General features: G+C 43.6%; 1 protein-coding gene and 1 long non-coding RNA gene across 4 annotated transcripts; one reads left to right on the forward strand and one right to left on the reverse strand.

The window, feature by feature from the left end:
- The first annotated feature begins 230 nt into the window (after window positions 1–230).
- INO80C (INO80 complex subunit C) lies at window positions 231–31,716 on the forward strand. Its single transcript, XM_048077473.2, has 5 exons — window positions 231–442; window positions 21,347–21,457; window positions 24,314–24,425; window positions 26,167–26,234; window positions 31,002–31,716. The coding sequence occupies exons 1-5, from the start codon at window positions 305–307 to the stop codon at window positions 31,131–31,133; spliced, it is 561 nt and encodes a 186-aa protein (XP_047933430.1). The 5' UTR covers window positions 231–304; the 3' UTR covers window positions 31,134–31,716.
- Window positions 31,717–34,517: 2,801 nt separating this feature from the next.
- On the reverse strand, window positions 34,518–49,268 carry LOC125184468 (uncharacterized). Of its 3 annotated transcripts, none has more exons than XR_010829552.1 (3): window positions 49,131–49,268; window positions 48,579–48,675; window positions 34,518–36,584 (listed from the first exon to the last, which is right to left on the reverse strand). It is a non-coding gene; the product is annotated as an uncharacterized lncRNA (long non-coding RNA). The 3 variants fall into 3 exon arrangements; XR_010829550.1 differs by lacking the exon at window positions 34,518–36,584 and adding an exon at window positions 36,600–43,559; XR_010829549.1 differs by lacking the exon at window positions 34,518–36,584 and adding an exon at window positions 36,600–43,950.
- Window positions 49,269–71,923: the final 22,655 nt, after the last annotated feature.

Consider the following 71,923-nt stretch of genomic DNA (forward strand, 5'->3'; position numbering starts at 1 on the left):
AACACAGCACCGTTACCCTAATGCTCACGAGCTAACTCCCCCACCCCCCAAACACAGCACTCAGGTCCAACACAGCCTTTTATTTTTATATTTTTTTATTCAATTCCCCGAGCGGCTGCAGCGCTCCACAGCCCCTGACGGGACCGTTGGGCCGCCACGGCAGTCCCGCCCCTCCCCCACCAACCACCTCCAGCCGGGGGGGGGGGCGCGCAGCCACTGCGCATGCGCGGAGCGGCCGCGGGGCCCTGCCGAGGGGGAGGGGCCCGGTCCCGCCGCCTCCCGGCGCCGCCGCACGAGGAGGGCGATGGCGAGCCTGCTCCCTGCGGCAGCCTCCTCTCCCGCCGGCGCCCCGGCGCGGAGCAAGAAGCGCCCGGCGAGCCCGGGCACCGGCAGCGGCCCGGCCAAGAAAAAGAAAGTGGCGGCGGCGGCAGGCGGCTCGCAGGTAATGGGGGTGGCGCGGCAGCGCGCATGCGCGGCGGCAGCCGTCCCCTCCCGTCTTCCTCCCGCCGCCCGCCGCGCATGCGCAGGAGGGGCCAGCGGCGAGCGCGCGCGGCGGCCGTTGGGGCCGTTGGGGGTGGGGCGGGGCGAGAGGCGGGCTCTCCTCAGGCAGGGGCGGTGCCGTGGGGTGGTGCTTGAAGCCACCTCACGGCCGTGCCGCGTTTACCTTACTGTACTTGCCGCCAGTAGCTTTGTGTTTAAGCGAAGTTATGCCCTACTTGAGTCTTCTATATGTGTCTACGTGTGCAAAGCTCAGATTTACATAATGATGTTATTAACTGGAGGGCAGAACCCTCACGTAGGAGCAACTAACACTCAAAGGAGCATAGCTGGTTCCCTAGTGCTGTCCTGTGCTGCTCAAATAAAATCTTACATTGTATTCTTCTCTCCATAGAGATAAGCGGACATAAATGTGACATAAGGATGTAACGTCAGATGCCCCATCCCTAGAGGTGCTCAAGGCCAGGCTGGATGGGGCTTTGGACAACCTGGTCTGGTGGGAGGTGTCCCTGCCTATGGCAGGGGGTTGGAGTTGGATGTTGTTTAATGTTCCTTCCAACCCAAGCCATTCTGTAATATTCTAAGGGCCTGATTTTGGGGGAGCAGCGTCAGGAGGAGAATTACTAACACGTGTTTCTTCTCACCTCCTACCCGTTGTAGCAGCACCGTGTGACACCACCGCATGGCTCCACAGGCCCCATCCCCAATCAAGAATACCTCCCCTTAGACCATAAGGCAACATCTCGCCTTCCATATCTGTGCCCAGGAAGAGGCCCAGGGTCAATGTGCTCTACCGTGTCTGCATAACATCTGTATAAACTTCAGAAGTAGCGTGTCTGGGTTTCTTTTAGAAGGATTTCAGTAGCTAAGTGGTCAAAAAAAAAAGTTGGAAAAATGGTAGCCATTTTATTTTTTTGTCCAAGAAATGATTTTTCTTGGTAATATTTCATGACCTGTAGTAGTAGCATAGCCGCAAAGTATGTGCTACTGCCTGTTAGGTTGCTTATTTTCACATGAGCCATCAGGTCAGAGGAATGCATTTTTCAGCAGATCTTTTCTCCAGACAATTGAAAGACATCGTGCACATGCCAGGGCACGGACAGAAACCATTCCTCGCTCCAAATGATGCTCTTGTAACTCTTGTTTTCACCCTGTGGCATTTACATAGTTTATTTTCCTTTTCTGGTGGGCTTATCCCTAGGAGAGGCAGCACAAACCACAGTGATTTATGTAGCTAACAAACTGCACTGCAACCGTGAAAAAAATTAACTGCCTAGCATGATCACGTTTGACAACTTTTCAAGGTCTGTTAGAGATATGAGTCTGGAGCTTCAGCTTGGAGAGCGCTGCTCTGCCTGTGTGTGCATGCATATATAAAATCCTTTATACTTAAAAAACTTCCCCAAACACTTCAGCCTCTAAAACTGTTTCCTGAAGCTCACATCAAACTTCAGTCTATGGACAGCTTCCAGTATTATGAGACAACCCACAATTTCTTACCCAAACTGGGTTTTGATAGTGCGATTAACAGTTTTTGCAATTCTTCTCACAAGTGATTTCAGTGCAGAAAGGAGTAATTTCTCAACTTTACATTCAAGTCAGCGTACACATCCACTGACTTCAGTAGTGCAGATCAGTCCCATAAGGAAAAGAAAAAAAACCTGAGGCTCAGAAAGTGCGTAACCTCAGGAATGGGACAAGAAACAGCTTGTTGATCTTCCAGTGTTGCTGACTGGCTCTGGAGCGAGCCAGTTTAAACAGAAAGCAAAATGGGGGCTTTGCAGTTTTTGAGTTAGAAACAGTGATCACTGGGCACATTCTTCTGCAGTACCTCTTCTAGTCTGTACTCTCCAGAAGTATTGTGTAGTCCTCAGTTAATTCCCGAGTAAAGTACTTTTCCTGGGTCTGGAAACCCGTGGCAGAGCGTAGCGTTCAGCGATCCTGGCCTGCTGAGCTCTTCAGCACAGAGCCGGTCAACAAGCACTCAGTGCTCTGTCCTCTAACTCACCCACTCCTCAGGTGACTCAGCCAGACAGGGACTGGGCCATCAGTGAATTTTTAATACTTTTTTTTCTGAATATATTACCTACCCAGTACTCAGTCATTGTGGAATTTTAATTAATTAATTAATTTCTAACACCAAACAAGTAACATTCTTCATCCAGCCATCTTATACTTACACACCCTTAGAGCACGTCACTGTCAGCACGGGTTTGGAGGTAGCACTTGTTATTCTTCTGACTGTTCAGTTTCCTAATTAACTTCTTTGATATCCTTAACAGCTTTTTACAGCCTATTTTCAGCCTTTCAGAAGACGAATATATCATGCTGTAGCTCAGCACAGAATGGTTTCTATTCTAAATAAACTGACATTGTGAATCAGATGGAGAAATAGCGAATTATTTCCTGGTTAATTAGCAAACTACAGGTAAGAGGACCCCTACCAAGAGGTTTCTAACTACTTGCAGGGTCAACTTAGGATCTGGGGACTTTCCTAATGTACTGTGAAATACCTAGTATGCTTTTGGCCATTACATTAACTGCTAACTTTTGCTAAGACCCTTGTGCTTGGCCTACTTCAAAGTATGTTCACATTGTGCCAGCTTTGAGTTTCCCCACGTCTGTGGTTCCATCACTGTGAAACTCAACAAAAAGGGGTTGTTGTTTTGGTTTTTGTAACTTCTGCAAGTCATGTGAGCTTGTTTCTCTTTTGTGTGCTTCATGTCACAAGTAGCTATCGCAGTGCTCACGCTGAAAGATGTGCTGGTAGGGTAAGACCGTAGATATCAAAGAATCACCAAAAATGTGCTTATTTTTCAATACAACTGTTTTGCCTGAGGATAGCAACTAGACTGAGTACCTGTGTGTGTTAAAAACAAGAAGAACGCACAAGTATCACGCAGCATACAGGGTTTTTTTTAGCCCAATTTTGATTATGTTTCTCCAACACATGGTCTAGCATATGAATTGCTACTTTCTCCAAGATACACTCCAGAGGCATTAACAAAAAACATTCTTCATAGTTTGTATGACTTACTGACCCAAAGGTATTGAGTCATGTTTGCTTTGGAAGAACATTGCACATAGGGCTTGTCAGTCATGTCTGCAGAAGGAGACACATGGTTTTTGGATACAATGCCTGTATTTACCAAACACAAAATTAAAAGTGAGTTTACAGGAAGGCACGGCTGCAGATTGATTACATCACTTTTATTAGCCTTACACAGTTATTCCTCCCGTGCAGTCGTGCCACTGGAAACTACCGCAGTCTTTGCTGCAGCAAGGGATTTTTAATGTTGAGAATTGTTATGTTGAATGTTAACCTCCGTGTGTCAAAACCAGCGCTGCTTAGTGGCTTATGTAGCACCGTTCAGTTAGATTCTTTGCCCAACGATTTCCAATAGCTGCTGTGCTGGTTCAGCTCCACTGCTGGCAGAGGTAATAGAAGCTCTTGGGCAGACTTGTCTCCAGGTCCCTTCTCTTTTTAATTACAAATGCTTAACCTGGGGTAGAATGAGTGTCTTCGATACTGATCTAAAACTGCCAGTAGTTCCTCCACCTTAATATTCACACGATTACTTTCACAGATGATTAGAGCAACAGGAAGCATTCAAAGGAGTGTATTCAATATTAAGATGTAACTGATGAAACAAAACGCTTGCACATGACAGCTCACAAGCTTAAAAGGCAAAATTTGCAGTGAGGTAAGAGAAGGGTCTGGGAAAAAAGTCTGTGATTTTGTCAGAGGACAAAGAGAAAATGTGCTAAATATTATGGTGAAAGCATATTTGCTTACCTTATTTGCAGAACAACTTCATACATGAGTGATGAAGTATACAGAAAATGCCTCACTTTGAGAATGACATCACGGTTTGTCTTACATTTTGAACAGATGTAAACTGCTTTGTAAACTACAGAAATACACAGAGAATGCTTTTGCTTCCTCTCTTCATCCTTGTAGCAACAGCAGGTTTTGGTACAGTTTAGGAAATGAAGATTGAACTTCCTCCTCTGCAAGATTTCAGTAGTATTTAGGAGTTACTCACATTATTAAATGCATTGATTTTATCACTGACTGAACGTTGCAGCACTGCTACTGGAAACCGTTTTACGTAACCAGTGCTCATATGGGTATTTCACACTTTTTTCTGAGTTTCCCACTTTATGCTCAAAAAGAGAAACCATACAACAATATTAGAAGATACAAAAGTCAAAACGGCTTAGAGATGTTACTCTCTCAAATAAGCTCCTCTCATGCACAGCACAAATATGAAAGGAGCGACTCCAAGATGCACCTAGAAGTCCATTTTTGTATTTTAAATGTAACTGAATGATGCCGTTTTGCACTGTGATCTGGAGGGTTCTGACAGACAACTGTCTGCTCACCGAGACCTCAGTTGTACATGTTAACATGGCTGCTGTTATGTATTCAGAAACTGTCCGCTAAAAGCAGAGAGCTTACCCGAGGACATAAATAGCGTGGAATTGACTCCAAACCATACGTACATTTAATCAGTTCTCCTGTTCTGCTGTTTTACCAAGTCTATCACTGTAAGTAGGAAACCATCAAATCAATTTAAAAATAACTTTGTTTTAAAAAGTCCATTTGATCTGGCTCTAATTTCCTGAAAAATGAGGTTAGGCAGGATGAGTTTAACTACAGAATCAGTGAGTATGACTGCAGCTACTGAACGGAACTGCTGCTTTCACCATGTTCTGGGACAAGTACCTCTGCTGGTATGGCACAGTATAATAACGACTTTCTGATCTGAAAGGAAAAATTAACTGCTTATGAATTCAGACCTTGTTTACAGGCTTAATCGGTGTAACAATAAACTTGCTCTAATTATTGTAATACTACTCCACGTAAGACTTTCTGTAACAGAAAGGCATAATTATCCTCTGTAGCTGGAAATTAAAAATAAATAAATAAATAAAATAATGTGTTTCTCACCAATCTACTTGCCTGGAAAGAGACAGCAGGACCCTGATACAGCACAATAATAGGGAGGAGTAAGAACAATTATATTTGTCAGTTTATTAGAAAGCTATCATGTCATTATGCTCTAGACTAGACTTTTTCTCATTTTTGTAAACACCTCTCAGCCCTTAAGGTTATGACAATAACTGAAAATACATGAAATTAACCAATGAAACAGTCCCAATATGAAGCTAGTGCTTGCTTCAAAGAGTACCTTTAAAATCCCCCCGGTTCCCCGGGGATGTTAACTCAAACCTGATTAAATAGAACTAAATGGATAAAAAATATTTAAATTGGATGAAGTGTAGCTGTCCTGATACAGAGCAGTCACTTGCTAGCTCCTGATAAGAACTGCTGAGGTGGCCTGTTCCAAGTTCAGCCACGTGCACGCTTGTTCACATCCCTACCCAAGAGCCGTGGCTCTTACAAAATGAGCTCAGCCAGCTTGAAACAAATGGCCTTGTCTTTACAAGAGTGTTGGCAGTAGCAGGCAAAGTGTGCTAGCCCCATCGCTGACGGGTATCATGCTCACTGCAACATCACACTGCACATCACCAGACCACACAGCACTAAAAATCCCCCGGACGTGCAGTTCTCTGCGTGAAGCACTGAAAGGGCTACAGCTTAGATCTAGCCCTTTTAAACACGCGAGTCCACAAAGATACTGTCTGCGATAAAGCAGACGGTGAACAGCTGAAACATGAAGCATCTCTTCTAGGAGGTCTTTTGTCCTCTTCCAAAAAAGAGCTTATTTTCAGGCAGTCCGCTAATGAGAGCCGGGATTATCCCGAGGTACAGGTTTCTGTCAGTTGCGCATTTGAAGTCAAATCTGTTAAAGAAGCAGAATACCTCCAGTCCCCGGCAGGGAAAAGCAATAATTAAAAACAATTAGCAGATTTTGCAGGGAAATGTGGCAAAAGGTACAATGCGTGTGTTTTAGGTTTAGCTTTTTTTAAACAAGAGGGAGTTGCTTTTATACAGCAATCTGGATTAAAAGGGAGGCTGTCAAAACTGAGAGCTAAGCATTGACTTTGCTTGACGTTTATCAAATGCTGAAGGCTTTAGATGATCTGTAATCACAAAAGTATGTGCATTTCCAAACCGGTCTATGCCAGTCCCAGAGAACTACCAACCCCCCAGCCAAATGTGATTAGATTCGAGATTGAGAGTAAACACAGATGTGTTATGTTGTAAAAATGCAAAAGCATATGTGTATTGACTTTTACTGTGGGCGTCAGTATGCTGGTGTCATGCTATTTACCCTTCTCTCTCGCCTGACCCTAGCAAGGGAATTTTAATTTTTGCTTTAGGTGGGTGATAATGGAGAGCCTTACTGTGATTGTACTCAATTCCAGGATTCCTAATAAGTATACAAGAAGGTTAAAAGAGAGAATAAATATGGTTCATTGCTTCTATCACAAGGAGATAAAATTGGATGGATTATTTTCTTATGAAAGAGGAAGAACAATCTAAAACACTTTATGCATGTACTTTAGCATGACATTTCGTCTGAGAGGTAGCGCTCCTAAAAAGCAATCTAAGAATTCGCTTAGCTCATTAAAAAGTTCAGGTTAACAAAAGAAAACTTGGAATAACTTAACAAGATATTGCAGATTTGAATAGCTGTCAAACTATTTTTCACATTTTTGTAAAGTGTAGTGCTCATGTTAGATAATATTTCAGTTCAGCAGCAGTTACGTAAATGTATTAATTTTGGTTTAGAAAGGCTGATGGAGATATTACTTTGGTAGCCTGGCACTGTTTTGAACACATTTTTCAAGCTTTCCAAGAAAACAGAATAGAGTCGTCAGCTGTCTATTTAGGGCCGTAGAAAGCCAAAAAAGTTGTGACACTGCATTGCAAAACGTGCCTGGCTCTCATGGCAGAATTCATATCCATCTCCAGCACGTCTTGTCTCCCTGAAAACCCACCTGCAATTTTGGGAGGCAGAACTAACCACCCCGCCCAGCCTATCTCCATCTCTTCTACCCACCTCCACAGCCCTCAGCGGTGTGCTTCTGCCGCCTTTATCATGCCAGCACCGGTACCTGCCAGGCCTCCCCAGCTCTGGAGCAGGTCACAGGTCAGAAGTCTACCCCACCAAACCTTCCTCCCTCCCAGAAAACCGCTCTGTGTCCTGCTGCGTTGGTGAACTGGGCTGATCCACAGGGTCTGACGGGTGCTGATGGGGAAGAAACTGGCCCAGCTGGCAAAGAAAACTACTTTTGCACTACAAGTGAGCTGCTTCCTAAGCTTAGAGATTGTTAGCTGCAGGTTTCACTAGTGTGTCTGAACAAACTAACTGGAAACTGAACAGTTCAAGATCTGACTCATCGCCGAGCCGGTGTCCCTGCCCATGGGAGGACAGGGAGGGCAACGGCTTCAGCCATCTTACAGTCCCCTACGGCGTGTTTGTCAGCCTCTGACCACCTTAGAAGTGCTTCTAGGAAACCCAGCAGGCTCTGTGAGATGCCACCAAGATAAGCTAGCAGGAAATGCTAGAGACAAGTCCTAATGTTCCTTCTCCCTGAAGACTTAGCAAATCTTTCCACTTGGTATTCAGAACCATGAACGTTTGCCTTTCTGAAGGCTGGTAGTAAATGCTTTCGTTCAAAAGCAGAACGGAAGTCACGCTTACAGCGCTGATACCTTCTTTTTTATATCAGGTGTCCTTATAACTGCTTGCTCTGCCGTCTACTTGACGCTTCTTCTGTTCCTGCTTTTGCCCAGGGGACCTCGAGCCCCTTTTCTGCACGCACACCCTAACTGCTAGACTAAAAGCCAGGCTAGCACCGCGGGAGAGGCGCGTGGAGATGTGTTCTCTACTGCAGCTGAGGATGGAGAGGGATCCTGTTTGTTCCAAAGAGAATGACTGCGCAGTCAGGTATTGAACACCGTCATCAGAATGGCCACTCTACGTACGTTATGTACGTTTTTTCAGTTTACGTATTTTATATGATATTTTAATGCAAAATACACAGTTGCGCAAACAGGGGTCCGAAATCCTTTCCTTCCAAAACTCTAGCCAAAGAGCTATGTAGTCATGCCATCTAATAACACCTATTTATGTGGTAATAAAAATGCATGACTGTTAATTCAAGAAACTAATAGGAAATGGATAGAAGGAAGCTATTTTGTGAGTAATATAGAATCATAGAATCATAGAATATCCTGAGTTGGAAGGGACCCTTAAGGATCATCAAGTCCAACTCTTGATACCGCACAGGTCTACCCAAAAGTTCAGACCATGTGACTAAGTGCACAGTCCAATCTCTTCTTAAATTCAGACAGGCTCGGTGCAGTGACCACTTCCCTGGGGAGCCTGTTCCAGTGTGCAACCACCCTCTCTGTGAAGAACCCCCTCCTGATGTCGAGCCTAAATTTCCCCTGCCTCAGCTTAACCCCGTTCCCGCGGGTCCTGTCACTGGTGTTAATATGTAATTAAACTATAGCAGAGACTTCCACAGAGTCTGTCATTCTGGGAGGAGTGAGTTTTTGTAGTTATGTGGTTTCTAGTCATCTTGCTCCAAGACCTAAATGCCAGCTGACTTGAAAAAAAAAATGTCCTTGCTGATTATAAGATCCTGCTATGGATAGAAGCATTTTGGGGAAATAAAGCATATATGTATATATGTAGAATATATACACATATATATATATTTTGTAAAGCACTTTGGGCCATTGGTAGGATTTACTACATGAAGAGAGTCTCATATCAGACCTGTCCTTTTATCATTTATTAAACAAAGCAAAAATGGTTTGTTGTATATCATATGTCCTTAAATTTTATTAAGCAGACAAAATACTAGGCTTCCACAAGGTATGTATTTTGACTTCTGTCCTTACAGTGCAGCACGCTCATAGCACTGCTCCCCTTATATTTGTAAGGATGTTGTGTGCTTATCACGACAGCCTCATTTACTGCTTCCAGAGATTTATGCTTTTCTGAGTTAGTGAAAGAATGAGGAGAAGGGAGCAAAAGGCCGAGACACCTATGATAGTTTCTGGGTAAGTTAGAGAAGGTTTACAGGTACGGATATTGTCAATTAAGTGGTATAGCTGGAAAAATCAGTCAAGCTTTCAAGCATACAAGTCTTTTTTCAAATCTGAAAATGAATCAGCATTTTCCAGAGCTAAATACAGACTGAGAACATCTGCTTAGTGTTTCGTTAGGTATGTATCGTTTAGATCGTTTTCGAATTAAGGTTGGTGGCATCCCAGGAGTACAGGGGCTGTTCATCAAGGAAGGGAGAGTGTGTTACAAAAATAGTTGTCACCTGTGAGAAAGGAGGAGGGAGTTAAAACCCGTAGAAGGCTGTGTGAAAGTTATGCGATGTAAAAAGTCTTTCTATTGAGCCAGTGGTGTATTGTTATGCAGTCCATCCAGAAGCTTGTCTTAATTTTCCAGATAACCAGGTGCATTTAATAAAAGATGATCCCTCTGCCTAGAAGCATTATGCCCTGAAACCATCAGGACTACAGTGAAATACTGCTGAAATTGAACATGCAGAAATTAGGGCAGTAATTAACGTGAGTTATATGACTGCTTATGACCAAAAGAGCTTTTCGTTAATAAAAATGGTATTTTCTAGTTTTTAGGATATTGATTTCTAAGTAGGAGCATGGAGGGCTGCCCAGGGAGCTGTGGGATCTCTGTCCTTGGAGGGGTTGTAGTCCTGCTGAGACACTGCCTTGTGCTGCCTGGTCCAGGTCCGGTTCTGACCCCACCACCTCCCCAGGTCTCCTCCAGCCTCAGTCCTTCTGTGACCCAGCGTTAGTGTCTCATGTCAGACGTCTGATGTATGGGATAAAGATGGGTGCGTCCTCTCCCTGGGCGAACAGTCCTTTAGCAGGCTGCTCGGGGTACCTCAACTGGGGATGTTTCCCTGTAGTGTGTTAACGAAGCCCCAGATTCAGTGACTATGTTTTAATATTATTATTCTTTTTTATTCTTACTTACTTTAACAATGCATGTGTTTTAATAGAATTGCTTTTCCCCCTGAGAAACACCACGATGTCCTTACAGCAAAGTTGGCTCTTAAAGTAAGAAACTGGAACGGGAGAAAGCAGGAGAAATCCTTGACATGCGCACAGCGTGTTCAAGCCCCTCAGACCTCGTCCAAAGTTGTCATTTGCCAGAAAGTCCTTATTCCCTAAGTTGACTGCCATTGGTTACTTGGTCTAGAACTAGCAATGCTAGTTGGAGTCTCAGGTTGGCATCCTTACATTTTCTCCCTTGGTTGGAAGGTTTCCTTAGGTTTTTGCTAAACCTCTTTTGTTGCAGCCAGAATTGGCTTTTGGTGCAGCCACAGAATTGCCCTTTCAAGCTCCTCCTTTCCATCTGTCCCCAAAGGTGTTTTTTGGTATACTAAGTAATTCATTGTGGAAAACTTCCTAAAAAACCCTTCTAATCCCATCCATAACAAAATACTAAATAATAAATATTGAAAGTATTTAAATATTAAAGAAATGTTGCCCTCTCACCTATGATAATGGATGTCATACCAGACTTCTCTAATTCTAGTGTAGTGGAAAGTCAGGTCTTTTAACAATTCTGCTTTGTTTCAAGTCCAGCAAAAAAGGCAGTCGGGATACCAGTTTGTATGCAAAACGTTCAACTGTGGCGCTTTCCAGGATGTGCTGCAGCTCCTCAACTTCAGTGATACAATATCAGGGTGAAGTGTGTTGCCACAAAACTTAGACAGTTGAGCAAACAGCCACCTGCTTGTACAAATATTTCTGTGGATAGCTTTCAGAACTTTGCCTCCAAATTAGTATCGCTGTACAACTCTCTCCTCCCTTTCCCCACTGAGCAGTCTCAAAATAGTGTACAATAGATACTTGTATCACCTTATTTTCATCTCAATTAAAATTTGCCACTTGTCTGTTTTGGCACAGTCGTCAGGATTTTTCCATTATCCAGTTAAATGTAGGTATCTACAGGATAATGCTCCTACAGTTTTGGTGATTACAGGAGACCTGGTATGCTATTCAAAGCAGGAGTGCTTGGTGTCGAGTTTGCTAGATGAAGGAAAGTGCATGTAGCAGATTCAGGGCATGTACAGCAAGATTTTTTTTTTTGTCCCATAATATGGGACAGACACTAAGGGTGACATTTCTTGTCTGAAGATTTAAAAAAAAAACCTGAGAGGTAGTTTCTTTTCCTGTCCTCTTTTAAGGACTTTTGGAACACCTGATACAGTTGCTGCTCTCTGATATCATGTACTTTTGGAAGTTTGTAGAAAAAAAACATTGTTATTCTAAATTGCTTTAGCAGTGGATTGTTCCATATGTCACTGTACCTAACATTTGCCTTTGTTTTGGTATGACAGACCTAAATACCTAGATACAAATGAAAAAATCTTCCAAGTAACTTTAGAGTGTGGTGCTAAGCCTTTGCGGTAAGATGGGTGATATTTACTCATGCATTATGACAGCAGGAGGTGTAGTTAGCAGAAGCATAATAGAAACAGAGTGAGAATTTTTATCTGCTTCAAGTGACAATTAAGACAGGCAGAATGAACGCCTAAGGGTTGCAAAAACAGGAAAAATCTAAAACTAAAGTTTTGTTATCTATACCAGTTCACCAGTTAGTCCACAATACCTGGATGTAAAATTAGACTATTCTAATTCACGTCTATATGTTTTTCCTACCAAAAATAGATAGGAGCTCTGGAAGACCTGTCCTTCCTCGAAACTAATTAATGCCTTGAAGAGAATACTCAAACTTTGTTTCCTGACAAAATGGGTAACGTTATACAGAATAAACTAAAATCAGAAAAGTGAGTATTTTTGCAGAATGGAATTGTTTTCCTGTCAGCCATAGGAGCTGGTATCTTTCTGCTTTCCTTGCCTCTGGTTCAGGCATGTTGTAGATGAATGGAGTTGGATTCTTCTCGTACCTTGGCTGAAGCCTGTTATTTGACAGAGGGGTTTTGATATGCTCCCTGAGCAGCATTACAGCGATAACAGCACATGAGCATATCGTAATCCTCCATTCTTTCTTCCTGAAGTTCTTTGACCTTAACTGGTCTATATCGAATGATGTATTTTAAAACTTTAAGATGCAGTTTAGCCAAAGTCCTTGACTGAACTGATTTTTTTTTTCTGATAGAGAAAGTACCGTCAGTTTTTATAAAAAAATCAATTGTGATTTACTCTAGTCTTTCTTGCTACTATACTTCCATACATTTTCAGATGTAATGTCCATCAATTTGTAAGATTTCTTTCTCTTGGGGAATCAAAATATTCTGTTCGCTGGGCTCAGTTTTACTCTTGGTGAAACTATGAACTAACATGCTTTTTCATTCCATATATACGGAAATTTCTAGCTCCAGAGCTGCTTCAGCATGACATTCAGCTCTCGAATTTGTCCAAGTTAAAATTTTCTTAATAAAGAAAACTGTCAAACGTTATAAACAAGGACTAGTCCCAGTCCACCAAATGAAATCTGAAAGTGAGAGATCCTTTGCAATTATATAAGCCGAAGGGAGCTCTGTGGCAAATGCAAATTAAACCACACTTTTCTGGGATAGCATGCAGCTATTCACAGTTGCGTCCCAATTACATTTTATTTGAGGCTTTTCCCCATAGAAAATAGTATTATTTTTTTCCCTTAAAATATCTGTAAGTTATAAAACTTTGTCCATCATAGTGCTTGAAAGTTTTTAAATGGAAAAATATGTTTGGCATCTGAAATCTCTTGAGAAGAAATCAAAGCTTTTACTGAAGATTGTTACTCTGTTTCTGTGTTTGAAAGTTTAGTAATGTTGAAGAGGATAAAGTCAATCTGAGTTTTCCTGGATGTTTTTTTTTTTTCCTTAAGTGAGCAGCACCAGTACAATGGCAGTTCTTGTGTCACAAAATTGCTAGGTCTTTTTCTTCTAGGTTTTCAAGCAATGTTTGAGAGGCGGGAATGTAATTAAAATCTTACCCTCCCTTTGGCTGCATTTTTAATTCTGAATTCAAACCCTCACACAGTGTAATAGAGCTTTGCTTTAGGGTGTTTTATACCTCTATCAAAGTGACTAAAGTAATTAGTATTTTATACATTTTGGTAAGTATTTTGTCACTAGAAGCGCCAGTGCAGGTGAATGATAATGGTTTGAAGCTCAGGCAGTGACGGGACCCTAAATGAGAATGTCGCCTTTTAATCAAGAGCCCTTGGAGTCTATGGTATTGAAATGCCCTACAGAGAACATAGAAAAGCCATCCATCACCTTGTGACAGGCCAATCTTTTAGCGCATGAGTAAGATTTTATTCATCCTTTCTAAGGCACTTGGAATAGAAGATGTTTTAACTCATCTCCAAACAGCGCTGTGGAAGTTGGAGAGCATAATGTAAGGATTGCTTTCTGGCCAGTGTATATGTCTTTATTTATCATCTTTACTGACTTAGATTGCAGTTGAAACTTTGTCCATGTCCTGCCTCTAACATCCCCTCCCCTCCCCTTTTACACACCCAACAGGCTGGATTATTGCCACATTTATTGTTATGTTTGGAGTTGATTTGAATAGTTGATTAACTCTCGATGTTCAATGGAAATACTCAGCAAGTTAGAAGGGAAGAACTGCTGCCTTCCAAAGGGGAGATTTTGTGATTCACATGGAAAAGCAGGGGAACATGGGACTCGGAAGTCCTCTGAGAATGCTTATAAGAAGGTGAAGTACATTTAGTAAGATGGACTTGGAGTTGTAAACTATTGTTATTATAACAACTTCAAAAATCTCATTTTGAGCTTTATTTTCTTTATTTTTAACTACCCTCCCTCAGCTTTCTTTATGAATTAAAGCAGAAGCAGCATCTGACGACAGTATCATAATTTCAACAAAGATGTTTTTGTTGTCAGGCCCTTGGGGTTTTACTTCTGATGTCAGTGGAAGCAGAAACCTGCACCCTGAGCCTTGTCTTTTCTGTTAGGAAGAGTTGGCAACACTGAAACTTACTGACTTCGGTGGATTCTCTCCCCGTTTATGCTGTAAGCCTGACTGAACATAGTGCCCACCGTACGAGCTGGTTGGAATCAGGAGCACTGACTGGCACTGTAGTTCTCTTGGGTTTAGTAAATCGAGTTCTTCAGTACCCTGTGGAACAAAATTTGCTGTGAATATGCAGGATTTTTTTTTTCCTTCCTGCTTCCTGGCATTTAACAGTTCCAAGCTGAAATCTTTTTTGTCCTACCCCAAAATAAGCAGATGAAATCTTTTCATCACTTTGAAGGGCGAATGTTCCTAAAACACTACCATGTACCAGAGTGCTGAGAGAGAAAAGGCTGGGGAAATTGTATCAGGCTTCATTTTAGTGTGTGGAAAGGAGGAGGGAAAGATGTTTTTCCCACTGAATCCAAGAACGAGTAAAATGCAACCAGATGGAGAAGACATGTTTATATGTGGTACTGAACAACTCTCTCCATCTCCATCTCCAAACCTTTCTGTCACAGAGATGGAGAGAGTTATCTTGATGTTCGAGTGAGTGTTATTGAGTCTTCAGTGAGTTTCTTTTCAAAAATATACTCTTCTACCAACATAGGTGATGAGAAATTTTTAGCTATCATTTTAATTCGAGTGTAACCACGTCCAAGTCTGACACCTTTCTCTGTGGATTGTTCCCAGGGACGTAAAGAGCTGCATTTGTGTCTGTCAGAGTGTACGCGCTCATGTTTTAATGGCTCCTGTCATGTCATCATGCAAAGTTAAATGAATTAGATATTCAGAACGTGCAAGAGCCTGTGCCAGGCTTGTTACACAGTGAGAGATAACACATTAATCAAACAGCTTAATATATGTTCCCGTATGCACAATATTAGCTGGTATTCTGTTAAATAGCTGACATTCAAAATCTACTCCCAATTTTGAAAAGTCTGCTCGTATCATTGCTGCTGTCATCTCGTGACATCTGTGCTCTGTTTCCACACGGCATTTTCACTCACCATAATTGGCTGCTAGTGAAAATACAGGTATTATCCATCTATTTCTATAAATTACCATTTTCTTCCCTGGCTGCATGCCACAGCTTCATCAGGATGTCACAGAACTTAAAGCTAACGAGTAAGGTGCTACAAGTTGGATATTGCTGTTTTAAAAGTAACCTATTACAGGAAAAAACAGACAAAAAACAGTGTTGAGGCTGAGTTAAAATAACTGTGTCAATGAAATGAAAATCATCATTGTGGTATTACTGTGAAAATCAGCTGCCAAAAGTAAGTAGAAATAATTGAAGTATTGACCTTCACATATAAAGGTTGGAGAAAAGTGGGTTCCTCAGCAAGCCAAACTGGGTGCTTGCGGCAAAATTATCACCAACTTCGAGGGCTTGATTTAGAACCAGACCCTTCTTATCACTTATTTTTCAGTAGCAACCTACAACCCCCCAGTCATCACAGTAAGACAAAGCCAGAGAACTGGAAATACTGAACACAGAGAAAATGGATTTCAAAGCAATACCAACCCAGAAAACTGCACAGATGATCACCTTCATCTACAATTACTCTCCTCATTGTAGTGATAAAACTAACTAAAGAATGATTTGTGGAAAACAGATAGAGAAAATCAGCCTACCAAACTGCTTTTGCTCCCTTAAACTAGAAACTCCTTTCCAGTTCTTACAGAATTTATTTATGCATTTAATTTTTGCTTTACCAACACACTGTTCAGTTTACTTTCTATTTTTAGGTTCTGCTTTACCATGCAAAACTGTAACATCTAGGAAGAATGGCCACTGAAGATCATATTGAACCTTAGTAGTGTGCAAATCCATTTTCTTTCTAAGGCATGACATGCATGGTATGCACTGATAGGATGCCAGAAATGCACAAATTGAGATTTTCAAAATTTGGCTGTTTCATATTTTTTGTTTTTTACACTTTGTTAAATCCTGTTAGTCTAAAGCAATGAAAAAAAAATTACAAAATAAAATCTGGAAATAAATAGATAGGAAATGATACTGCAGCATAAATCAGTTATCCCAATATACAGTCTTAATATTTTTTGGGGGGAAAAAAAAGGTAATGATTCAGACAAGCACTTTCATGAGCTAATTCTGCCCGTTATTCAGTCCCATCACAGACGCCCGTACCAAACCCCACAGTGCTGATTCTACCTGCAAGTAGCCAAAATAAAGAACTTGACTTCTGTGGTCTACAAGTTTTGCTTGTCCTCTCCCTAAATAAAACCAGACAGATGGAGCAGGCTTTGGAAATCATGTGAAAACCAATCCATCTGCGGTAGGGAATTTGGAACAGAATATATTGAAAAAATTAATAGATCCACCAAAACCTGAGATTAAAGCTACTATGTGAATAGGCAGCCTCCCAATATGAGCTCTCTCCCGGTACAGACAGCATATATGGGGGGGGCTCAAACTAGACTCATTCCTGGGGTTTGGCTTTATTCAAAAGAAACTAGTGCTAAGGTAGCAAAGCTTAGCGTGGGTCTCTTCTCCACGCTTGGCTGCTCCTGTAACAAACCTCTTAGGACTGGAGTATTTGCCACAGGTCTTTGCTCTGTAGACGTTTCGCTGTCTCCCACCCAACTGGCATGCACTGAAAACTTGATAGATGGCCTTAGGAAAAGAAATGCAAAACGGGAGAAACACCTCCACTATTGCTCCACTCTGTCCCAGGAGGATCAACATCTATTAATAGTGAAAAAGGCTGCCAAGCTGTCACACTGTGGTTGTGGTTAAAATTCAGCTAAAGCACATAAATACAACTTTATGGAAGGAATAAAATTGCACAAGTGTTCCTATAAGAAGCCTTTGACCTGCTGTCTGCCTTTTAAAACACGCGATTCCAGTCAAAGGTGCTTTATGCCTGGCTAAGGAGGGTGCTGCGAGGAGGAGGAGGAAGGCAGAGGGAGGTAACACGGGAAGTGGTGGCAGCATGGACTGCCACAGAGGTTAGCAGCCAGAGGAAGGGTTGATGAGAAAGGATGCCTGACTGACCGTAATTACTCACGGCCTTAGCAGCTGCCTTTACTGCAGTGTTTTTTACTGTTAATTGGAGTAAAACTAGTGTAAGCATGTCCAGCTGTACTGAAATCACACCTGCATTTGGCAGGGCAGATGCACCCTGGAAATGTGAAGACGCTCCCAAGTATTTGCAGTTAAAGCCTTCAACAGCCTGCAGAGGAATACAGGCTGCTTAGTGACTACTGTAGCACACATTCCCTGCAGCTCTAGTTACATATAGCCACTGTTTAAAAGACACGATTTAGTTTTGAAGAGCACACTGGAAGTTTCTTCACTGTCTCTCTCCTTGAAGTGTACATCAAGTTCCCTGTAAAGGCAGTTTACATTACAAGATCAATTAAAAAAAGAAGCTTTAAAGAAGCTATGAGGAGTTTCAGCCCACAGTTACACTTTCTTTTCAGCCTCACTGCAAAGCATTTGGGATTATGCTAGGGCAGTGGGGTCGGGGGAGCTAGCTAAGTGGCTGGCTGGGTCGTGGAAATGTGCTGGAGAGCGGTTGTGAATTCAGCAGGAAGGGGAAGTTACCCCACACGTGACTCCGGGTTACAGCACACATTGAGCAGTACACGTTCCCTGGTGACATGCATTTCCTCACTGTGCTGATGAAACCACAATCTCTTAAAAGGACTACAAAGGGGAGCTGAATTCATTCCTGTTTTTTTTGCCCCAGCGCATGACAGTGAAGAATGAACAATCATCGTACAAACTAAATGACCAGGCAAACAAGCACAGCTGAGAGAGTTTAAATTCAATGTTAAAAGATAAAGACCACATTTACTTTACAGTAATTGTTCACCGAGAAATCTTCTTTCAGGCTTTAAAGAATGTTTTGTGTTTATCAGTGCATTGTTCACTTGCAAGAAGGATGGGTCTTGCAGTATACAGATAGATCCATACTGGTTAAAATTCATTTGGCATTTCCCCCCTAAAAAGCTTTTTTTTTAAAAAAAAAGCAACTAACCTGAAGCATTAAATCACGTTTCTTACGCTTTAAATCCCATTATTTTAAAACATAGGTTGGACAACCATTTGTAGGCTGTTCAGGCACTTCCAGTTTGGGGCTGAAAAACTGCCGAGGCTATCAGCTGAGAATCTGCAGGCTGCACTGACAGCATTTCAAAGCCCCGTACTTGCAGGAGTTCACTCCTCTGTGCAGCAGTCTGTTATTCTGGAAGCAGTGCTCCTGCCGAACCCTTTAATGTTTCTCTAGAAAGAAAAGCACATTAGCTGAGTATCTCTCGTCCATAGTGCTACCGCTGTAAATCAGAGCTTTCATACAAGCCGTGCTGACTGAGCGAACTGGCATGCCTCTGCAGCATGGCTTTTATCTCAGTTCCCTGCATGTAACTGGGATCACAGTGCTCAATCTTATTTGCTTCTCAGTCTGCCACCGGGCTCCCTAATTTGCCATCAATTGCATACCACAGTGGTATGCCTACACCTGCCCCCTCTGCCTTGGAGAGGCCACCACCACTCAAAGTGTCCAGGGGAGATCCCGTAGCTGCTGCTTTCCGTGTGCCCCCATGGGACCGGGGGATGACTTGGGTATTTGTGGGGCCCACGAAAGCAGCAGCTGCTGCTCCGGAGCCCGCTGGCTCTGCTACCGTGCACAAACAAAATCCAGAACTTGTGGCCGGCACCATGAGTTACCCCGACTCTAATACCTGAAATCCTTAGGGGCTAGTCCGGAAGAGAAACTACGTGTAGAATTTACATTCATGAATTGTCCTGCCAGGAGCAGTTCCTTACTTTCCTTCCCAGCAAGCCAGCAAGCTTAGCGCTCAATCCACAGAGAAAAGATCACTGAGGACAGCGAGTGTAATATGTAAATGTGTACCCAGCTGCAGAAATTAAGGCCTGTGTGTATAAGGAAGCTTCTCGCCCTTTGCTGTTTATTCATTTCTAGTTACTCTGTCCCCAGATACTAGATACTGTTAGGAGAAATTGTTCAAATGCTGCTCAAAGCCTGTTCATAAAGAGAATATGTAGAAGATCATTGAAGGGGTGAAAGCGATGAAGTAATTTATCAGAAACCGTAGGATTGTTGTAAGACTGACCAAACTAAAGGAGAGAACACTTTGAAGAGTAACTGTGAGTGCCGACTCCTCCAGTTACAGAATTTACACTGATAATGAACAGTATCAGAGATAATTTATTCATCAAAAATAATCTCGTATCTCAAGCCTCGTCTTCCTCAAGATTAATTGTAGGGTAATGTCAGCTGCTGAAATCCAAAGTGCTGGGAGCATGCATGTGCAAGAATGTAGTTTGAAACCAAGCAATTCATTGTATAAAGTCATTCTGTTCAGGGTCGCTTAAGACAGTATTTTCTCTGCTTGCTGTCACGTAATGCACATGTTTCTAAACATCCATCTGCATTTCTTTTGTTTCTGTGACAGCCATTGCCTTTTGATACTGTCTTTAGCAAGGGAAGTCTTGTTTAAGCTACAGACTTCAGCATTGCTTTCACTGATGTTATTGCGACAGTATCCCCTGTAGTATGGGTTTACAGAGGACTGACCATGGTTTTGAAACAGATCATCCCTATTCATATATTTTACTTTAATAAGGCATTAGAAACATGGCTATTTTACTTAAAAACTTCTTTACTTTGAATGTTTACGACCTCTCTTTGCTATGTTAAAAACAGGCAATGTAGAATTAACTGGTAGTTCCCCAAAGTAGAGCTCAGCTTGCAGGGTTCCTAATCCTGTAATTACTTGTGCATGTGGTTGCGAACACAAACACTTCCCTTGTAATCACGTGGAGAAGATATGCCGGCTCAAGGCCTTTGCTGTATAGTCTCGAATTCTAGGGGTACTCCTGTAATTCAGTAATAATAATGATCCTTTTTTTCCTCCTACTTGAAAGAGTATATATATCAACACAGAAGGTTTTACAATGCAGGTTTTCACAGGAAAACATTTTTTGTTATAAGTATTACCCATCTGAAGGTAAAGTGGAGAAACATTTTAACCATCTGTTCAGTAAATACTGATCTAGCTTTTAGCAAAGCTTTTTGTTCCTCAAGACAAAAGAATCGAAGTATGAAATCCTGTTGATTGAACTACTGTTGCCTCCATGGCCAAGTTCTCCTTGGCTTCAGCATAGATCGGGATTTCACTAGGCACACTGGAGTATGTACAGAGGGGTAGTTCTGGTTAGCGTGGAGACTTAGAGGGCACGAAAACAAAGCAAACAAACAAAAACACACATTGAGTCAGCCATGCAGAACTATCAGAAATTGGTTGGACCACCACACGACTTTCTGAGCTTTCCAATCACACACACACACATTCTCCCACTGTTTTTCCTGCTAAACAAATAAACCATAAAGAAAAGCCTAGAAAACACCAACCAGTACCCATGCAGATTTCGTGAGGTTTGTATATGAAAAAATTATATACATAATAAAATCTTTTTTCCCCTCAATCCTCACTCAAGCATGACTGAAGTCAGGGATGAAGAATAAACTGATTCTTCAGCTATTCTGCAGAGCCTTGAAAAGAAACAACTTTTTATAAACCTTATTCTCTTTATTACTGTTAACGTTTTATTACTGAACACTCTGAAACAAATCCAGTGCACACTTCTGCTGTTTCTGGTTTCATATGCTGTCTTGCACTTAATAGAGAGGGCTTTCATTAATTCTGAAATGAAACTGATGCTGTTTTTATTCAGTAAGCTCTGGCCACTCTTTTCCCCTCCTCCCCTTTGTATGTCAGCTGTAAATTGCTTGACAAATACTCTGTTTCATGCTTCCCTGCTGCTGGCATCTTTAAAGATTCAAAAGAGACAGAAAAGCTAAACAGGCAACAGGTAGGTAATAAAGCAAATGGCTCGGTCTCTGGTTAAAGTTGCTCAGAGTAACAAGCAGTAAGACTGAATTCTTTCTTCAGAGTGCAGGTGGAGAGGCCATGAATGAAAATAAATTTCTGAACACAGACTCCAGCGCAGGATCAGTGGAAACAGCCGTCAAGCCATTACCATTTAAAGATCCAAAATTCATCGTAAGTATATTATTTTAACAATTTGAAATTCCAAACTCTTCAAATAAAACCCTAGCTAGATTTCTATTTAACCATATTGCTAATGTAAATATTAAGAAAGTCAGGTTAACAGCCAAATAAAAGATCGGCAGTTCTGAAGAAATTGACCTCCAGTCCATGCCACACTATGGTCTGATGTGCACATTATATTATAACACGAAAATGGCACTCATCCAGAGGGAGAACCATTATATTAAATTGTGGAACAGAGCCAGAGAACCTGGTAGCTCAAGGTATGTGCAGAAGTTTTATGGTGCGGTACCTGACAAACTAACAGAGCTAGAAAGGCACTATTTATACCCCTGTAAATGTAGGAATCCCATCTCCCAGTTCCTAGCCAAGGGAGGTTGCAAAATAGTTGAACTAAAAGTCAGCCACACAGTCATTAGCAGCTGGCATTTTGCTCTTCTCCCAGTCCCTGAAACGACAGCAGACCTGCGGTGTCTGCGCTTGCAGTAATTGCTAGATTCAGAAGCAAACACTCTGTGCTCCCCAGAAGCTTCGCCTTCCGGCATTCAGAAGTCATGAAAACCCTGACAACTGATGAAATACAGGCAGCTAAAACAATGTGAGATTTAAATTGGGGGAGAAGTTGAAGGAAGACTAGAGCTAGTGGTGCTATCACTGCTGGGTTTGTTTTTAATATCTCGCTCTGCCAGGGCCAACTCATTGGCACACTGTACAAATGCTTTCTAGGCAAGCAAACTTCTCAGACTGCTGGTCCTAAGCCAGTACTTAGAAAGCAGGATTTTATCCCAGATTTAATTTTGTATGAATAAGAGACAATATCCCGCAGCATAAAACCTGAGTAATCAGGCATCGCACCGCTCACTAAGCAAGGGTTTGGCAGGGGGGGTAAAATTCATCTCTGACTTTCAAGTTGCTCTATGTCTGCTTTGCACAAGAGGACAAGAGGAGCATTCAAAGAAACAACTGCATACTTGGCTTGCTCTAACTCTCCAGTGAGCACCAGCATCTTTGAGAAACAGGGCTTACTGGAAAATCTCCACTTGTGCCCAGGGGCACTCCATATAGCTTCCCTATAGGATTTAAATAGCCATAAGGCCTGCTATCCGTCTTTTCTTAGAGGGACATCACCATTTCCAAAGAGGCAATACTAATGTCTGCATGCCTGAGATGATAACAAATGTACAAGGCCCTTGACAACTGCTGCAGAAATAATAGGCAGTTACAGTAACATTAAATTATCCTCCCCAATTCAGTAGCTAATTTGAGAAGAAATGTATTGATGTTTTACTAGCTTTTTGTCTGTATGAACTGGTAGCAGTAACTTGGATGACTTTCTGCATCCTTCCAGCCCAATATGCCTTAAACGGAAGAAAATAAGTCAAGTAACATGCATCTCTTAATGTGCTTCCTTCTTACTGACCTCACCCGTACCCCTAACAGACACAGATACCTTCTGTAGATCACTCTGCAAACACTGACTCGTAGTTAACTGTACGGAGGACAGTGCCTACTTTTTTTCTCATTAAGGCAAAGAGAATCAAACCAGTAGCAAAACTGTGTGTCTGATCCATGTTCTGCTGAGGTCAGGTGGACGCTTCCTCCCAGCTTCACTGGGCTTCAGATCAGGCCCTAAAGACCAGCTTTCGAAAAAACAGATGACTGAAAAAAAATCGTTATGCAGTGATTTGGGGAAAAATTCATGCAATGAATTTGAATTATGAACATGGTAGTACATCTGTTTCCATCTCGTGTTCCAGCAGTCTCTATTTGCAATGATCTATAGATTACTAAGATGTTGCTCTCAGAGCAAACATTTGCATGTACTTTCTGTATCGGATGTGCATTGCCAAAAACTGATAACATCATAAGCTTATGAGCATCTTTTCTGAATATATCTTACGTCTATGGAAAAAAAGCTTTCTCGTTGAATCCCTTCTGCTATCATTCTCAGCAATACAGCAGCCTAATTTATAAACTAATCACAGCAGAAGTGTGTTAGCAGAACTTTGCTGGGTTTTGATGAGACTGATGTGTCAGGTAGTAATTACTAACAGAGATAACAACTCCCCAATTCCAAGAACAGTTTCTGTTCTGAAGTGAAGCTGTAAATCTGTGTCCTTTGATCATTTAGAAGTAGTACAGTATATTGTGCATCTTCTGTCTCTGGAGGGACATAAATAAATTACCCTGTAGCAATCCCATTTGATAAGTGAAACTACCATTATAGTACCTGTAGCAAGCCTTCTGTTAGCGTAGCTTTCAAAATGTAAAATTGTCTTGGCAGCCAACATTCTATTTATTACTCCTTTTCTATTCTTCTGTCTTCTGTCATTTGAAAGAAAAATAAAATTTCTAGAAAGCTTCTCATAGTATTCATTACATTTTGCAAGATCAGTTGTGTTTTCCACAGTTACAGATAACTCACAAGAGCTAGAGCTGCACCTGTACTATGCCATAAAAAGGAGAGAGAAAATTGAGCCGTGTAATCATAATTTTAGACACAACTCCATAGTAATAAGTTCTAATAGGATGGAAAGGATGTTCAGAATCCTGTAATCTCAGGCTAAACCTAACCACATAGGTTTTCTATTTCCATGTAAAAAGCAGATTTTCATTTTCTTCAGTTAATCCTAAACATAGTAGCTTTGACACAGTCCAAAACGCTTTGTTTTTCTTGCGACCAAGATTAAGTGTTCAGTATATTAGCCTGCTGATGAAATAAGTGAGGATAAGGAACGGTTCATGACAAGAGGAGATGTATCAGAAAGACTATAAAGTAGAAGTGTCATGCTCTGAAATAGTATTCTTTATTTATTTTTTCTCTGAACACCATATTTTTAATTCTAGCACTCCGGCATTGGTGGAGCAGCAGCTGGCAAGAAGAACAGAACTTGGAAGAACCTAAAACAAATTCTTGCTTCTGAAAGGGCATTGCCATGGCAACTAAATGATCCTAGCTGTAAGCTGCTTAGATGCTTTGCATGTATTTATAAATAATAAAATCCATACAAATAACTTTCTTTAAAACAAACCTAAATTATTGCATCAGTGTATGCAATATCCTGTTTGAACAGGGTCCAGTGGGACATTCAAGACGTCCAACCACACTCACCAGTGCCAAGCAGAAAGTAGGGGGAGACATAATTTGGAGTGCCATGAAAAAGTTTGGATACATCTGGGGAGGGAATTCTATGAAGGAATTGTATTTACCGGAACCAAGTCAGAAACTCCTTATTCCCATCAGGTTTTTGTCACCTCTTCACTGCTAAGGAGCCACCTCCTCTGCATACAGCCCGTTTGTCTCCTGAAGGTGTGGTGGCTGCTGCTTCATTAGCTGTATGGGAGCTGTTGTGAGATTCTGCTAGCCACATCCCTGCAGTAGCTGAGACCTCAGCCCAAGCTTCCTATCCAGCTCCTTATCCCAGATTCTTGGGAGACTTAAGTCCTACATCCCCTACTTAGCTCAGCACAGCTGAAACTACACTATTAGCGCTCCAGATTACAGCGAGCTTGCGTATGTCGACAGGACCGAGCTACAGCAGTGCTCTTAATCTCGACGTACTTCAAGATGACTCGTAGGGTACTATTGAATGTAGCTGGAGGCAGAATTTGATCCTCAGATTTTACTTAAGCAACTCAGAACTTTACTTAGGCATCTCAGAATTGATCATATGAATATACTTTTTTTTTTTAAATATACATTTTGCTTTATCCAAAAATAACTTGCCATTTTTGGAAGTATTTTAGATGCAACTGTTAGAGAAAATGCAGGCTACTGTGTGTGGCTGGCTATTGTAACCAACAATCTGTTGACATTGCTATTTCTAGTAGGTTTTATTTGCAACAGTAAATTTAAAGGCTTTTTTTTTCAAGATGGTGGCAAAGGAAATTCAGTTGCGCATTTAAAAACAGCCGTCTGTGGCATTAGTGTCTTTTGAATTATGGGAGTAAGATTTAAACATTTGATATGGAGGGAGCATTTCAGTTTATCGTAGCAGCTGGATGAGGTACAAGGGAGATCGGGAGGGAGGAGAGAAATGATCCAGGTACAAGACATTTTTGTAAACATTGAAATTTGGGGATTTAGCAATTTAAATGTACCAGTCATATTTTAAAAAGTTGTATCTCATAAATGAATGAGACTTGGTATCTAAAGGGCACCACAGAACAGCAGTTTCCATCAGTTAATTTAAACATTCAGACAATTTTCTAGGTCATTGACTGGGCTTAAAGTGGTACATGCTTAAAGATTTACTTGATTTAAAAGATTACTTTGCTTTTCTGAAATAGTATAATCCAGAAAAGCAATCTTGAACGATGCTTCCTGGTCTTAACATACAGCATGTGTACAATAATGGCTATTCTTTGCAAATAACTGAGGGAATTCATTAAGACTTGGAGGAAATCAGCACATTTCAAATAGCTCTCTGGCATTTTTCCTTTTAGGGAGGGCAGTTCTGTTTACTGAACTCTTGGTCTAGTGAGGTGAGCAGAAACAGGCTGTTGTTTACAGTACTAGCAGGCTAAGTGTTTTCAGAGGTAATTTCTGCTTCATAGTTCTTTGCCTTAATGTTCCTAGTTAATAAAGACCTCAGAAAGTAAAGCCGGTTTTAAAGAAGTATTTGCTACCTCTTTACATTTTGTGTTTTCCTTTTAAAATTTATGTAGCACACTGAACTTATCCCTTTGTTTCTCTCTAGATTTTAGTATTGATGCTCCTCCATCCTTTAAGCCTGCCAAGAAATATTCCGATATTTCAGGACTTCCAGTAAGTATCTTATTTTTTCTCTTCAAAATTGGCATCTCGCTTTCCACAACGAAATAAACCTGGTAGATGCTTCTGGAAAAAATGTGCATGCTGAGGCTCCCATTCAGCCTCGCACTTAATAGTTGTCTTGTGATTTACGGCCAAGCCCCCAATACTGTCCTTACATCACGAAGTCCTCGGGATTGTAATAGATGCCAGGACGGCTTAAATACCTTGTCCTGCCAGGTGCCTCCTATCACACCACTTCCCCAACTTGGGAATCTGCACTGGTCCCCATCATTCTCGACTCTTTTACTTTGTTACAGTGAAAGCTGGTGGCCCACAGTTTCCCTCACTTCTAACTTTACCAAGCGTTAACCGCACAGTCTGAAACTTTCCATGCTGAATGTTTGTCTGAGGCTGTTCTTTTTTCATTATATCTTGTAGGGAAAATTTCAAAAAAAAGATGGTTCAGCAACCTCCAAGAATGAGATTAGGCAAAATTATATTGATTGGCCCAGGCTAAAAAAAATGTTACTCTCAAACTTTCCCTCAAACACATCAGCCTGAGACAGACACTTGGCATGGACTTTTGAGAATTTCGAATATCCCCATGCTGCAGAGCTGGAACTTGGTGTTTGGCAGATGCATAGCCTGTGTGTCACAGATGGGCTCTTTAACATGGTTTTGTTAAAAAAAAAAATACATTTGACTTAGTTATGGTTTGCACATGCTCCAAAAGTCTTGGTAGTTACAATTTGGCACCTGAATTCCCAAAAGATTCTGTTGGCACAAAACATGAGTAAAGTCATTGAGTTCTGCCCAACAAAAATTTTGTATCTGCTGCTGACACTGTTCCTATGTGACATGAATAATTTTACTTAAAACAAAACAGGTGTTGGTAACAGCATAACTTCATTTTGTGAGTGCTCATGTTCAGATGCCTTTAGTGATTTATTTTGCAGAAGCCTGTATGAGTTTGTTGTAATGGAAATGAATGGGAAGGTTGCATTTGGGACTATGGAAAGTGTTAAGTAACGGCTATGCTACATAACTACAATATTGAGAACTCTGTAACTTCAAATAGCCTTAAGATGGAATTTCTGGGTCCCTTCCCCCAGTTGAATCCATAGGGCACTATCCCACCTCACAGGGATGATACCACCTCATAGAGGTGCCTGTAAATATAGAAGTGTTATGTTGATGCAGGCTAACACAAAAAAGCTCTCAGAAAATTAACAATTCTATCTTGAGAGTGAGGTTTTAGCAATGTGCATCGGCTAGGAATATTCACTATATGACATCAGTGGGGATAAAACAAAGGATTAAACACGTCCTCGCTAAGTGAGCACCTTGCATTCTGTGTACTGAATTAGATGAAAGTCCATGTTGGGAAAACAATGGGTGAGCACTTAATTAAGAACTGCCTGATAGTGGATACACAGTGCAAGGGATCAAAGAACAGCTATAGAGCAAGCTGTAATCCTGCAAGTCCTAACATTTGAGTTCTTCATTTGACAACATCTACTTTCTTAGACTTTTTTATTTTTTAAGTAATGCATTTAGAAAAGGCACCTAGGAGGTGGCATGTTCCCAGCTGTGCTCTTGAGCATGATTAGGAAGTGGAGTGGGTAGCTTGCATCAAGGCTGGTAACCCACAGTGTTCAAGAGGGAATGAGAAAGCAAAATCTCCCTTGCAGATGAACTGGCAAACAGAAAATGGAAGAGATTGCTCACAGACCCAGGGAGAATAACTCCCTCCAGCCAGGCAGACTTATGGTCTCGTACTCAGAAGAGTACTGTTTGGTTTTAACAGCACCTCATTTTCAGACAAGGAGCAGGGGTCAGTTGAATGAGGCACCCTGCATTCAGTACCCCTACTCTGTATGAAGATGCAGCAGATGGAGGGAGGGAGGGTAGGTGGATATGTGAAATAATAATGAGGAGATTTCACCAGAAGAGCAAAAAATCCAGACAGAGTCACTCAATGGTGTTCATCTCTTTCCTCTGCAACCCTTAAAGAGTTGCTCTGCAAGGGTTGGTGGTGTTCACAACAGCTGCTGATAGAGTTGCAGCGACAGCACTGACCTCTGAAGGTCTAACGAGGGGCAGAAGGCATAACAGCTTAAGTCCTTGTCTCAGTCCCATCTCCAAGGAACCAAACAATCATTCCAGCACCAGCATCTCAAAACCAGTCCGTCGTTGCAACTACAGCGAGATAATGATGCAGGTGATAGGTGTCGGTGAAGACTCTGTCCCTCCCAGCTAAGGGGTCGTTCAGCCACTGGAAGATGGCTCACCCTGTCAGCTCCTCAGTTTTTCTTTGCCAGCTCCTCCTTTCCATCAGTGATTTATGTACTTTAACTATTCCAGCTCAGTATAAATAACCTCCTTTCTCTAAGATTCCATTCAGTGCTGCTTTTGTTGTTTCCTTTTTTCCCTGGTCTTCCAACTTTTTAAAATTTTCCATCCTCTAATCGCACTGTGGCTCGTTCCCTATTTTACCTGGCCTGTGACGTTGCTCCAGACTACGATAAAAATACCATGTTTAAAATAATCTTTTGTATTAAAAAAGATAACTGAGGCAGCGTGTCCTCTAAATGGCTGATCCTGAAATGTTGCCTAAGAAGCACTGAGCCTATTTTCATGATTATTCCCTGCTAGGAAGATGTGTGGGGTAATAGAATATTTCAGAAAACTAGTATAAGAAAAATGCCCCTGTATTTTCTGTTTAAAATCTGAAAGCATTTGTGTAAGAATGTATTTTGTATGGAGATGCTGGATTCCCCATGAAAAAAATAAAAGTAAAATAAATTCCTTAGCATTACTCATTTAGGGAAGAATTAAATGGCCTAGCAGGTACAAAAAAAGAGAAGTGTATTAAAACACTCTCATCAGTATATCTGCAGTTATATTAACTGCCACAATTAAATTCTATTGATTCTCTTCTCTTTCTCTGTGTAATACGAATGGAATTAAATTTACCAATGGTCTAAGCAGAGCAGCCAATTTATCTCTGTGAGGCAGCCCAGAACTCAAAAGCTATTATCTACTATATTGACACTGCAAAATAAAAGTATTATTTCCAAAGTTATAAGATGAATATTTAGTTATATTAACATGCAAAATAAAGTAATTTAATGTAAAACAGATTAAAAAAAAACCAAACTTCAAATAACTGAATTATTGTATTTGAAGAACATGCATCTGTGGCCTTTGACTTAGTTTCTAAATATGACAGAGTTCCTTCTTTGCAAAATCACCTTCACTTTTTCTGTTTCATATACTGCTGAAGTAGGGGTAAGTTTGTTTTCAGTCTGAAGGCCTAGCATAAATTACTGACACTCGCTATGTTAGTTACCATTCATTAGTGTGTGCAGGCAGTACAGCCCAATACGAACTTTCAGAACTGACATAATTTTTTTCTCCTAGGTTGATGCGCAACACACATTGCAGATATTGTTTGTCTAGTTTATTACAGAATCCCACACATTTGAGAAGCATTCTACTTGGTCAGCTTTTCCTTAGGTACATAAGGCCAAATTTAAAGTGTGAAATAAAAATAAATGTATACCTGGTGTAGACATAAAGTTACCACCGGGGATAAATTTACTCCTAATGTCCTAACTTTGCCATTTATTTGAAAATGAATTGACGGCCTGACTGTTAGCTGACTACATTTAATTAACCTTGTAGCATTTCTTTGTAAAGAGTCAAGCTATAAACAACACTTCATTTTCTTCTCAGTCTTATCAGGCCAGATCATTAAGTGGATTGTTACCGTGGCTGAACAGATCCTTTCCAACATAAAAGTGGTAGAGGGCTCTATGCTTTAACTCTGTGGATGGGAGGAGTGCTCCAGGCCTTCCTGGCCTTTTCTGCTCGGGTAGCGGTGTCTCAAGAGAGTGCGGCTGCCCGTGCCTTGCAGCCTGCCACCACCTCTTGTTACACAGGACGCTCTCAGAGCCTTGGCAGGCACTTTGGAATAACGCTGGCGTGCTGTGACTGCCCGGGAGGCTGAAGCCTCCTGGAGAGGAGGCTACCCTGAAGCGGGCCTTCTTCAGCGCAGCCTCCTCTGCTGCCCCTGGGCTAGTGCGAGCTCAAGGTTTCTGTAGCAACAGGGAAGGGGAGAGGATGGAAAGGAGGTTGGCAGCGCTCCCAGGCACCCGAGACCCAAACGTAGCAGAGGATACGAGCCTTGCCCAGGGCTCGCTGGCCAGGCTGCTATTCTGAAAGCAGGCGTCGGCAGCAAAGCAAAATATTCCGCTCAAATTTCTTATCAGTTCAGTCACAGAGCCATAAGCTGAGACTCCCTTGCTTCAACAACCACTTTAAAGTAAATTAAAAGCTAAGTTGTGTGCAGGAAGAGAGAATCAGTCCAAAGCTATCCGAGCACCCATAATTCAGCCTCTTTGTTGGGTAATTTATTGGCAACAGCCTGACAGTTTGGAGAGCTGCCTCGTGAGAGCCTGCACAAGGCACAGAGTTGCTAGGGTGAGTTTAGAGAGTTGTGGAATTCCTTTTGCACCATGTTTTGTATGAGACTATTCTAGCCCTCTGTGATGTTTAATGCATTTCTAATGTGATTTTATAGGGGTCTGTTAACTGCTCATAAGTTTTGACATGAGGAGGAAAAAAAACAAGAAACTTTTGGTCACGTGGTAGAACAGCAGTGCTGTTCCTGCAAAAAGCAGCCCGGTAGTTTTTGGTCTCACAATTTGATGCTTTTTTAATATTCCATTTTGAGATTTTCTTTGAATAGTATCTTTGCCATTGTTTCTTTTTCAGGCAAATTACACAGATCCCCAGAGCAAGCTGAGATTTAGTACTATTGAAGAATTTGCTTATATTCGGATGCTCCCTTCAGATGTGGTTACAGGATACCTGGCTCTAAGGAAGGCAACAAGCATTGTTTCCTGAAAGGACCAAATACTGTTGCGTATCACTCCTGAATGGTTCTAGTTTTGAGAATCACGACGGAAACTGCCTGCAGGATTGAGGTTCTTTAAAACTCTCCATGGATATTTACATCTGGAAGTAGTTGATGATACATGGATTTGAATGAACATACGGTTTTAATTTGGATAAATACTTGTATTTGTTGGTTTGCCAATTTGTAAGCAATTTGGTTTGGTGAACAGAATAACTTAGACCTTAAGGATATGGATCGGCACCATAATGTCCAAGTTATATCAATTTATTTAGAGGAAGGATTTCATCCCTACCCTATATATTTTATGTACTGCTCTGGCTCAGAAGAAGAAACGGCCATATGAATGAAGGGAAAGGTACTAAGATATCCCAGCTTCCAAACCTGCCTTGCAGATGTGCTTGCCACTTGTCTATGAAGAAGTCTGTCCCACCTGTAAAAATGGAAGTTAAAATACCAAGTGCTGCTATCACCATGACTGCTAGTGGTACTGAGCACTGTGGAAGTGAACAGCTTCACACAAATATTTACACTGGAGTAATGTCAGCATAAATAAAGTTGGACTCAAACGTGGTTTAAAATATCTTAAGAAGTATGTATAACAGAACCAAACCAAATCACTGTGTAACTCTTAAATGTGATACTTTATACTTCTGAGTACTCCATTCCACAACCCAACTGTTCTTCTGCCTCTGCTAGTTAGTACATAATTATTATTACTAATCAGTACAAAAAAGCACTTATTTCCCAGACTTTTTTTTTAATAAAAAGATGCTATAAAAGCATGAATTCCACTGCCCAGTGACATTCTGACACCCAGATGGTCTTCATCAAGGCAAGAGCCCCTAGGCGAGGACACTGACCTTTGCAGTGTGAGGTACCAGGAGAGTATGCGATAGCAACTGAGGGCTGTCACCCTTTAGAGGAAGGAGAACAAAGAAGGGTTCAGGCTCTTGCCGGGGGGTTGACAACTACTTCCTGACATCAGAAATGATCATGATTTTCTGAAAGTAAGCTTAGGGGGAAGTGGGCAGAGATTATTCTATCCATTCTTTTTGTCCTCTTCCTTAGGACAAGCTGCTGATTTGTTTTCCTCCCTCCCTCTTCTCCACCTTTGCCTCAGTCTAGCTTCTGTCAAGTTTGCATTCTTAATGTGGACTCCCAAGTTCAGTGTCAGCCATCACTAGCCTCCAACCCGCAGCCTGTGCCATCACTCGCGTACCCCACCGCCAACCTGTAGCTGCAGCACGAGCCTCACTCAGCTCTGTGAGCCGGTGGGCCAGGAAGGCCCCCAGGTGAGTTACCACTTGCCGTGGGGATGCTCTTCTGCTCTGCTCAGAGCTGCCAAGCGCTTCGTGGCAGACCCGTCCCATAGCTCGTTAGCATGAGACCGTCTGGGTTGCTGGGGGGGTGAGACACTGATCACCAGCAACACAGACATCCTCACCTCACCCAGGCTCCACCAAGGACACGGGGATTGCACAAGATCACCTCTTCTCTCTGAGTGCACAAGGAGCACACCGTGGTGACTAGCTAACGCCTAAGCTGCATCTTGAATGCACATTTCGATAGGAATGATAATTATTGGAACAGATATTTTCTCATTGAAAGAATAAATACGCAGGGTATTATTAACGCTAGTTTAATTTCAGCTCCAAACAGGAAAAATCACTTAACAATGGGGTACATTGTTCAGTGAATGCATGTAGGACTCATTCCTCAGTTTTTGTGATCTAATATTTACAAAAACAAAGTAATTTTAAAAGTCTTTGACATGCTTACAATAGATCCTTCAAAGCCCTGGATATCAGATAATGCTATAACTGTATCACAGAACAAAAAATAATAGGACAGGATATCTCTCTTCATGCCAGTAAGCATCCAAGCCACATTCTCTTTGTATCCGAGTTTTAGAATGGCTGTTCTAGCTTACTGTACGTACTGAAGATGTGTTTATAAGATAAGCTGAACATTGATAGGAAAAGAAAACATGTAGAACTGCTCTAAGATCACTTTTGCTTTAAATAAGCAGACACCAGCTTAGAAAGTCAGATTTCACTCGCTTGTTCTCTCCCACAAATATTTTTAGCATTCTTTGGGAATGACTGCCTAGGAGCACAGGCTCCCTCGCTATCAGAAGTGCTCCAGGCATTCCCGCACTGCACGTGGAGGTGTTACTTTTCTCAGCTAATTTCTCCTGAGCAGTGTTTATGCATTCCATTTTCAAAACCTAAGTGTCTTAGTGAGTAAGTCAGCATCAGAAAAGTAAATAATGGCTTAGGTTTAGCACAAACATTAATGACTCCTCTCTCATTGCCTTCTAGCCACGTGATGGCTACTGGATACCCTTTTCCTTCCTTGTTTTTTCCTTTGTCTGCTACTGGCCCTTTTCTGTTTCTTAGTTTGTGGTACCCCACTTACTAGGCTGTGCGGAAGTCACACCAAAAGTGATGGAAGGCAGCCGTGAGAATCGTGCAGCATTACCCCAATCAACAGCAGTTTATGATGCAGAACAATTAAAATATGCTTGTTTTAGCAGGAAACTGAGGACAGAAAAGATCTAGTAGCCAGCGCGTGCAATATTGATCAGTACAACTGGGTTCTTTTGGGCCTGTTGCTCTCATCGATGGCTTCTGTCAGAGAACTGAGCAACACCAGCCTTGCTGTGTATAGCAGAAAATGTGGATATCTGTGCCACGGAATATTTTTGAAGTGTGTGTTACTCCCCGCTTTAGAAGCACTGAAAATTGAGAAGTACATTCATATTTAAAAGCACTTACAGGACCTTATCTAGACAAACATAAATGAAAGGTGTTGGGTTTAAATTGCAAAGAGAACAAAAGAAAGGCATTTGAAAGGAGAAGCAGTGCCAAATACCGTTTCAGACCTGGGGGGAATGTATTGAGGCTAAAAGCAGCGTCACACAGGTAAAGCAGGAAGCCAGCAGTCCCAGCAATGACCAGTCGGTCGATGTACAAACATTACTACCTGCGAAATATCACCTGGGTGTTGCACACTGCAGACACGGATGGCTTCACCCCGTAGCCCGCTGGTGTTGGTGTGGCAGCGTGGAGCTGCATGCTGCGCTCCCACAGACGGCTGGCCCACGCTAATGGGAAGTGAGCTCGCGGCTAGCAGGATGCAGTCCAACTGGCAAAGCGCTACCCTTACTCTTTTTGGAGGGTGGAAAGCCTTTCCTTGCCTCATCTGTCCTGTTCCTCGGAAAGAGGAAGGATGTTCACTTGGGGCCAAGCTCCTGTTTTTCTGCGCAGCTACATGCCCCGCACACAGAGCAGAGACTGCAGAGATGGGGCTCGCCTGCAGGTTACAGTGGTGCTTTTTAAAACAAAAAAAACCACAACTGCAGCAGCTTGCATTTATCTCGTGCTTTGGGTGGCTGTGCCTGCTCTCTAAGCCGGAACAAAGCAGGCAACTGCCTCTGCAGCAGACTGCCCAGGGCAGCAAAACCACCACAGCTCTGCTGCCTGCTTTGCTACGGCCAGAGCTCTGTGCTCTGTGCTCCAGGGCCCAAGGGAAGGGGCCCGCCGGGGGCAGCTGAGAGGAACGAGGCTCTGCCAGCAGCCGCGGTCGCTGCTTCCACCCTTCCCATCCTCTGGCAGATGGGAGAGCAGGATCTCTGGGGCTCGCTCCCTGCTGGTCTGTCCGGCAGCCCCACGGGAGCTCCCTGTCACTGCCTTTCCCTGCTGTGCCTGGGCGAGGGATGGCCTTGGCCCCAGGTGCTGGAGAGCAGCTAAGTTTAATTCAGAAAAGCCCTGCACCAGCTCATGTTGGAGCCCCTGCATTTCGCTGCCCTGTATTGTCCTGCTCTCTCCCCTCATAGCGTCCTGGATCTCTGTGGAGTCCTACGTATGGCCTTCCCCAGGGGGCAGGGGCAGCAGGCACGTGCAGGGAGATGTGCCTTCACCTCCTTCAACAGGGAACCGTAAATGTCAAAACCCCCAACGTACAAGGGGAACGAAGGTAAGCAAAAGGGAGGAGGACTTTGTACTAGTGAAAAATATCAAAGTAAAAATGAACTAGTATAAGGTTAAAAAACTTTTGTAAACACATTAAGAAAAAAGCTCAAATTCCCTGCATGGTTATAATTTTTTCCTGAAGGAGTTAGGTAAGCTAATAAATTAATCCAACTATAATTTATTACTAGAAGACTTAACATCAGGTTTTAAGGGCTCTTACAGTCTCTAATGTATGTGGTTTACATACCCGGACAAAACAGCACATAGATTTTCTGAAACACTCCAGGGAAGAAGACTTCTACAGACCTGACAGTAGGTTCTGGGGGAAAAAAATAAATAAATAAAACTACTTTGTGCTCTTTTAAACAAGAACAGCCAAGTGGTATCTGCATTACTACCGAGCACTTCAATCACTCTAGGATGATGATGCCTTTATTAGAATTCACAGAAATCCCTTATTTTCCTCGTTTTGGTACATGTGTCCTGATTACAAACCACTTTGCCGGGTGCGTGGGCTGTGACAAAGTAATATATCTTCATGTAATGAAACATTTTAAGTCCATTTGGTATCTGTAAGAAAACCAAGTCAAGCGATACTATTATCTGAGAAGCGTCGCAGAACCCAGTCTTTTCCGATGATTACACTACTGTAAATCACACCCTACAGTCAACAATAGCAGTAATCTCTTGGGAGACCTAATAATAACAGCTAACAAACTGCTGCTAAGTATTGCTTGTGTAGTTGCATATGGTTTAAGACCTTTGAGATCACGCGTCTTGAGTACGCAACATCCCTTTCTCTGACAGAGTAGCCTAAAATCCATGATTGCTACATAAAAACTTACAAGCAGGCTGGGTAAGTTGGTTTTGAGGCTGGGTGCACTTGCTGTTCACAAGCATGTTCTCCAGGTGATATCTCCCATCAGCTGCTTGCACGCTGACTGCTGCAGCTATCACTTGACACTGGTACACCCAGCACAGCACCACACACAACTGCACCCAGTTCATGGGCTATCTGGAGTCTTCATCAATGTCCCAGATCTCACATGCAACAATTACTCTTCTCTCAGATGAAGAAATTGTTTGCAAGCCACTAACCATGCACAGCACACGTGAACAGCATCACTTTTCTCTGCAAGCCTCAGAACCAAAGCACAGTTGGCATAAAACCAGGAAAGTAACCTTCATGTAGAAACTTCTGTACCAACATAGATCACACGCAAGCAAGTTCTCGGCATAAAATCGTGGAGTTCTTGAGGGCAGGTTCCTACCCTTTAATGGGAAGGATGGGTAACGGGAAGTGTCTGAATTTTGGCTGTGACCCCATTTATACCCTAAGGGACAGCAGTTTTACTAGATGGCTGCTCGATTTCCTTCTCCCAGGAGGTAGAGATGCTTCCAGGAGGTCATCATACACACGCACACGCTGCCTGCATACTGTGCATCAGCTCATCGGGTTCATGACTAAGAGAAGAGAGGGTACAAAATTAGGGTTCCTTTAATGGACTGGTCTCTTGGCCCAAATCCATCTTCCAGCCTAAATAACCTGGATCCCAACGTGCTGATAAAAAGGGAAGGAAGGAGAGACCCCACCCAAATGGAGGGATTAATTGTGTGAAACCTTCGGGCCATGACTGCTTACAGGGACGGCCAAGGGCAGCTGCAGAGCGAGCACCTCCCGTCCTGTGACTACAGCTGCCTCCCTCGCCAGGTGCCAAAGCAAAAGTGCTATAACAAAGAGAAATCATTTCCAAATCACTCTATGGGTGATTCTTAATCCCCTGAAACACAAATACAGCATTATGGTGGGTTTATATTTGGAACAGAGAACATAACTGGACCGCAACTGCGAGATGTGTCAGAGCTGGTGAGGCAGAGTCAATGCCTGCCATCGTTCTCATGTGCCCAAGTGACTGCAGCCAAATAGGCACAACCTTGTTCCCCTCGTGTCAAACGGGCTTTTGTTACTGAAGCCAATGGCCAAGCACAATCAGCCAGATATTTTTGGCATCTATCAACCAAGAATTTTTGTTTGTCACCCTTTGTCTTGTACCAGGCTGCACGAAACATGAGAGCTAAGAAATAAATACAAACAACTAATCTCCAGTGTTATGTGAACCCTTCCCGTGAGCTTTGTAAACTGAGGGTCGTTACCACCCTTTTGGTGAAATATGAAGTGTTCCAAGTAGTGCCCTGGCTTCACCCCATGCTTTCATAACCCCTGGGAAACAGCACATCGAACCCCACTGGTCTCAGGGAAACCCCATCTGTAGACAGTTTATTTCAGCACCCGTCTCCACATCCTTCTGATTTATCTAATGGTGAATCAGAAGCCAAATTCTCCATAGGCCTTGACTTGTCCTTCTGAAGGACAGAGAGTGCAAAACCCATCCTTCCTGCACATTTCCTGGGTACAACATCATGGGGACATGCAGACCTCTCCAGAGCCTTTGGGCAATAACCACCCCACCACCACCACCAAGGAGTGTTTATATCTTTTATAAAAAAATAAGCCACACAGTAGATTTCTGGAAAAAAAAAAGCAGCAGAACCCTGCTCTTCCACCTTTCACACACATGCTCTGTTCATTGTGCTTAATGGTTTCTCAGTTAATCCCTCTAACTATGAATTACAGCAACAGGAGGGGAGACTGCACCCACTGCAGAAAAGTTACACAATGCTGGTGGTTGGGGTGCTCTCTGGAGAATGGGAGAGGTGCTTTGAGTCCGTGAGGTGGAAGAGGAGACTGAGCCCACATCAGAGAGCGGGGGGAAGCATCCTCACCCCTGGGTTGCTGGATAAAGAGGGCAGCATCCCTGGATAAGGAGGCAGCATCCCTGTCGTGGCTCTATTTCAAGCGAAGGCAGTAGCCTACAATAGCCCTTCTGCAGATTGATCTGCATCTGCTGCTGGAGTAGAGAACGTGGGCAAGAGGCTGGCACCGAGCTGCTTCGCTCTGTCAAGGCTGACACATCGCCGGGCACGCTCCCAGCAGGGTTCAGATGTCCGGGTGCCGTCCAGCAGTCAGTCAGTCAGCAGCTGCGTGAGGATACGGAGGGCTGCAGGCTTGGACTGAGATTTTGACCCGACACCCTGACCAGCTCACGTAGCATGGACTTCTCATCGACAAAAGTTTCCCAGTATTGCTACCGGTACTGGATCAGAAGTGGTGAAAGCATAGAGGAGAAAAAAATTAGAGGAGAAGCTTTAGAGGAGAAAAAGAATTCAAGGGCAGATGGGCCTCATAATTCTCCCAGATCTCCTCTGCCTTCAAGGCCATGCCCCTACCACCTCCACTACCTTCTGCTTCCAGCTTTTCCAAACTAACGTCACAAGCTCAGGCCAAGACACTGGACAAGGTTAGAAATCCTGTCCTCCAGCATACATTTCTAAGCAGTTCTTAAAAATCACAGCCCAAATCCAGCATTAACAGGTATCCTTACGCTCCTCCTTTGCACCTCTGTAATGGGAGTGGGTGGCCAGGTTTTGGGAGGAGGGAGGTGGCCCCTGGGGGATGGGGATGCAATTTTCTGATCCCCTAAAAATGAATACTTGAAGTTATAGCTCATTTTTTGGTTCAGAAAGAGAGGAACTTTGTTGTTTACTTTGTCTCAAAACAAACACAAATTTGATCAAGAATATGAACCACTAAGAAATGAGCTCCACAGCACAATCGGTAACACCACCTTCCTTGGAAGATGATCGGATTCCCTCCACCCTCCACCCCCCCGCTTCCCACACCAAAACAAGCAAACAAACAAAACCAGCCAACCAGCCAAAAAAACAATAACAAAACCTCCTCAAGCCATCACAGCCCTGTGATATTAATCTTAAAAACAAGGACAAATAATGATAAAGTTATTCAGATGAAGCATTCATCTCGAGATCTGCAGAAGCTACTTACTGAAACTGGAAATGAAGCACTAGAAGAAGAAAAATCCAAGTGGAAAAGCAAGAGGGAAAGCTGAAGCCACAACAGGAAAGCTAAGGGTACACATTGCCAAAAAGACGGCCTTCTGCAAATGATAATTGAAACCCCATGGCAGGCCAAATGCAGGAGCATCCCCTATAGCAATCCTGCTGTCGAAAGGACCATTGAAGCAAAGCGTAAAAGGGAATGAGTTCACCAGAAAATCAAAAACGGCTTGCCACAGATCAGTGCAGCCATCCTCATATACAAAGTGTTTTCCATCAGCAGGCATACTTCATTTCTTAAACTGTACAGCTACCCAAGGCTACGCAGTCACCATCAGAGAAACTTGATCAAGAGAAGAAACGACACACACACAGGCAGACCTTCCAGATTTTCCTCTGTCTGGCATTCCTCTGTTCTTAGTACTCTCCTTCCTGCCAACTTGTCTAGATTAAGGACATTTGGCCCCACGTAACCCTATCTATGTACAAACCCTTAATGTAAACATGCATTGCAAAGATTTTGCCAGAAGCTTGGGGTGCAGCAGTACTACAGGCTTATCTTTGGCCATCTACTAAATGACTTCCTTTTAATTCAATTAACAAATTCTCACCTCGATGAGCCACAGGGCCACACAGGAGGCAGGTATTGACCTTGTGCTCCTGCAGGACAAGACCCACAGGAGGTGCTGGGGATGGCACAGTGGTTACTGCCACTAGAGTGCTGGGGTTTACTCGGAGATCCCTTTATTTTTCTTGGCTGAGACTTTAAATTTATCTATACAGAACACACATTTTGAATGGCACTCTGTTATAGAAATAGCACAACTAGAAAAAGTATTGTATGTGCACACACGTGGGGATGCACCTTGTAAGTAGTTTATGGTAGTTAAGCAAAAGCTAAGCAATAAACTCTGATTTCATTTGCTAAAATATAAAAAGCAACATTGCTAATGAGCCACTAAGAGCTATTCAATAGACTGTCTATTAAAGAAAATCTTGCCAGGATGCTAAAGTGGCTTATAGCCATCTCGGGTATCTGGGGAAGAGTGAAATGGGTCTGGTGCTTTTGAAGTTCCGTGGGGTTTTGAGAAATCCAGACATCTGCATTTTAATCTTTGGAAAATCCTGAGATCAGCAAGACTATCGTCTGCAGGATTTAACCACAAGTTGGACCCACCTCTTCACAAGTCTAGAAGTCTTATGATTGTTGTAAAAACCCTTTTTCTTATATGTACACGTAATGATGGGGTTTGCACTGTAAAACATTTGTCTTCAAATGACAGGGTAAGAACATGATAATTCACGCTTTCTGCATAACCGAGTTACTAGATGCGTTTCAATGACTAATTCAAATAACTGCAGCTTTTCACCTGCTTCTTTGTCTGCAATATTTTCATGGCAGCTGCTTGTGTCAGGCCAGTAGCAGCCACAAAACGAGCGGTGTGAGCAGCACGGAGGCAAGAACACGCAGCGCCAAGCCATCGAGCAGCAGCCAAGCAGAAGCCCGGGAGGAAGAAACTCCAGCGAAGCGCAGAGCTGATGTCCAGCAGCTTTGGCACCTCCTGGCCGTGTACTTATGTAGCAGCAGTTTTGCTGACAGATGTGCTTTTTAATAAGTTCCACTTTTCTCTCTCGTTGCTGTTACTTTCATATTTCCACGTCAGTAAAGATGTGAATGCAGACCCTAATTTTCAAAGCATTTGAGATTTTGAGTTGAGCGGGACACTGAAGTAACTACCCCTGTGAGCAGGGATCTCCAACTAGGTACGTAGTAACAATGACTTCCCTTTTGATAAAAAAATGAATCATGTCAAACGCTCAGATTTACACACCCCTTCATACGTACTAATCTGCACCGCCTTAACTGCTTTACACATTCCTAATGTTTACTTTAGCTTCTCACATCCTCTGTTAATCAAGCCCGATTTTTCCATGACACAGGCTGCTATCCTGAACTCTTCTAGAAGCTGATATGACACAATCCCCTTTGGAAAATGCAATAAAGCATGGGTGCACACCCAATGGGATATCAACAGTAATTAGAGTCACTGCTCATTAAAAAGTGAAAATAGGTGGATTGTGCTGTAAGGTGAGCTGGTGAGAGCTACGGCAGCAATACTGCACTGCTCCATAAATAAGAGGAAAAAAACATTAGAGCCATTTATGGCACTCATTTCCAACAAGGGCACTCATTCCAGGTATTTAGAACAAAGAACGCAGTGTATTTCATCCTTTTTTTTCATCTTTCTGCTTCTAGACTGGGCAAATTAACATTGTTTTCTTACCACAAGCCTCTGGAGACACTACGCTTTGAGTATGTTTTTCTGAACACTCAAGCTAAAAAAGAAATCAGCCAGCTACTGAGCTTTAAAGGAAGGAGGAAGGCAATGGCATCTCTGTTTGTGCACCCTGAAAACAAGTTATCTTGCTACGAGCCACACTTGGTGAACAGGGGGTAGGCAGAAGCACAGCAAAATCATCTCCCTCCGACCCAGAGCCAGCCTAACTCGTTAACGCCAGTATTTTAGCACACACCATGGTGATGAGCTTAGGTGAAAAGACTTAGCGACATCTTCAACAAGCCTCATCGTTATCCAGCCTTACCCACGTGCTGACTGGGAGCAAGGAGAGCTGCCTTGTGCAGCTGCTCCACAGCCCAGGCCTGCTCCCAGCCACCGAGCGCAGTGCTGAGTGACCGAGGCCACCTAAAAACCCCAGGGACACCAACTCCATGACAGAGGAAATGTCTGCACCGCTAAAGGGAGAAACACAGAAAAAAGGAAGAAGCATGACTGTAACCCCCTCTGCAACATATTTCTATAGAAACTTCCCATTTTATATTGAATATTGTCTTTTTTTTTTTCTTGGCGACCAAGCTTTGGCGGAGTAAAGCTTTAGCTGGTGTCTGAGAAAGAAAGCAGAGGTTTGGGATGCTTGTGACTGCTTGGTGGTGGTGGGGCAGAGGCGAGGAGGTAACTTTTTAACTCATGCTGTGGGCTGAGGCAGGACCCCGTGCCAAGGCCACCCCCAGCCATGCAGCTGGGGAGCTCAGGGCCATGTCAGCGCCGTAACACATCTGCACCAGCTTCCCAGGACACACAGATGCTTGGCTCAGTATCTGCCGGACAGGCCGATTTCCTGGGGAAAAAAAATAAAAAAATCCTCTCCCTGCCGTTCCCCTGCTGTCAAACGCAGGAAGGAGCCATCTGCAGCATGAGCTCACAGGAGCCATGCCCGCAGCTGGGCCGGCTGCAGCGTGCGCACGCAGCTCCAGGCCGCGAGGCCCGGTGACATTCCCCCCGGTGACATTCCCCCTGGTGACATTCCCCCGCCAGCAGGGAGTCCAGGAAGCCGCCTGTTTGGCTTGGACACAGACGCCGTGACACAGACACAGGTGGCCCCATCCGTGGGGGCATGGGGGCGATTCCCCCGGGGACTGTGAGCCCGGTGACAAGCAGGCCCCTCGCTGCAATTACAGCTTATGAAGGCCCTCGTTGGGGTGCCTCCATCAACAGGAAGAGGTGAAATCTCACTTCTGTGCTGCATTCGGGGGAAATTACGATCCAGGCTTGGAAGCCACGCTGCAGCTGACGCTTTATTTCCACCGCAGGCTGGGCCAAGGTCCCGCTCCCCGCTGACCCCGTTGCAGGAGGCAGACATCTCTCCTCTGCCACGGGAAGTTCCTCCAGAGCAGCCAGCTGAAAGGCTTACTCATTAAAGCAATGGCCACCTCACAGTGCATACAGTTGTGATTTTAAACTCCTCTTCCTCAGCTGTTTTTTTTCTATCTTTTGTCAGTTTGTGGTGTAATGCCCTTTTTAAGGTGTTCACTGCCATCTTGTACCTTGTTATTTTGCTCCACTGGAAGAAAGAGTCATTGTATTAAGTGTATTTAAGGGAAAAAGAATAACAAGGATTAAAGCTTGCAACAGCAGGGGCTCCTTCCTTTTCTTGCTGGCCTGCACATGCTTCAATGCAATGAATCATTTTATTCTGAATAAAATTAGATGAAGACGTATCTCCACCAGGCCTGGGGCAAACAACCCACAGGCTGGCTTGACCAGCACGCTGGAAGTCCTAACGCAGACTCTACCATGACAGTGTCATTTGATTTGGGTGCAGGAGGGAGATGCTCCCGTCAATGATGATGAATGCCATGTGAGAGGTCATATCTCAGGGAAAAAAAGCACAGCTTTCCTAACGGGGAACAGGAGAGGTGAGTCCTCAACAACTTGCTTCAGCAGTCGCTTCCCTCCTGCTTCTGTCTGTGGACTCAAAGCCTCCTTGGCCAAGATGAGCAGTGAGTCACGGCTTGGAGCTCCTCTCACCCTCACCCCCCTCTCTCCTTTTCATCACTGGTCTGGCAGTGGAAAGGCTCCCCGCAGGATCTAGGAGCCAAATCCTGCTGGAACTGCAGTTGTGTCTTGGTGCTCTCATCCCAGCTGCTATGTTGGCTTCTGCATTTAGGAGCTGCTTAAATTTCCTGCTGCCTCAATAGGACACATTTCTTGGTAGACATAGAGCCTGTGATTGTCAGTGAGACCACAGTGTGAGGAACTGAAAGCCCAGTATTGCACAATGGCTTTGTATCTCTGCTGAAGATTTCATTTGCAGCTCTGTTCTGGAGTTAAAGCAAGTTCACTGCCAGCTACGGTAACTAAAGTATTCAGTAAGAATAATTTATTTTACTTGATGCTTCTTCTGACCACAAATGGGTAACATTTTTTACAGTCTTTTCTTGTAACTACGTAGTGAAGAGGTTCAATGAAAACAATTTTTGCCTATGGCTTGCTGAATACTACCAATACCACAAAGTATTTTTGTTCAGCATTCAAATATGCTGTATGATTGGTCACCCACATTAAACAATATGGTTTCTATTCCGTAACCAGTTTCCTACAAAGGCCAGAACTATCTGGAAAAAATCAAAGAGGCATTGAAAGAGGATATAGGGAGAGAGATAAATTGCTGAATTTTCTAAATCTCATCTCTTTCTTGCTAAGGAAAGTACCTTATGTAAGGCTGCACACGTGCAGTTCAACCTTTAAAAGACCCATGTTCTTTCTTCAGTTGCAGATAGACCTGTCTAGGTGGTATTTCAGTCAGCACATCTACTCAGAGCCCTGCCTTGTGTGCACATGCTTTGAGCTTTTATTGCAAGAGGTGTGGACAGGTCTCAGTTTGGCTTCATTTACTGCTTTCAAATCTAAATGCCAACATGAAGGTTCACAGAGATGCTTACTTTCATATGGCACATATCTCACTATTTCACATAATTTACCAGCTCTATGAATGGGCCATCTCTGCTTTACATCATGCTGCGGCTGGCTAAGTGGAGCACTCCAGGTGCGCAAAGGGCACAGGACTAGAAGGCTGTGCATCTGCTCAGGTCCTGGGGGCATCGGACCTCATCGAGCAAGCAGTTCCCCTCTGTCACCAGAACAAACCTTGATGAAGCAGAAGCAATGTCTGCTTTCAGCCAAAGGACTGCTTTTTTGCACCTCCAGTACCCCCCAACCCATTATCCTGTTTTCCAATGCCCTGGTACTCAAGCTTACAAGTTTTAAAAAGTTACAAGTTTTAAAAAGCATTTTAAGAGCATCCAACCAAATAACAAGTTTAATGTCCAAACTCAAACAATAGCAATCTCAAAATAAGCTGAACTGTCAGCTTTGTCAAACCTGACTGTCCCAAAAACCTTATCAAAACTGCTCTGTCTGTGGCTTGAGACACCTTTGTATTTTATTTGGTAATGCAAGGTCTATGACTTTTCATGCTAGAGGCAGCCAAGGATATTTAAACTCACAGCTTACACTAGGCTAAGTGTTATGTCTAAATCTGTCAATCAACTTAAACAAAAAAAGCATCTATATTTTGAATGTTCAGGTCTGCACTTTGCCTTTATGGCTGGTGAATGTGTTGAAGCTTGATGTAATATAAATGCTTGGCTTTCACATGGATATAACAAATCTCAAAATATTTGAAAAGTTCTCAACATGAACATAAAGAGCTAGCACTGCAGTATATGGTAAGTTCTCAATAATTTCACAAAACAGATAAGAAACCATTTACTCTAATATAAATCCAAGAAACACAGTTGTTACTGGTCTTTAAATGGTAGTTGGCTCTGACTGCTTGCTATCTATAGCAATAATGTGTCAAGCCTGGGCAGTATGGATAATGTTTAAAAAGTCTACGTTTCATTTATTTAAGCTTGCATGAGCATACTTTAAGAATGAACACTGGGCTCTTATTTTAGCCAATATTAACTATAGATTATTATTTGTTTTTTTTTAGCACAAACATATTTACACTTTTAATATGTATTTTTCTCAAAATGTGCATGCTGCTGCACAACTTCAGCAGTAAGAACGATACATGCAGCCCCTAAGACAGCATGGCAAAAAACAAATGAGAAGATACACGGTGTTGAGAGTCAGGTACTGAAATATACAGCCTTGGCAAACCTCTGCTTATGTAACTAGCTGTTTGAGAGCATTTAGTATGTTAAAAAGATCAAATAACAAAAGCTGAGTACTGTCTGCCTCTGTTACTTATGCAGGTAATCCTGGGGGGGGCTGAGACAACTTAAATACTGTGTTACATAAATGCAAGTGGATGTTAAACATTCTACGTGGCTTTCAAATCCTCAATCACAACCTCTACAATACTCAAAATGGTTTCTCAGATAAATCATATGGCCATCATGGAATGCTGTATCATGGAAAAATTACATACTTTAATGAGGATTTAGTTAAACAAACAAAACCTTTTCTGCATACCAGGTAGTAGATTGCATAAACGAAACCCTTAAAAAATTGTGAAAGAAAGAAACTAGTAAAAGTGTGCATTATCCATGCAACAAATTCCAACAATGACAATTTAAAGTGTAATATCAGCAGAAACTATTAGCAAAATACATTTACTGGGTACTGAAACAGAAAATACATTATCATTTGCTGGAACCAGCCAAAATAAATATCTGCCAAAGAATAAAACTATTTACATGGAAACATTCCTATGGGGCTATGTATTTGACGCTTTTTCTTCATATTGGTATTTGAACTGGGTCACATACATTCCTGTTAAGATGACATTTTATAACATATTTATAGAAACTCATCCTGTCTGCCACATCTTGTTTCAATTAAAATTTGATCTTGAAACAAGACAGAAGGATGGTGGGACCCTATTGTACAGGCTACTGATGATATATTAAAATTTTATGCTGCACTTTGACTGGATGGGAAGGCTTGCAGGAAAATACCAACACAGAAACACTGCCCTGAAAAACCTGGGAAGTGTCCTTCTATAGCAAGAGTAGAAGAGTCCCTGACACCTTTTCTCATACCATCTGTATGCTGTGCTCCTAAGCCTCTATATATCATGAATCAGTTCCAAATCTACTAGCCCTGCAATTCCCACTTCTTTTGCCTTTTTATATTATGTTTCTTCTCCCAGTTAACTGTTTGGTTGTTGTTGTTGTTGTCATTTTTGTCTCTCTCTCTTTTTTTTTTTTTTAAGAGCACAAGACCACATCCAGTTTGGAACAAAATTTCCCATTTCAGATTTTTATTTAAGCAAAGCTCTTGGTGTATTTCTATTTCAAGCATGCTTCTGGGATGTAGATAAGGTTTTCTGCATGTAGCTGAACTCACAGATCCTGGCTGGTTTATTATTTTTTCCAATTGAATTCCATGTCCCTTCCTTCCATCCCAATAACTCCAGTCCACCTCTACCACCTGCTGTGACCTCAGCTTTCCCAGTATTTACCATCAGTTTTCTTTTCCACAGGTCTCCTGCCTGCAACACTACCTCTGGCTCCCTCCCAAGTCCCCTTGGCCCTCCCTGAGTATGAGGGAGCTCTCTTCCACATTTTTGGCTGGCTGGAAGTGATGTGTGTGGACATAAGCAGGGCAAGAGATGAGGTTAAAATTGTGAGGAAAGAACAATAGAAAGTTTGAAGGGCTAAAGAGATGATCGGTAAACTTACAGCTGCTGCCTCGCCTCCAAAAGAAGGTGCCTTCAGGCTGCATATGGTTCAGTGCAGACTTTTAAAATAGTTGTGCTCTTTCTCAAAAGATCTGGAAACTCTCTGGTCACCCTTCATTTTCGCGGAACCAGACAGTTCCTCAGTACCTTGGGACCCTCTGTCCTCTTAAGTGAGACTGAGATTAGCTGGCACAAAACCCCCTGGACAAGTGGCGGAGGGAGGTTGCGCTGTACCTTTATGTAACACAAGAACAACACTGCAGCTGCCGGTGCCCTGGCCCAGCATTCATGGTGAGGAGCCAGATGACTCAGGAGCATTGCCCCCAGGGTGCCAGAAAGCAACCCTGTGTCTCCTGTGCACGTCACCTCCCTGTCCCGACTGTCCCCAGCAGCCGCTCCGCACTCATCCCCACGCTGACCTGAGTCCCCGTGACATCTCCCTTCTGCCTCTCACAGCAGCCTGGCCTGCCGTATTCCCTCCTGCACACACACTCACGTTTCCTTCCTCCATTCTTCTGTCTCTGAAATTAGTCAACTTTAATGTTTTTATGTTAATTGCTTTTGAATAACAGCCTTTCTGGAAAACAAAAGGCTTCCCAGAGTATTGGTTTCCTTGGAAGTGTTCCCATGGCCAACTAAAAGCTGAAATAACAACAATAATAGGAAAATTTCCACATAATATATAAGACTTTTACTCAACAACTAGAGAAAAGGTTGTGGGTTCTGTTTGGGTTTTTGTTTGGTTTTGTTTTTGCATTTTCAGGTCAGCTTCCTCCACTCTGTCCTCCCAATCTCCCACTTCCCCAGAGCTGCCAGGAATAAGGAATAAAGCAAAGAATCACTGCAGTCCCCTTTAAAAGGGTGAGAGGCAGCGACCATATTTACTGAGAGCACCCTCAGTTAGTAGGAGCAAGGAGCTGCATGGCATGGCCGCCTGCCTTGGCTTGTATTCCTCTGTTGTTAAAAAGAACAGGAAATGGTGGTCATTTCTAAACCGGAAAAATTTGCAAGAAAGCTTCAACAAACCACAAGAAACTAAAACGCATGGCAACAATCACAAGGCTCATGACAAAAGTGGAAAAGCTGACAGCTTTGATTCATGGTCTGTTAAAGGTTACGATGCTGCCATAAAGTACTATGGAAACAAAACCGCAGTTTTGTACGCTAAGCAGGTAGCTGCTTCAGCAAACAAACCCAGGGCTCACTCTTTTTCATATATTTGTATGCAAGATGGTGGTGGAATGGGGCTGGCCTCAAAAAGGCAGTGAGGCTTTGGGGTGGGGGAAGGAGCTGTGAAAGCCGAACTCACTCGCAGAGCAGTGCATCCCCTCTCTTGCTTGCCTGGAGCCAAGCCAGAGGTCAAGGCTGCTAAAGTCCGCCTTGCTCTACCTGCCTTCCTTCTGACCTCTGGAGCTTCCTAATGCCCCTTTCCACCCTTGGAAACAGAGGTCAAATGACAGCATTTGGACAGTGGCACAACCGGAGCCAACAGCATCTCTACAGCCAGCCTGAGTGGTTGAAGGATTCATAACCACGTAGATGCTCTCCTACCTTTGTGTCTTCTGCCCCACCAGTCACCGACTTGAAGATATTCTGCTACTTCTTTTCAGCTTGTTCCTCCTCTGTTATGCTCCACTTCCGTAAACTTCTAAAAAAAAAAAAAATTGATTTAAGAGGTGCTGTAAAGGAAGACATAAATTGCAGTCATCTCATTTCAGTGTAGGATTTTTCTCACAGCATGCACATAATGTTTGTTAACTTCTAAAATATCACAGAGTACCACAATCTCATATGTTGAGTTGGCAGAAAGGGAGGAATAGCACATCAAGACCTAGCTTCCACAGCGACTGGCACGCTCGCGGGCTTGGCAGGAAAGCCGCTGCTGAACCATCTTCTGTGAGCACAGAGATTTCCCCTGTGGGGGCACTGGCACAGTTCTGCACGGGAATGCCTGCACATGGGGCTGCCAGCAAGGAGGGGAAAAAGGGAAGGAGTCCGTGCTCATGGGCCCACCTTCACGCCACTGACACTACGGTGTGTGTATAGGGTAGAGGAAGATAAAGCAGAGGACCAGGTGGGGTTTGGTGCTTTAGAAATCTTTACCTTTTGACAGGGCTAAAGGGCTTCCCAAAGATCTTCCAGCACATTTCCATGCAGAGGAACACTGGTAGGAAAGCCCTAACCGTGATGTTTCTCAAAACCAATTGCTTCTAAGTCGAAGAGGACATGAAAGGGAGAAAGAAAGGAGTCCAAAATAACCTCAAGGAGGAGAGAGAAAGGAGTGCTTGCAAGTGAGAAGAAACCAAGCCCCAGCCCACAGCAGCCCTTATAAAACAAGCCCTGAGAGGCTGCAGGTGCTCCTTTCCTCCAGCTTTAAAGGAACAGCTAGCAGCAAAGCTGCTGGAGGTTGCACAGGGCCTCAGAGCTAGGCAGGCACCAGCCAGCCTAGCCTATCAAAATGAGCCCCCAAACCAGAAGATATGTTTTTAATCCTTTTTGAAAAATCTTTTTTTTCAAGAAAAAGAAAAATTTTCTGCATTCGGTGATAGCCATTGTGTGTACTGACACCTCCATGAGCTTTGTGAAGCTGCCTACCTAGGTTCCACCTGCAAGGGGTAATGAAAGGAGCCCTGTCAGCCAGAAGAAAAACAGCTCCTAAAACGGAGACCTATACAGACAGTATTTTGAGAGTGACCCAGTTTTCAGAAAGGCGTTTCCATTTCCTTAGACAAACAGTATTAAGGTGTTGCTTGCACTATGTTAAAAAGGAGATAAAAAGCTTGCCATGAACCTGTTACACTTGTTTGATACCCACTGCCTGTGCCCACGCATGGAGTTGAGCCACTGCAAGGCTGGTAAGATACAGAAGGATCACAGCATCCACCAGCAGCACACACTTGAAGCTGTGTTATGTCAGTTCAGATCCTGTTCTTTTTGAATATGTGGAGCTTTGTATCCAAAACCTGCCACCAAAAGCCCAAAAGTCTACCTTGGTAGACTCTGCTGATTCCAGTAGAAGATGGGCACTGATGGACAGAGACTGAGGTGCCACAGAGCCTGGTACTGGTATTGCACTAGACCACACACACAGACATCACGGTTCACCAGAGGTCCTGTTCCCGAAGGTATTTAGGCTTTCAGTACACACTGCAGTCACTGGGGGCCAGTTTCCTAACTACTCCGGGGCCATCATTCTGTAGTGGCTTTCTCTTTTCAGATCACAGCAAACGGGGGATGGTATCAGCATGTATCTTAATTTTATGCCTCTGAGTACCACACAGAGTAAAGATAGATCCCTGCCCATAGCAGGGGGTTGGAACTAGATGATCTTTAAGGTCCCTGCCAAGCCATTCCATGATTCTGTGATCCCCAGGGTATGCAACAGAAAAGAGAAAGCCGGAGAGAAGAGCCAACTGAAAAGACAAATATATGTGAGCCTGAGGTTATGAGTCTATCACTGTTGGGCAAAAAGCATTTATTCATTCAGAGATGGGAAAATAAACAGAAAAATCAGTACTCCGTCCCTCTATGCTGCACATTACCCAGATGAAAATAATTAGAATGCATCTCACTGCTTATCATCTGCAGCCTTAACGAAGCATAAGTGCACTGTGCTCTTCCAGTACTCCAGAGTCCTGGAGCAGGGACAAATTCCTGTCAGACACCGAGACGGGTGAAGTAGCCACTTTGGCTTTGCAAACTCGCATGAAGCACTGAGAGACAGCCACCAGCCCTGTGTAAGCACTGCCGTGGAGCTTGGACTGCCTCCTGGCTGAGTCTACATCCAACATGGAGAGAGCACAGAGGGACGCATGGCTCCTGCAGATGGATCCGCACGCTGGCAATGGATGTTTACTGCAAGGTGGGAAAAATGTGGAAAGCGGCGATCATGCCTGAAGATGTGCAGAGATCAACAGCAGAAAGGGACTTCAGTGTAACTATCTTCATCACCGTAGGATTTTGCTCTTAATCTCCCCCACTTGCCAAGAGAAGCTATAACCATCTCGAGCTATTTCAGTTGGGGCTGTCTCGATGCTGTCAGCAAACTGTTTGAAGTTCCTGCAATTGAAGGATAAGCAGCTTTTATGTAGAAAAAGCTGGCACTTCATAATTTTTAAAAACTAAATTCAGACATCAAGCAAGGAAGTCTTTAAAAGCTGCCACTGATGCAGATTTTGTACAAAGAATGACTGCTTTTCTCTCAATTTGTGGAAAGGTAAAAAAGTGGCTCTCTCCCTGCCAGCAGGCTGAAAGCAGCTACGGGATAAACCTGTCACTCCATGCTCAGCTTAAAAAAGAGGCTGAATATAAATGTAGAAATACCAAAATGTGTTGGATGACAGGAAAAAAAAAAAAGGGAAAGAAAAGAAAAACGTTGGCAATTACTATTGGCAATAGTAATTACCATTAAATATAGCAAGTAATGAATGCACGGCTCCATGAGACTGCCTTGCAGAATTGTCTTAGTGGCAGCACCTTCTCTCCTTTACGTTTCCTCTCTTTTCTCCTTCCTCGCACCGCACACACTGCAGCCAGCTCTCCGCCGCTGTGACCACACCTGGCAATGCGCAGCCTGCCTGAGGGCCTGTGTGAACACAACAAGGAACTGTGTTAATCCTTCATGCAGGTTGCTTTGTCGGGGACAGCTCTGGACATCGGCACAATAGTGGTTTATTAGGTGTTTGTTACAGACTGATTAGGGGGTGCTGCGTTGCGTATCAGTGCAGCCAGCTCTCTGACGTGTTCTCCCAGGCAGCAACTGCACAGCGTTGCCAGCAGTATGCACTGGATGCAGCTACTTTACTGTACCTAAACCAGGATTCATTCTTCTGCTGATCTGGGAAAGACATGAATTTTTTCAGGCACAGAGGTGAATCGTGTTCCACTTGTGCGCTGTACATGTATACGGGTGTCTAATTTAGTGCACTTTCACCTCGTATCACTAGCATGCACATATTGCAAACAGGACAACTGAGCAGAAAGTTTGGGAACTTTTTTCATCTCATGGATTTAAAAAGAAATACTTAAACAGCACATCAGTTACTGTATTGAACAATAGGCTAATAAACTCTAGTATTGCATATGCTATATAGTAAAAGTTAACAATCCCTTATTCTTCAGATTAAGTGTCTTCTCTCACAAAGCATACCCTGAAGGACTCAGCAACAATATTTCTATCATCTATCTAGGTACTTATATGGCTCCCATCACTGCTGTATCTGGTTTTATCGTAGCTGTGAAATACAGAGCCATAGAATCTAATATAGAATCAGAACCATGAAACAATGTTTGCCCAACTGCTTTATAACCCAACAAAGAAAATGAAACGAGAATCCCAATAAGCTCCAAGCCCTTTTTATGATGCTGAAACACTCACCTTCTAAGTTATCGATAAAAAATTGCTATTGTTAAGATTAAGTTTGAGCATCACCTGGAAGAAAGCCACCACCTCCCAAGAGACTGTGATGTGAGCTACAGAGAAGGAGAGGAGGGTGTGATTCCCATTTCTTCTTTTATGAAACCCTAAAATAGAAAATATTTGCTCTATTGACAACAACCAATTGGTATGAGTGGCTTCTAATTTTGCTTCTGTAATAAAACAGGAAGGAAGAAACGAGAAGTGCACACAAGAAAGAAAGTGCACATACACTGCATTTTCTACGACCTGCCTCTCAGAACAAAATGGTATTACCTTCTCAGGGAAGACCTAGTTCATTTTGGCCCTATCGTTACTAGCATCTTTGCAAAGTAAATGCAAGATACACCACTGGACATGGTGTTGCACTCACCGCAGAGATAGATCAACAGCACAAGCCAGTTTACTGTGAAACAATTGAGACTGTGAGAACACGAAGCTTTCGTATGCCTTCTTGTGAGCACAGCCTACTTTTAGTGATGCTCAGGTATTTTCATCTCAGGCAGAAGCAAGAGCATTGTTTTTACTTGAAGGAAGTACCAGGCAGGTGAAGAGGCCCAGCCAGTGTATTGGGCTTACGTGGCAAGGTTTTGGTAGCAGGGGGGCTGCAAAGGTGGCCTCTGTGAGCAGGGCCCAGCAGCTGCCCCACGTCAGATCAGCGCCAGCTCCAGTTGGCTCCAAAAGGGACCTGCTGCTGGCCAGAGCTGAGCCAGGGAGTGACGCTGGGTGGGACTCTGGGAGAGCAGATCTAAGGAAGAGGGGAAAAACGCCATGCAACAGCAGCTGGGAGAGAGGAGTGAGAAGCAGCCCTGCAGCCCCCAAGGTCAGTGCAGGAGCAGGGCAGGAGGCGCTCCAGGCACGCAGCAGCAGTTCCCCTGCGGCCTGTGCAGAGGCCCCTGGTGGAGCAGGCTGTCCCCCTGCAGCCCATGGGTCCCACATGGAGCAGATCTCCACGCTGCAGCCCGTGGAGGAGCCCCCGGTGGAGCAGGTGGATGTGGCCTGGAGGAGGCTGCGGCCCATGGAGAGCCCCCGCAGGAGCAGGCCCCGGGCCGGAGCTGCAGCCCGTGGAGAGGAGCCCACGCAGGAGCAGGGGTCTGGGGGGAGCTGCCGCCCACCCGTGGGGGACCCGTGCTGGAGCAGTTTGCTCCTGGGGGATGGATGGAGTCCGTGGTAAGGACCCATATCTGGAGCAGTCCTTGAAGAGCTGCTGCCTGTGGGAAGCCCATGCAGGATCAGTTTGGGAAGGACGGCATCCCGTGGGAGGGACCCCACGTGGAGCAGGGGCAGGGAGTGACCATGAAGGAGTGGCAGAGATGAAGCATCAGGGAGTGACCGCAGCCCCCGTTCCCCATTACCCTCGGGGGGAGGAAGTGGAAGAGGGTGGATGGGGGGAAGGTGTTTGTAGTTTGCTTTTAGTTTCTCACTGCTTTAGTGTGTTAGCAATAGGCAATAAATTATATTAATCTCCCTTTGTTGAGTCAGTTTTGCTCCTGATGGTAATTGGTGAGTGATCTTCCTGTCCTCATCTCAACCCTTGAGCCCTTTCCACCATATTTCCTCATCCTTTTTCTTTGAGGAGGGGGAGTGAGAGAACAGTGTGGTGGAGTTCAGCTGCCCAGCAGGGTGAAGCCACCAGGGTCAGGCAATGCACAGGGCTGGCGCACAGGACTGCCAGCAGCATGCAGGTGAGCGGACAGGGAACTAACTGCTCCAGAGAGCTCCACAAATCCTGAGTTGTGAGACCTGGTGTGCAGCTGGGCACCTTCAGAGCTGAGGACAATCTGGATGGGAGGTAAAGCAGACTGGTGCTCAGCAGAACATGCGTTGTGAATAGGGATGTGCAGGGAGAAGTATGTGCAGTAGCAGAGAGAGGTTGGGCAGAATACGTACATGATATAAAATCAGAGAGAACACTCTGCTTGCCTAGAGGACAACAGCTGCCATCCATATGGAGATGCATTAAGACTCTCCCCAAGGAAAAGTTCCTCGGGAAACTTTAAAACAGGAAGGCTGTAGGCTGGCAGCAGTTTTACCACTAGGTCAATGGAAACACAGAGAGTTCCCCTTCGTGATCTTACTCAGTTATAGACAAGTCCCACAACCAACATTATTTTGTCAGGGATCTATCTCAGCTTTCATGCGAGTCTCAGACAAGTTCTTAGTCTACAACACACTACGTCTAGACAGCAAGACCACGGAAGAGCCACCCACCAAAGAAAACGTGAGGCCTTAGCCAGGAGGTGCTGACCAGACAACATCACAGCTGGCCAGAAATATGTGAACAAGCAAATGTGGGGCATGAGACAGAAACAGTGTTTGTAAAGCCAATGCTGGGTGTAACACCAATGCTGTATTTCAGATGACAAATCTTGCATATGCTGTTGTAAGCTTGAGTGACCAGCCTGCAAACAAAATCCACGGTACTTGATTAAATTAGAGGTCAGAAGTTTTGGTTTATTCATGGAAATGTAAAAGAGCAAGAGGAAAAGGAGGTATTTCTTCACAGAAGAGATGGATCCCCAAAGCTGCTATTTCAAATCTGTGGAAGTGAAACAAACAACAACAACAAAAAAGCACCTGCTGTGTTTGTTGTCTGTTTTCCACTTCTGAGCAGGGGCGGAGGGGAAGAGAAAGGGCTGCCAGAAGCTCTCCTGAAAGCAGCTTTTCTGTGCTTGGGGCAGACACACAGGGCCTCAGGCCATCCGTGGCTGCAGGCGATGCCCATGCTGACAGACCCTGCTGAAGGGTGAGACCAGGCATGGAGGCTGGGTGGGAGGACAAGCAGCTGCAGCACCCAGAAGCACCCTGAACCAAGCAGGGACCTTGGTTCCTTGGGGTCTTGGAGGATAAAATAATGTCTGTTTTCTGACCAGCCAAGCCAGAAGCTGAAAAATGGCAGCTTTTTGATGTGTGCAGAGGGCAAGGAGGAGTTGGGCTCCACTGCAAAAAGACTGCAGAGCTGGAAGCCCTGTGGCAAGGAGGGCCAGGGGAGATAAAGGGTGAGGGCTGTGAGACATCATGGGCTCTGGAGCAGGGCAGATGGGGGTCCTCACTTCTCGATAAAGCCTGTTTCGGAAGTGGTGACCCAAGTACTGGACTGCACAAACTCCCTCTCCTGCCCCTTGCTGGGTCTGGCAGCTGTCTCCGCCACGCTGAGCAGGAAAAGTCTTTATGTACCTTCAGGTCTCAGCCCAAGTGGCAGATAGCAAGTCAGACTAGCAGAAGTGCCTACTGCTTCCAGGGCACAGATCAGAACTAAGGACTTAAGTAGAAGCCCTGGGTCTCTTCTGTGATCTGAGGCCAGCTCCCTGGAGAATTCAGGGAGGGAAAAAAAAAACTATGTGGTTTTTCACAGCTGGAAAGGGGATATTTTTTGCCTTAAATAAAAAGAAAAAATGGCTGGACTCTTTTGAGTGTGCTTTGGGGAACTTCAGGAAGCCGCATGAAACAAAAATGCTCACTATCACACCTCTGGAAGCTTTCCGTGGCTCCTTGGGGGTCACCATGAACTAAGTTATGGTGTACACTCACAGTCCTCTGATGAACATAACTCATCCCACAGAAAACCTCTGACTTTGGTAGCAACTAATGGAGACATCTTGATCATGAAACCACTTCACCTCGGGGTTGGCCCTAGGTGTTCAGCATTAAAGCGCCTGTATAAGGCTCTGAATTTTGAAGTGACCATCCAAACAAACTTTCTCCTTTCTACAATCTACATCAAAGACTGGACAAGAAGGTCTAAGAGGAAGCTAAAACTTGTTGGAACAGGTTCAGAAGAACTTCTGCTTTCATAGCAGGAGATAACAGGCTCAGACCCCATACAAGGAGTAAACACAGGAAGTAGGGAACAGACAGTGGGTGCTTGCTCTCTCTGAAACGGTTTTCAACTATCAAAAATTTCCCATGATTTTCTTCCACCAGAGCAACTAATTCTTTGTTTTTTCTTTTAATGGAGGCCTCACCAAATGGCAGTAATTCTCTCTGCTGTCATAAGACAATTCAACCCCAGGAAGAGGCTGGGTGAGAACATGCATGGGATCCTTTTGCAAGGCTTAAAAATTGCATGAAGGGGCTCTGGAGAAATGACATGAGAAGGGGAGAAGAGGAGGCATGTGGCCCTTAGCTGCTCTCTTCCCATGTGAGAGTGGCGATTCAAACAGAGGTCTCCTTCCACACACAGGTGTGTGGGTAGGGGCAGTCTCACTTTCAGCTGTTAACACCCGACTTGCATTAAGTGGGGGCCAGGGGCTTGAGCACCTTATATTTTTTCCTTCTTTTCCCTCTCCCATTTTTTAAGAGACAAGTGATTAATATCCTGGGGCTGACCCTGATCTTGCACAAGTGCAACTTGGACTTCATTGATGTGGATTTCTATTTATACTGGAAAAAGAAAAAAACAGAATCAGTTTCTGCCCACAGCAGCACTACAAAGATTAGAAGAAAAAGGATTGTGAGTGCTATAAGACTAAGTTGTCATAGCAGCATAATTACATCTGAGTCTACTTTGTACGAAAGCAGACTGCCAGAACCTCGTTTTGGAGGGAGAATCACTGTCATGAGAAAAAGAGAAGGCTGCAGTGCTCTGTCTAAATTGTATTAGACAGCAAACAGCATTTGGTTCTGCTTCTCCCTGCAAATGAACCTCCTTGTACGAAACCAAGCAGGCCATTTTCATTTGTTATGAATTCAGAGATAACATGAAACACTTCTTCGCAGAGTTTGAGGAAAGTGTATCAAATTGTAAAATACAGCGCATAACAATCTATTAATTATAGATGTGAACAGTGTTTTCCGGAGGTTACATTTTCATTGAATTAAAATTTAAACAATGATGAATTGGTTAGGTTGCCTTTCCGTTGAATAAGTAATTTCAGTAATCATGTGAATACAGTTTTATCAACTATCAGTACACACTCCCTTGTAGATGCAATTGTGTTTTTTTTAAAAAAAACATAGTATCCAGAAAAAGACAAATCAAACCAAAATGCACCTTAATTGCCAGTTCCCCGATAAGCAGACAGGCTAGCTGCTCAGCAAAGCTTTTCATGGCATACCTCAAGGTGACATTTCTTGTAGATGCTAACTCTGGCAATTCTGTACATGGGTTTCCTTGCTGGAAAGCTATCCTGAGGAGAAACACACTCCCATTGACACAGGGCAATATTCAATCATATCTGCAGTCTTTAGGAGCAGGTCGGGGTATAACTTTCTTCCACACACCTAGAAGGGGAATCTTAAAGCCATCTGTCAGAAGCTGCTGGGGTGGAGGCAGCAGGCAGCTCTTCCCTTTTTGCCTGAGAACTTTGCAGCTCTGAGGACACCAGTGAATAACCTTGAGTCAGCAGGACGGAGCAATATATACGCGCTGCTGTCAAGGCAATCGCTGTCAACAACTTTACGTAAGCTTGGGTTTGGTGTGACTAACTTGTAAGTTGCTTTTTATAAAGAAACAGACATTAAGAAATGCAAAAAATAAATGATGAAAGCTTGATTGTGTTCCCACGCTCTCCAGACTGAAGAGGATCACAAGCCAGGCAGATACACCGTTTCTGTAACAACCTGGAGCAGCTACAGAACATGGCAAAACTACACAGCCAACGTTTTAGGTTGAAGGTCACAGAAGTAATATAGGGGAGACAGTGACAGCAGGAAAGTGGACAGAGTATATTCAGTAGGAGAGAATACATTATAGCTACCCAAAACTCTCATCCAGAGTAAAATAAAACTCCTCAGTAAACTGACGTGTATTTATTTATTTATTTTCATTCGCCACTGTCATTTCTTTTTTAGAATGTAAAGACTTTTTGTTTGGTTGATTGGTTTGTGTAGTTTATTACTTGTGAAGAAAATCTTTAAAGTGAGAAAAGGTGTAATTGATGTGGTGTCTGAAAATAGCACCTATCATATGCTGAAATAATACTCGTGAATCATAAGCAGCTTCATTTGTCTCCATCAGACATTTACTCTGAAGCTTCACTGTGACCACCTGAGCATCAACATCATCAAATATTTTGCGGCCAAAGCACACATTGGAAAAAGGAGAAGTTTCCTACCAATCCTTGTTACTGTATTGAAGGCTGTAGCTATATTTATGAACAGTCAATATTGTCTGTGCCGTATTTTATTTTCATGGTATGAGTAAGCAGCAGGTAAAAACAAAGAAAAAAAACCCACCTATTAGTTATCTCTTGAATTTTACAGGTCTGGGAAAATACTCTGTCACAGATTTCCTGCAATATCCTGACATACTTTCCCCTCTCTGCAGATAAACATGCACGTTATGATACGTCTTACAGGCTTATCCTTTGTCTGTTCATGTAATTATGCAACCATTAACATTATTTACCTCTGAGTTAAACTTTCTCGTCTTCTTGGGAGTGACATTAAAAAAAAATAATTGTAAAGGTCAAGTCTGAGCTCTATTCTTTCTGTTTTTTCTTTACAAAATGTAGAGCTGGAGATTTCTGATTATTAGGTCAGATGTTATTGCCTCAACTGCAGTCGTGCTGGGGTGGAGCAGGGTAATAATAAGGTGATGACACTGGCAGTCAGCACAGCTGCCAAAAGAAGGCAAGACCGAGTTTGGAGCCACTCCATTCCTTTTGAAAAAATGCTGCAAGTACAAGCTCCTCACGAGGCCTGATGGAGACCTCGGGAGCTCCTTCTGGGCACCCACAGCGAGAGATCCCACACATCCACCACGCAGTGCCGTCCCACGAAACACAGGGGCACAGAGGGGAGGTGGAGGCACCGCGTTAGCCCTTTTCTCTCGAGAACAAAGCGCTTGCTCTCACCTGTAGCAGATAATACTCCTACACCAGGCCACCCCACAGCCCAGAGCCAGCAGAAACGCTGCCCTCGGTGGTTGCAGCCAGGAGCCAGCGTTGTGCAGAGGCCCTAACTCACATCCCAGCCTCCGTTCACATTCACAACCTCCTTGAAGACCTTGCATCCAAAGCGTCTAATCATTACTGGGTCTCCCCTGCAGATCTGCCTCCCCTCGTGCTTTGGGACAAGGCAGAGCTGTCGCAGTGCCCTACTTTCTGCCGTCGGCTAGATCCGCCTCCAGCTCCAAGGACACGGCTCGACCTGCATTTCTTCAGGTTCACTCTGTCCTTGTCTCTCACGACCTCATTCCTGGTTGCCCCTGCACGGTGTTTTGCCAGTATCTGTGTTTCTGTAGCAGCTCGGTGCATCAGATTAGGAGACTGGCTCAGCTAGGAGAAAAACACATTACATTTTCCTGGTTATTTTTCAGCTGGATCAGCTTCCCAACTTGGTTCACTGGATGGCCACAGGAATACTTCTGCTAGCATCAGCAAGGGGCTACTCCAGGGTAGGGACAAGCAGCTGGGGACAACGGTGATTTGTCTGGAGATGGATCAGCTCCTTGAACCAGCTCTCAAGATGACCACCCACACACCAGTGCCAGCACAGGGGAGGAAGCAGGAATAAAAGGTGGAGGAAGAGGGCCTGGCCAGCAGCCTGGGCTTGGGCTGACTTCATCAAACCAACTTCAGTTACAGAAAAGGAACCTTCCAACTGCTTTTGTTTACTCTGGTTTCCAGAAAAATCACATTAAAAGTTTGAGTAGCTGGACACCCTCCAAGGAACATGATATTATAAGCCTTTCTATATCTGCTGTTGCTTTCTGAGACCTGATAAAGATCCTAAGGCTCACCCACCTTTTCCACTCATATACCTGATGTAACATCAACTACGTCTTCATACAGAAGTGGTCTCTGTTACTATTCACACTGACAAACACAACAAGACCAGTTATGACCTTGGGCTGCAAGGCAGTTCCTGGTTTAAAGGATTCAGGACCTAAGTAGACTAGGAGAAAAAAAGATCAGGAAAATTATTTGGGATAGTTTACTCCAGAGAACAACAACAGCAATTGAAGTCATAACTGAAAGATGGCCAGAGTTTTGTCCAAAGCTGTAATTTCTCACCTTTTGGCTTGATGATTCTTATTTGCAGCAAGCTGAATTGGATCTTGAAATAACTTAAATATACCCAGTTTACCAAATGACCTCTATTAGCGTAGCTAATTCTCATTCTCATGGGCTTTTCCAAGTCAAATATACTCTAGCATCTGCTTGGAACAAAAATAGACGATAGCGCTTCTACACGCATGGTGCAAGCTGACTCCCCCTTGATACTAAAGCAACCCTCAAAAAAAAAAAAAAAAAAAAAAAGACTGAGGATGATCTTTTATTAGCCTGTGCTGTATTTATTGGTGTGCCGAAGTACTCAGGTGAGGCATCGGCTGCACAGCAAAACATGCCCTCTTCTGCAGCAGACAAAACCACGCAGTGAGGAGGAGGATGCTGAGCGCTGTGAGCTGTACAGGTGGGGAGCACAGTGACTACCAGCTAACTCCAGCCTGCCCTCGTGATGAGCTAACATGCCATTTTCCCCGTGCTGTCAAAGCCTTTGTCACGGTAATAGCCTGTTTCCTCTTTTTGTTAATATCTCTGTCAGGAGAATGAAGCGGCAGAATTGAAAGTGCCACGGTGTGTGATAGCAGGGCCCTAGTGAGACTGTACTGGCAGCGTGCTGTGTTTTGATTAACTGGATGTTCCTCTAAAATTTGTATGAAATTATTTTTCCATCGAAGCCCCGGCTGATGAAGAAGGAAGGGCTGGCAGTGATCGAGGCGAGCTGCGTGCCCATTCGGGACCAGGCAGGGGCACTCGGGTGCTTGTGTCTGCTCTGGCTGGGAGAAACCACTCTTGTCCTTGCAAGCCACTTCCAGTTCCTCCTCAAATCTCAGTCAATAAATGGAAATTGTGTCCTGACTCATGAAAGGTATTTTGGAATGAAACCCAGAAGCCTTGGAGTTTTACAAAATCTCTAGAAACCTAGCAAGCAAACCTCGTGTACCAACCTATACCTACAGCCACCGTCATCCTCGCCAGAGGTAAGCCCCGCAGCACGGTGTGTGTGCGCGTGTGCTGACTTTCAGCCCTCTTCTGCACGTTTCTCTGGTGACCCAAGGTCTTGACAAGGTCAGTGCAACAACAGTTGCATACCTGCATGCCCCTCTTGTGCCTCTTCTGTTATTATGGCCAGCAGGAGTTTCGCTAGCAGAGGGGCTCTGATCTCCTTGCAAGTCTGGTTGGGATATGCAGTCCCGTGCAGAGCACTGAAGATGGCTTAGACCTCCACAACTCACTGTAGCAGGACAAATGATTGCATCCACCAGCTTTCTTTTTATTGCCTTACTGAGTTAAAAAAAGAGCCTCCCTGCAAAAAATCCTCATACCCTAAAACAGACGTTACAAAATGTTGCACTGTGAGGTTTGACTACTACAAACTTGCATTAAACTCACCGAGAGCTGGTTTTGATTTCCTTTTGTGTTTGTTGTTGTTGCTTTTTAATGGACAAGAAATGTTGTCATGGAATGGAAAAGCAAGATGCCATTTATGTGACACACTGCATTATCAGGACTTTTACCAGAATATTGAGACACACCGTTTAATGAAAGAATATGCCTGGAAACCCAAGCACTTCTTGCTCAGATAATGCAGGGTGTGGAGCTGAATCTTTACAGTAAGTCTTGCAAACCACTGCTTCTTGCTAAAGATCAAGTGGACAAAGACAGAGGCGGGAAATGTATTGAACAAGACTGCAATGTAAAAATAACACAAATAGCACATGACATCTGGAAGAGACGTGATCCATGGGCATTTCAGAAATGAAATATGACAAAACATAGGAAGCGAGGTCTTAAAAATATTAAATACAACACAGGTGCACCAGAAGGGAGAAAGGAAGGAGAAAGGATTACAAGCAAGGGGCTGCTTTTGCTTACTAAAACACCAGATAGTGGTGCTGGGTAAGAGGAAACAAAAATAAATAAATACAGAAAAGATGTGGGAAAATGATGAAGGACATTTTGCAAAAGGACACTGCCTTGGCAGGGGATGCGGACAGGACAGTGTGCGTGCGTGGAAAACAATAGTTAAGTGCCATAAAACGCCCACCGCTCGTAGCCAAGAGCAGCGAGCTGTGGTGGCTGGGCGAGCGCACGAGGGAGCGTTGTGGGTCACAGCAGGAAACGCCACGCTCTGTTTTGTTAGGCTGCTGCTCTGTTTTGCAAACATGGGGGGGCTCTGGAGATATGAGAAGGCAAGGCAGGTTCTTTCATTTGTTTATATTCCAAATAAATAAATAGCTTTTTTTTTTTTTTTCTTTTAACAAGACTGAGTCAGATGGTACGAAACACAGTCCTCAATTCGTTACGAGTTAGCAAGAAGCGAGGAGAGGGAAAATCCAATGTAAGAAATGTACACAAAAACTACCAAAATCTCACCCAGTCCACAGAAAGTGCTTTCAAGAGACCATGCTGGCATTGCTCTTGGTTTAAGAGCATAATTCTCACGTTATTTCTGCCGGTATCATCAGAGCTTTTCCTAATCTCAAGGAGTTATTCTGTCTGACCTCCGAGTGGCAGGGCCACGGCAGGGCCGTGGTAATCTCAGGATATAAGCAAGGCAAAGCTCGTAAGGAAAGATAACATCTTTTATTAGTCTAACCAGCAGAGCTGAAGAAACCTGCCAAGCGTGGACAGAGCCTACATTCATTAGAAGCAGATACACCGATTTTAAGCTTTGTGTGCTGCAGGGATGCTGAGACTGCAGTTTATATGGGTCACAGGCAAGCAAGCCAGCTCAGGCATCACACCCGACCTAGCCAATTCCTCACGGAGCCTTTGCAGCCAAGGTTTGAATCGCTAGATTGCTGCATAATACTAAGCTGGGTAGGTTAAGGCTAACACATCCCTACCTGTGTGCTGGGCTTCCTGTGAATGGAGACTGGAGAGCTTTTGGCACAGACCAGCAGCAACAGCCTCGGGCAGAGATGTGTCCTGTCCCACATCCTTTGGGATCTGCAGTCTGGTGATGCTCGGGGTGCAGGGGCACTGCCTAGCCCCCGTGCTCCTGCAGGACTGAATCAAGAGCGGGGTACGGGTTTGCCCGAGGAGAGCCGTCTCTCTGAATGCACACAGCTACTTCACTCCTATTTGCGTCACCTTCAAAAGCTCTGTAAACGCACTCAGCTCGTTTCAAAACGCCTGGTGTTTGGGAATGATACGAGGCTGGGAGTTCGCGTTGCAGTGATATCTTCTCCCAGAGGATGAGGGCGGTGGAGGGCCTCTAGCATTTACCTCTTGAGATAAAACTATTATGAAATGAAAACTTGCTAGAAGAAGCAAAAGTTACATAAACTTTTTTATTAATAGAAGCCTTTGAAAAACTCCAGAGCTAGTTTTTGAGCCAAGACTAAGAGAAATCTGCAGCATTGTTGGTTTGTTTTCTTTTATGGATTTTTGACTTTGAGGCAGCGATCCTGTGAATTCTAGGTGTTATGGTCTTTTTATAGTTTCATTATCTGAAGTCCACAGACCTTAATCCTTTCAGCATCCTTTTCTGCAAATACATATGTACAAACTTATTATATTTATACATATAAAGTAAAACATATTTCAAGAATAAACACATGGTATTATACAAGGGGATGAGTCCCGAGAGACTTAGGACACTAAAGGTTTCTCTCTGTCCTTTGAAGTATTTGCTTTAAGGCACAAATTGCCAGCAACTGACTTTATCTTTAAATTAGAAAGCATAGGCCTTAAAGCTACAACTGCCTCTAACACCCCTGGGAAAATGACTTCTTGCAGCACTCAAATTATGTAGATGAAATCACATCTCCCATATAATAACTTGATGGTGGACTCAGGCTTAGTGTTCTTAGTAGGATCACATGAAAAGGGAGGAAGAATTTCCCACAAAGTGTTTTTAAGCAGCGACTTTATGTTTGGAAGGAGGAAACCAAAGTCCTCAGTGCTAGCAAGCTTTAACTTTAGCAGACTGAATCCTGCGTTCAAGCTCCATTACGATAGTAAATGGCTAAGCTGTCCCCAGCTGATGGTGAGCAACCTGCAACTTCCAGCAGCAAAGTCTCACCAAAAACTGCAGTGGATTAGAAGCAAAGTGGGCACATCACATTCAGAACAGCATGTTCACCTTAATTTCCATTTTTTAAATCTTTGCTTTACAGAGGTCAGCCTAGGGTGCAGACGTGTTGGTTATGATTCTGACGCTCTGCATACGAAACCGCAAGTGCCCTCCAGAGTATGAACTCATGAAAGAGTGGTTTTGATCCAATAAAGCCTTCTCCCAGCTCATGGAGCTCTGGAGGTGTTTGGCTACTGATTACTTTTTCCCTTAACAGAGACAGGGTCAGCTGCAGTCGCTCAGAGAGATTTGTAGTTCTCACTTTGTGGAAATCCTGGCCTTTGCGATATGTCTGGATGAGCAAATTGTTCAATCTGTAAAAGCTCAGAAATAGAATTTAAGCCATACATCTATATAAGGATATGAATATATACGGATACATTTAATATGTATTTTGGACTCTCCCACTTTCTCAGACCTTCAGAAGCTGCCTGGACGTGGTCCTGGGCACCCTGCTCTGGGTGTCCCTGCTGGAGCAGGAGGCTGGACCAGCTGGCCTCCAGAGGGCCCTGCCAACCCTCAACGACTCTGCGGCTCTGTGATACCTCCAGGGTGGAAAATGCTGGCATGGTTTATTTATTTCTAATTGCTTAACTCTTTTCTTGTTGTTGGAACTGTAGCACTGTGATACTTTAATGAAACCTAGCACTGCAACAAGAACTTGGAGCCTCCCTCCTCCCTTTTAATGTTCTTGTTAATATCTGTGTTTTAGGGTTAAATTATGCAAGCTGTTTACTGGAAGATAGCTGTAACTTATAAAATTGAAGGCCATGCTTAGTTTTCATTCCAAAGAACTCTGGAAAGTAAAAATGTATGATTTTAGCACCACGTAAGACTGAGTTCCTGCTTGAAACATGAGAACATGACCTCAACTCCCTCACCTTTCCCCCACCTGGTTGTGCAGATAGGTGCTTGTATCAACACCTCATCCCCCAGGGAGTGACACGTTACCATTTGTGTTGTTTTGCACACACAAACCCAAGTCTTTTCTCCTGGGCTCTTACAACAACAAGCCTTTCCGACCTCCTAAGCAGATTGACGGAGCAGAGCTCTGTGATTATCACTGAGGGTCACAGAGGCCACAAATGAGGTCAGTTCCTCCCTGGTAAGCTTTTTCAGAGTAACACACTAAAGAGTTTGCATCCCAAGGGCTAAGCAAAGCTACCATCTTTCTTGTCTTGTCATCCTCCTTTTTCTTTCTTGACTTTTTATCGAACAGCCATATTTCCTGACTCAGTCTGTAGTCTTAGCAGCAATGTTCAGAAGCAACTTGTGCACAGTTTTAAAAGCCAACACTGCTTTACTCATTTATACAAGATTCATTAGGTCATTTGAATGAATTCCAGTGTCCTCACAACAGAGGTTTGGTACCATTCCTATCATCATTTGAGGCTTGCCTATATATATAATTTCCAGTTTGTTTGTTTATAGAGATGTGTGTGTTCAAAATCTATAAGCCATGCCAGCACTGTCCTCCCTAAACTCACACAAGATTTTAATGTGCAGTGTGACTTAATATTGATGAACACACACAGATCGGAAGGTGGTCACCAGTCAGGAGGAAGTTGTTAATGATATGGTCCTACCTTGTTACTGGGTTTGGTTATTAACTAGATCCAGATGAGAAATAGCTTATCTAGTTTGCAGCTACAAGCACATATGCATGCTTCGTCCATCCACCATGTTTCTCAACCTAAATTGTTAGAAAGTCAATTCCATTACATTCTCCTCTTCGGTTACATAGGACAAACTTGTAGAAATAAAGGAAAAACCCTTAGAACAAGTCGCATAAAATGGCTGTTAACTGTTAATGCCTGTTTTAGAGTAACTAAAAAAATAACAAAATTAAATGTCTGCTACTAGCATACCATGCTTACAAAGAAGCTGCATTGTTTGTGGTCAACCTATCAGAGCAGACAGAGGCTTCATGATTAGACACATCTGCTTTCACTCACCATGGTGGCATCAGAGCTGTCACTCTAAGCTGTCATTTTACAGAATCTTTTGCAAAACATTCACTGCAAAACTGATATCATTGCAAACAGATCTGAGATTGCCAGTTATATCATGTCTGGAGATGGTAAAAAAAACAAGACTTCCCTCCCTTGTTTCCCCTCACCTGTTACCACATCTTTGCAATGGGATTCTGCAGCTGACAGAAAATTAAAGGCAGGGTTAATCTTCCCAGCCTCCCCACTCTTCAAAATGAGTTTGTCCTAGAAGAACCTGTCACAAACACCTGAGCTTTCAACTTGTCAAGATGTTGTCTGCCTGGCATTTGCTCTAACAAAAACAGAATTTTTACCTTCCAGAAGCATGGCTAGAAACAATGGTCACACTAATCTGTTAGGAATATAAAACTGAAAGAAAAAAAAAAAAAAGGTTTAACAAGGTGCCAAAACTGGGAAGGCTGCAGAGCAGGTTTATTTATAAAGCCCAGGCCAAAGCAGTACAAACAGTGCCGAGGTGCAGGAAGACCCTGAAGCAGGATTTGTGAGGCCCAGGCAGTCTGCGATCTGCTGAGCTGTGTTTGAGTGCTGTGCTGTAAGATGTGGGCAAACATTGCTTTATTCCTTCAGTACGATTTAACCATTTATGCTGCTTATAGCTCCAGCTGTGCACAGACCCAGCGCTGTGCCCTTCATCTAGCCATGGCAAAGGACAGGAGCTAACACCCGGCTTCTGCACTTCTATCTGATGAAGATGCTTTCCCTGTGCAGAAGGCATCAGCACAGACTATCTGAAGCAACGTGACTTTTGAGAGACCAACACCCACTTTTCTTCAGTTTTATAATGAAGTCAACACCACAATGCATTACAGAAAAGCATTTACTTGGTGCACTGAAAAGGGCTGAGCCTTCCTCAGGTAAGGATGATGGGATAAGCAGGCCAGCACACCGAGTGCAAGTCCTCAGGGAGTGCCGGTGGGTCAGTCTGCTCGGGAAGCCTGTGTATCTCTGTGAGGTAACCTGTGGTGCTCCAACTGGGAAGCTTTGAAATTTTCAGGAGAAATCCCACCAGGAAGACTCAGCTCTGACAGCGCTAGAAGATGGACAATAACTCCAGTGAAGGCGTGTTTTCTCAAGCGGGCAATCCTGCCTCCCATGCCTTTCCCTTGCTTACCCCCAGCTCCCACCTCCCACTCCTGTTTACAGTCTCTCAGGTAAGAGGAGGAGTGGAGTCATGGAAGTGAATTGGCCTTCCAAAAACTGAGACGCTTTGGCACCCATAAGCATTACTTCCCTCTCCTCTCTCAAAACAAGCCAAAGGAAGCCAGGGTGATTAGGAATAAATTAGAAAATAAGCAGGAATTCTCGCTCGGACAGCCACTGGATTCCGTCCAGCAGTAACAGCAATAGGGTTTCACAGGGTAAAAGAGTGAATGAGAATTGTTTCTGAAAATCCTAACTTGCTGAAGTTTAGTTTAGGTAAGGTTATAAACTTATGTGATACATGAAACAAGAAGCTGGCTCCAAAGGCGCCCATTTGCAGCTATTGGTGGAGCTGATAGGTGCTAGCTGCTCCACTGAGCCAGGGTCATGCAAAGTATCAATCTCTGGTCTTGAGTTTCACTCCTTTCCTCCTCCAAGGCCGTTTGCTAGCTCAGTATAATACCCTTCTGGGACTCAAACAACTGCAAGAACTCAGCACAGCTTTGTTGGCTGACAGGGCTGAAAATGAAACGCTTTCTTTTCAGATACAGCATGTTGCACACCTGACTCCAAAGCGGTCTGAAAAGCATTTATATTCTTTTTGTTGGCAAAAGAAATGTCCTAATAGTGGCTTTGAAGGCTGTTAAATGTACAACTGGCATCACCATGTTTTAAATGCTGTGGGATTAGCTGTTACTGTGATCACTGACAGCAAAATATACAGACAAAAGTATCCCGTTTCACCTCTCAAGAGCACATTTTGGAGAACAGATGGAAGCAGGGAGGTCAGGAACAGCGGAGAAAAGCCAGGAGTAGACATAACGGCCTGAGAGGTCTGCCTGTTAAGTATTTTCCCTTTAAAACAGAAAGATAATTAGTGGAGAGCCTCTCAATACCTGTGAAGCCTGCCCTATTAGTGAACACGCATATGCTCTGTGAGACAAGAGAAGGTCTGAAACTGGTAAGTCAGTTTTCCAGTGCATGTAGTGCCAAAGAGGTCAATTAGTTTGAGCAGTCACCTCAAAAAAGGCAGGAAAATATCAAAGGAAAAAAATGGCATGAACTCCTACTGCCTCCAAGTGCAAAGCAAGCTGTTTCCCCCCCACACACCTCTTTTTGGGGATACAATTGACTCCTCAGTCTCCCTGTTAAGGAAGGTGTTTTCTCACACACTCTCCTCTCTCCTGACTCCCTCCACCACACAATGAGAAGTTGAACAACAGGTTAGGAGGACATCTCTTTCCAAAAGGCTTAAATAGTGTACAGGAAGAAGCACTTAACTGTCAGGTTGAAAACACGTCTTGTTGGTGAGCTGGCCCCTGTGGTATACAAGGGGTGGCCATTTTCCTCAGTAATGCATTTCTGTTTGCCATTCCTTTAAAAGTAAAGAACTACAGTTTTAACTGAAGTAGGGTCAAATAATATTGCTTCATGTCAGAAGGATTTTGGTGTTGTAAAGGTAGAACAAGCCTATGTTGTTTTTATGTCATATAAGCTAACTAGATGCAATTGTTTCTTTCCAGTAAGCTTTGTATATACATCCACATCTCATCAATCATACCAGCTCACTTGTTAAGATGTAAGCCAAAATCAGACCCCACAGAATCAAGCAGAAACACTAAGGCCCTCTTGGTATTTTCTCATTTCTGCCTTTAACAGATTTATTTTCTAAATGAGTCATTATTGGTCCAAAACACCTTAAAAACACAGCTTGCTCAGTGCTGTGAATTCATACCAGCAAAAGCATGCCACTGTCCATATTTAAGTCCAAACTTAAAAGTTAAATACTTAAGACCCTAAAAGAACAGCACAGCAGTGTAATTGATTCCAGCCACGTTAATGTTGCAAAAATCTTTGGGAATTTACTAGGAAGGAACGGGTTGTGAATAATTTATTTTTTATTCCCTGTTCACAGGTGATGGGGATTAACCTAGCTATTTCAAACAGATTTTAGATTATATTAGAGTGCTGAATAATATCCTGTTTGAAGGCAGCTATTATACGTCAACAAGTCAATGTTTGCTCAGTAGGTCATACAAAAGTGAGAGGAAATTCTGACCACATACTCAGGGTTCAAGCACTGGATATTTTACAAATGTTGTCTGTAATACAGGGAATAAATTCAAAGTGCTTTCCTTCCTCCCAGTTCTCTCCTCCCTTAATTCCTCTTTCTTTTACACTTTTAACAATCTGGTGTCACGGTAGGTGCTCCTCTATGGAAACACAAGAATACTTGCCAGTGGTGCTGAACTTCCTACACAACATTAAACATTGCTATCACTAAGTAAACCTCAACACCTTACGGCTACAGCTACACTAATGACGAGGTGTGGCTGACAGCAGAAGCAGCTGTCCTTGCTCTCAGAAGAGCACGGCTTCCAGGTCACAGCTGGGCCCATGCTGTGGAGCTGAGATGAATCTAGTTGTGCTTCCAATACAGTTTCTAGCAAAGTAAATGTGTGGAACGTAGCGTTGTCTATAAGGGCCCTTCTTAAAGGTCTAAATATTCATGAAGACATTTTTCCTGATGATTTTCACGTATCTGGTAGTGCTGCTTGTCATCTCAAATTACAAATCAACATTTCGAAGCTTACTTCCTTTTAAAGAGATGCTGAATGTCAAATTAGTTAATGTCAATTAACTCGAGCAGCAATGATTAGGACAACATTTTCTGCACTGCAATCTGACCAGCAGAATTTTGGTGGCACTAGTACCATTGGTAATCTATGCCCTCTCTCCATGTCCGCACGTCTATTAAATACCTCCAGGCATGGAGACTCCACCACTTCCCTGGGCAGACCGTTCCAATGCTTGACCACCCTCTCTGTGAGGAAATTCTTCCTAAAGTCCAATCTAAACCTCCCCTGGTGCAACTGGTGCCATTTCCTTGCATCGTATCACTTTTCACCTGAGAAAAGAGGCCAACACCCTCCTTGCTGCAAGCTCCTTTCAGGTAGTTGTGGAGAGCAGTGAGGTGTCCCCTCAGCCTCTTGTTCTCCAGACTGCACAGCCCCAGGTCCCTCAGCTGCTCCTCAAGTCTTATTTTCTTGTCTCTTCACCAGCTGTGTTGTTCTTCTCTGAGCACATTCTAGCAACTCAGTACCTGTATTTTAGTGAGGGGGCCCAAAACTGAACACAGTGCCCTCTGGTTGGGCGCAGCCCTTTTCCTTCACAAGCGCTCAGCACGTAAACAACACTGGCAAGTGGAGGCAGAAGGTGAGTCCTTGCCACACGGGGTTGTGGAGCAACGGGAAGCGAAGAACAGGGCCAGACCCAACACACACCATGACATGCACATCCCTGTGACGTGTGGGGCAGCCTGAGGAAGCTGCTCCCTGCCAGGAGCTGCCCCTGGAGCCCAGCCACCGCACCACTGCCTGCCCAGGCCTGTCCTCACAGGGTGTAGGTGGTGGCGGCCCAGAGCAATGTGAGCTGGAGGGAAGGTGTGGCACCGCGTGTCTGCCCTCGCCTTGCACAGACAGCAGTGCGAGTCGTGACGTTGTCAGCAACATAAGGCAAGCCGCTATGAGGTAAAGCTGTCCCTTCTCTGAGGTGCGACACACGAGCACTCACTGAAACAGGAGAACAAGACACCCTGGCCTGTATCCCACTGACTGTGGGACACTGTTCCCAAACCGTGAGAGGACTTAAAGGCCACTGGGGAGCTGCGAAAAGATCACTTCAACAATATCAGCTTGTGTGAAGAAGGCTTTATGCATCCAAAAGCCTGTGTTTTTTTTTTGTTTGTTTGTTTTTCCCATCTGTATTCACTGCTTTAAAACTGATACAGAAACATATGTATTTGTATCTAGCTATTATATATGTGTATACACATATTTAACCTGTCCTTATAAATCTTTTCTGCATGCACAACAGCAGTAAATCAGTTTCAAAATGAACCAGTTACTTTTCATAACTTTATAAATGTACCAGAATCATTTTGTTTTAAATAGTTACTAGACATGTTTGGGATTATTTGTATGATGACACAACACCTTCAAAGGGTTTTTAGTTCTTAAGTGCAGACCAGACCCTGCTAAAGGCTACTAAAAAGAGGAAAATTAAATGCACTCCATAGCCATATACAAATGAGAATCAGGAGGGGCCAATTGAAGACATTGCCACTACAAAAACAAAAGCCATATTTAGAACATTTCTTCATAGGCACTGAAAGGCAAAAAATTAACAAAAACAAAAGGCAAAACGAAAATAAGTGTTTTACAGCAGCCCATCCCTGCAAACTCGTGATTCAGACAAGCTCATTCCATGGGGCAGATGGTAACTTTGCAAACAGACAT

Source organism: Anser cygnoides, chromosome 2, assembly GCF_040182565.1.
Source record: "Anser cygnoides isolate HZ-2024a breed goose chromosome 2, Taihu_goose_T2T_genome, whole genome shotgun sequence".
Lineage (NCBI taxonomy): Eukaryota > Metazoa > Chordata > Aves > Anseriformes > Anatidae > Anser > Anser cygnoides.

What these genes read in the sequence shown, in the direction of transcription:
- INO80C (XM_048077473.2), top strand. Translation starts at nt 305, where the DNA reads ATGGCGAGCCTGCTCCCTGCGGCAGCCTCCTCTCCCGCCGGCGCCCCG. An exon ending in CGGCGGCAGGCGGCTCGCAG is followed by an intron (nt 443 to 21,346) that starts GTAATGGGGGTG and finishes TTCTTTCTTCAG; the next exon opens with AGTGCAGGTGGAGAGGCCAT. An exon ending in TTAAAGATCCAAAATTCATC is followed by an intron (nt 21,458 to 24,313) that starts GTAAGTATATTA and finishes TTTTAATTCTAG; the next exon opens with CACTCCGGCATTGGTGGAGC.